At 42.2% G+C, this 72089-nt stretch overlaps 1 protein-coding gene, 1 long non-coding RNA gene and 1 other non-coding gene across 4 annotated transcripts in view; 1 reads left to right on the top strand and 2 right to left on the bottom strand.

Moving 5' to 3' along the window:
* The window catches only part of N4BP1 (NEDD4 binding protein 1), a 73541-nt gene extending 72009 nt beyond the window's left edge, over positions 1 to 1532 (bottom strand). For both annotated transcript variants that reach the window (XM_032255639.1, XM_032255640.1), the window contains exon 1: positions 1099 to 1532. In XM_032255639.1, coding sequence (XP_032111530.1) covers positions 1099 to 1296 — 198 coding nt within the window. In that variant the 5' untranslated portion in view covers positions 1297 to 1532. The remainder of the gene's footprint in view (positions 1 to 1098) is intronic.
* A 39955-nt stretch (positions 1533 to 41487) lies between these two features.
* Positions 41488 to 41592, bottom strand: LOC116534966. Its single transcript, XR_004261977.1, has one exon. It is a non-coding gene; the product is annotated as a small nucleolar RNA U13 (small nucleolar RNA).
* Positions 41593 to 70371: 28779 nt separating this feature from the next.
* Positions 70372 to 72089, top strand: part of LOC116534902 — a 20334-nt gene continuing 18616 nt past the window's right edge. The window contains exon 1 of the long non-coding RNA XR_004261938.1: positions 70372 to 70382. This is a non-coding gene — a long non-coding RNA (uncharacterized LOC116534902). The remainder of the gene's footprint in view (positions 70383 to 72089) is intronic.

Consider the following 72089-nt stretch of genomic DNA (forward strand, 5'->3'; position numbering starts at 1 on the left):
AGGGAGGGAAATAGAGGTGTTGAAGAGGTATAAGTTTAAAATGCTGATTTAGACAGAAGGTAAGTCACCACTTTGAGTTTCAGTTTCCCCAGCTGTTAATTAAAAAAAAAAAAGAACAGCGGGGTGGTGGGGAGAATGAAATCCACCTTATTAGAAGTTTTAAAGGCTGCACATTCCTTCTGAAGTAACGTCTGATGTGCTATAAGCATTATGTAAACGTTAGTTGTAAGTATTATCAATACAAAGAATAATGCTATTTTTTAACATATTAATATCGGCCAGACGCAGTGGCTCACGCGTGTAGTCCCAGCACTTTGGGAGACCAACGTAGGAGGATCACTTGAGTCCAGGAGTTCAAAACCTGCCCGGACAACAAAGTGAAATTCCGTCTCTACAAAAAAACTCCCCCAAAAACAACACAAAACAAAAAAACAAAAAACGAGGCAGGCGTGGTGGCACGCCCCTGTGGTCCCAGATACTTGGGAGGCTGAGCTGGGAGGATCACTTGAGCCCCGGAAGTCCAGGCTGCAGTGAGCTGAGATCGAGCCACTGTACTCCAGTGTAGATAACAGAGTGAGACCCTGCCTCCAAAAAAAAAAAAAAAAAAGGTAAATAAACATACATCCTTTCTTTCTAACATTCTCCGAACGTTTTACTGCTATTAATAGTTTTTTTCCGATTCTCAAGAGGAACTGAGATCCAAAAAAGGCTCAGAACTGCAGTAGTGGAGGCCCAGGGCGACCAGGAGGCTGTGGGCCCAGCGCCAGGCCTTGCGCACCATCAAGGGCCAGCGAACAGATAACAACAGGCGACTTGCGCAGCGCGCCCGGTCAGTGCCACACGCTGTGACCGTGCTTCATGCACATCCCCCACTTTCATCCTTGCGACAGACCTCTGAGGTAGGTACTTTCGTCAGCGCCACTTTTACAAAAGGGGAAACTGAGGATCCGGTGATCAAGCCCGGATCCTCACACGGCTCCCGAGACTGGGTTCCCAACCCCTGCGCATCGCGTGGACGGCGGGGGCGGGGAGTAGCGGGCGCCAGGAGACCCGGACCGATGGAGGCCTCGGGCTCGCGGGGGCGGCAGCCGGACTCACCTTGGCGCTGTGCACCGCCTCCTGCGCCCCGCGGAGCTGCAGCCAGATGCGCGCGGGCAGCGGCTCCTCAGCCCCCAGCGCGCCGAGCACGGCCAGGCTTACGCCGAACAGGCCCTCGATACGGCCGCGGCTCTGCTCCAGCAGCTCCGCCTTCTCGGCTGGCGCCGTGAACTCGTCCAGCACCGCCCGGGCCGCCATGGCGGGCGCGGCCTCCCGCGGCGGCGCCGGGGGCCTGCGGCGGCGACGCCCCCTCAGCTTGCTGCCGCCGCTCCCAAGCCCCTCAGGCGGCGTCGGCCTTCCCGGCCGCCTCGCTCCCGCCCGCGCCCCACCACCCGCCTGCAAGCCTGGCTATACCATCCCGCCAAGACCGCCACAGCTTGGCAACTGCTGGCAGCGAACCCCTCAGCCCCTTCGCCACCGCCGCGGATCTGGCCGCGCCACCGCGCATGCGCCCCGCTCGCAGTCGTCATTGATGCTCGCCGCCCCCTAGGGGAAAGGGGTAGGGTGAGGGCGATGGAAGTTGACGTCACCCTCAGGTTCCATGCTGGTTGAGGGTAAAGAGAGGATTCTGGAGGCCTGGGCGGACTTCTTTGATGAGGGCAAAGCGCTTTCGCGGGATCTGATGGATGCAGATGTACGGGATTATAGTTTGGGAAATTGAAACTAGAGCCAGGAAATGAGATTGAGAGTGTCACGCAGGGATTGGACTTGACCTTAGACATCTTGACGCTCAAACCAAGATTCTAGCAGTTAATTCAGTTTCACATTAATCGACAGGCAGATGGGATCTTTCTTTTCTCTTTTTCTTCCCTCCCTCCCCCCACTCTTACCTTCTTACCTGTCCTTCTCACTTTCTAATTTCTTTTCTCGGTAACAAGAAGAGAGGAAAATGGGCATACTTATGACGAATTGAAAAGAAAAAAAAAAATTAGGATAAATTCAGGAGAGAGATTTATTCTATGAGGGAAGAAAAGGGATCTGTTATGGGAGAAGCCCCAAAAGTGGGAGTTACCTGGGATTGGGGCAAATAAACCCTAACCCCCTCCAGGTCTGTTTTCCGATCTGTAAAATAAAAGGTTACATTCAGTTATCTCTAAGGCCTTTTCCAGGTTTTATACTCTCTGAGTCCATGAAAACAGATTGTGGAAGATAAAGTGTTGGATTCCTTTTCTTCAGCTACATATTGTGGCTGTAGTAGATAGGGGCTCTGGGAATATGACTTCTCTATGTCTTAATTCTTCATCTATAAAATGCAGATAACAATAGTACTTCCTATTGTGAATATTAATATAGTATCCAACACTGTAAGTGCTCACTGAACATTAGCTATTATTATTTTGAAATTAGCAATATACTTAAGGCTCAATTTTTACGGAAAATCTTTGTGTGAATTATGCAACCACAGTGAACTTGCGGGCCCAGAAGCCTGTGCTATCTGTGTACATCCCCCTTAGTGGAAAAATAGTAGGAGCTAAAATTGCTGTAGTCGGAAATACCAAGGGGGAATGGTCTTGGTAAGAGGGTTTACCAAAGGTAAAACCTGTCATAGATCCAGACTGCTGGGGGTTTCCATATGTCTTAGAAACTCAGGTGTGTTTCTCAGTGCCCCACCAAGAGGTGATTCAGCACAGGGAAGAGAACCACTAGGCTTACAGATCAACAGCTTCCTGCTCCCCTGGGCTTTTCCCTTGATGTCCACACAACCAGCCCTGCTCCATCAGGTAGATGACCTGGGATTGGCTGTGCTGATGTATTGCTCACAGAACTGCAATCTATCAGTAAGGTGTGTTGTCAACACAGCATGTTATTTCCTGCCTTATTGCACTCACCTTAAACGGAATTGCTTGTTCAGTGATTGGACAGGGCTTTCCCCAGGGCTAGTTCCTGTTTGTTCCCAGTGACTTCCCTGCTTGCGATTCTTAATTGCTTAATTGTAAGAGGTGAGGAGGGAGGCTGCCTTGAAAAACACACCACAGTGGCTTCCTCTCCCCACTTCCCTCCAAAAAATCCCACCCCAAACCAACAGAAGTAGCGCATACACACACCCTTAAAAAATGTTGGGCCGGCCAGGCGCGGTGGCTCACGCCTGTAATCCCAGCACTTTGGAAGGCCAAGTCCGGCAGATCATCTGAGACCAGGAGTTCAAGACCCACCTGGCTAAGATGGTGAAAACCCGTTTCTACTTAAAAAAAAAAAAATACAAAAAATTATCTGGGTGTTGTGGTGTGCACCTGTAATCCCAGCTACCCAGAAGGCTGAGACAGGAGAATAGCCTGAACCTGGGAGGTGGAGGTTGAGCCAAGATCATGCCATTGTACTCCAGCATGGGCAACAAGAGTGAAACTCCATTTAAAAAAAAAAATGCTGGACCATGAAGCTGTGCTCATAAGTCACTGGGTTGGTGTGTAATTGAAGATACACAGTTTTGGGAGGTTTTTCCCCCATTTTTAAGACTTGCCAGGCTGGGAGCAGTGGCTTGATTACTTGAGCCCAGGAGCTCGAGACCAGCTTGACCAACATGGCAAAACCCCATCTCTATTAAAAATATAAAAAATTAGCCAGGTGTAGTGGTGCGTGCCTGTAATCCACCTATTCTGGAGGTTGAGGCAGGAGAATCGCTTAAACTCAGGAGGCGGAGGTTGCAATGAGCCGATGTGGCACCACTGCATTCTAGCCTGGGTGACAAGAGCGAGACTATATCCCGGGAAAAAAAAAAAAAAAAAAAAAGACTTGCCAGTTCGTATTTGGTCAGCATTTCCCTTTAGGGAACTCTCAAGGTTTCCTGAGTGTAAGGAACAAGGAGAAAGAGAGAGAAATCCCCTTTCAAGCACTCCCTTGCTTCATGCAGTTTCTCAACCACAACTTCCCTTGGTTAACCAGCCTTGCCTATCTGGCTGACCTGAACAGCCAGGACAGTTGATGCCAGAGATGAAACTTTATGGCGTCTGTATTCTAGATACTAGATACTTCAGCTATGTTTTTCCTTCATCTCCGTAACAACTTCATGAGCCCATAAAATGGTGTGGAGAAAATCACTTATTCTTGCTTCTCATATTTTCAAGGATAGGAGGAGATTCTACTCCACTCCCCAGCGGGGCCAAGTGTGGGGTAACATGTCTAGCTTTCATCTTCCTTTTCCCCAGAGCAGAAGGAGGATTTCTCTGACTGGTAACTTTCTGAGAAGGCACAGTGCTGGGTTGGATCACCCTGTGCCCTCGTACAAGGGGCTGTCTGCAGCTGCTGTGTTAGTGACTGGGGGTAAAGTATTTTCACCTCAACCACATCCTCCAGTCTAGCTCTTGTCAGCAATGAAGATGACATTTTGATCTCTACCTGGCTGACGCCTGCTTTTCGTCCTTAGTTCTGAACTCAGAAGGGGCAGAAAGAGTGTTGATTTGTCTCCTAAAACTCCAACAGTGGGTGCTATTTTCCCTTCCTGTTTCGAAGATGAGGAAACCAGCTGAGGGTGGTGGCAGGTGCCTATACTCTCAGCTACTTGGAAGGCTGTGGTGGGAGTTTTGCTTGAGCCTGGCAGTTCAAGGTGAGGCTGGGTAACAGCGATATCCTGTGTCTTACTTAAAAAAAAAAAAGGAGGAAACAGAAGAACAGAGAAGTTCTGGACCGTTCCACAGAGCTTCTCAGTGAAGTGGTAGAAATAGTCGTTTGAATCCGGGCAGTCTGACTGTAACTGAGCAGCTTGGCTTCAAACTGCATTTTAAAACCTTGTTTTCTTTCCTTCTTTCTCCCCAGTCTCAAGATACAACTTTGAGAAAAGCGGCATATGTGTTTCCTGTCATCTTAACATACAGCCTCGGAATGGGCTGTGAACCTTCACTCCCTACCCTTCCCCATTCCATGCTCCCATGCCTTACGCACATTTATTTACCCAGATGCTTGTCAAGTATACACCATGCTCACTTATCTGGTCATGTATTTCCTTAGAAGCTTCAGGGGCTGGATCTTTTTGTGTGTATTTGTGATGGAGTCTCGCTATGTCTCCCAGGCTGGAGTGCAGTGGCGCGATCTCGGCTCACTGCAACCTGCGCCTCCTGTGTTCAAGCAATTCTCCTACCTCAGCCTCCCAAGTAGCTGGGATTACAGGTGTGCACCACCACATCCAGTTAAATTTTGTATTTTTAGTATAGATGGGGTTTTGCCATGTTGGCCAGGCTGGTCTGGAACTCCTGACCTCAGGTGATCTGCCTGCCTCAGCCTCTCAAAGTGCTGGGATTACAGGCGTGAGTCACTGCATCCAGCCAGGGGCTGGATCTTGACATGGACCGTACACCTCCAAAACTCTCTCCCCAGTCAGGGATGAAATTTATTCCCAGCTACCTTCACTTATGTTTACTCATGCTCGTGCACTAGAAATTAACTGCAAGATTGACTGCAGTTTATTTGTAACCTGGCTGGGTCCAGGATGGCACTGGCCCTGTCACCAAAGGAATAATAATTCAAGATAAGCTTTTGGAGTGAATCCCACCACTGACCCCATCCTGGCCCTATTCCTCTCCATTCCAAACACCTCTCTCTCAAAAAACTCCTGCATTCACTCCACAAATTGAAGGGTGGAAATTTTTGGAAACAATCTCACCCCCTCTTTCCCTTGCTAGTATGGATAATAAAATCTCTTATCACACCTTGCTCTTGTTATTCTGGCTTTTTTCTGCCAGTGGTGAGTAGATGGACCCTTTACTGGTTACATGACTCTGCTGAGTGACCTTATGTGCTATGCCACAATTACAGCAGCAGCAAGCTTGGATATGCAGCCAACCCCTTCTGCCCATGCAAAAGTAAGCAGGAGAAGATCACATGCTCTCATGACCAACCCCTCAATCTTGGACCCTCCTTGCTGTGGGATGCTGTCAAACCCAGGCAGACCTGCATGTGGAATCTTGCTTGGTGCGTCCAGCCAATCATATCAGCAGACAAAGATGCTCCCTGGCCAGCAGTGTCTAGGTCAGTACGTCTTCCTGGGTTCTGTGTTTTTGGTACAATCACATGCAGAGCCTTCACATAAGAAGCAGGAATACGATCATTCTTCAGCTACACACACAAGGTTTTAATAAACTTGCAAACTGTTCAGTTTATCTCATGGACTGTCAACAGTCCAAGGCACCGTGATCTCTCTGACAACTGTGAGGTCTCCCCATACTCTTTTTGGCCTCTCCGTAAATATCAAGAGCTATAATCGCTATAAGATTTGAAGAAATTATTTGCAAATATCGATGCTGCAGCCAGAGTGATCTTCACAAATTGCAAATCTCATCAATCAGACCCTTACTTAGGACCTGCCAAAAGCATCCCTACAGGGTCAGAATAAAATCCAAAGCCCTTGCCTTGAGTGGCAGCCCTTGTCAGACCTGTCTCCTGCCTGCCCCACCTCTTCTCCTCTCTGCACTGGGCCCAGCTCACACCACGGCAGGGCATTTGCACTCACTATTCCTTCCTCCTGTTTTCTTTTTTAAATTATTTATTTATTGAAATGGAGTCTCACTCTGTCCCCCAGGCTGAAGTGCAGTGGCATGATCTCGGCTCACTGCAACCTCTGTCTCCTAGGTTCAAGCAATTCTCCTGCCTCAGCCTCCTGAGTAGCTGGGATCACAGGCGTGCACTACCACTCCTAGCTGATTTTTTGTATTTTTAGTAAAAATGGGGTTTCATCATGTTGGCCAGTCTGGTCTCGAACTCCTGACCTCAGGTGTGAGGTGATCCACCTGCCTCGGTCTCCCAAAGTACTGGGATTACAGGTGTTAGCCATCACACCTGGCCACTTCCTCCTATTTTCATTTAGTTAACTCCTGACCCTCCAAAGCTCCACTGAAGAGTGACTTTGTCAAGAATTCATTCACTGGTCACTTTGATGAGCCTAGTCTCCTGCTGTAGGCTCTTGGCACTGTGGCCCTGTCACTCAAGGCACCAGGGCCAGTTTTATGTGTGCTTGAGTGATGGGATTGACTCAGGTCTACCTCCACCAGCTGATTGTCAGCTCTATGGGGACAGTGATCTGAGACTGGACTGAGCTTGACATATTCCAGGAATGGGGGAAAGGGCAGGATGCAGCCCTCCAGAAATACCCAGAGACAGGATGAGGCCAGACCTTCCAGAATATATGCAGTGGGCCTGTTACAGATTTTGTATTTTATCTTAAGTATGATGAGGAAAAACAGCCTTCCCAGGTTTTGTTTGGTTTTGAGACAGGGTCTTGCTCTGTTGCCCAGGGCAACAGAGTGCAGTGGCAGGAGTGCAGTGGCACCATCATAACTCACTGCAGCCTCAAACTCCTGGGCTCAAGTGATCCTCCTGCCTCAGCATCTCAGTCTGAGTACCTGGGACTACAGATAAGCATCACCACGCCTAATTTTTAAATTTTTTTTTATGAGATGGAGTCCCACTATGTTGCCCAGGCTAGTCTTGACTCCTAGCCTCAAGCAACCCTTCTGCCTTGGTCTCTCAAAGTTTTGGGATTGTAGGAGTGAGCTACTGCCCTGGCGTTCCCAGATTAAGCAGTGAATGCATTATCTAATTTATGCTGTAAGATCTGTCTCCCTTCTCTGGGGAAAAAGCAAGAAGAGGACAGAGTAGACTGGGAAGAATACTGTGGTAGTATTGGTGTAGGTGCCAGAGGACAGGGGCTTGGACCAGTGGGGGAGGGAGTGGAGGAATCTGCGAGCTTTTTGGAAGAAGAATCTCTCCATTCAAGTGTGGAGGGTGGGCTTCTCCTTAGCTGCAGGAAACCTCAATGCATCTGCTGCTTCTAGTCTTTTATTCTCTTCCTTTATATATTTCCTTTAGATTTTTATTACACACATTATTGAAACTTCTCTGACATTGATTCAAACTGCTACAACTGCCACAATACCAAGAGGAGCTATTTATAACACGCAGTCATCTTAGGTGGGAACGCAGCTCTTGGCCAAGTGCTGCCACAGAGATTGCCTGCTGTCTGCCAGCTCCCAAATGTTTCTAATTCAAAGCATTTTCCCATCACCTTCTATAGCTAGGATTTCTCAACAGTAGCACAACTGACATTCTGGGTGAGATAATTCTTTGTTGTAGGGGCCTGTCTTGTGAATTGTAGGATGTTTAGCAGAACCCCTACCCTCTACTCATGAGATGCCAATAAAAACCACTTCCCCCACCCCCCGGTTTGACAACAACAGAAATGTCACCAGACATTGTCTAATGTTAAAACTGTCCTCAGTTGAAAATGATTGGTCTACAGAGAGAATTCAGAGAAAGTCCTGCCCTTAGGGCTGAGCTAGTAATTCAGCATTCAGAGGGTGCAGTGGCTCATGCCTGTAATCCTAGCACTTTGGGGGCTGAGGTGGGTGGATTGCTTGAGCCCAGAAGTTCAAGACCAGCCTGGGCCACATAGCAAGACCCTCAAAAGGTTTTTGAAAAATTAGGCTGGACTCAGTGGCTCATGCCTGTAATCTCAGCACTTTGGGAGGCCAAGGTGGACGGATCACCTGAAGTCAGGAGTTTGAGACCAGACTGACCAACATGATGAAACCCTGTCATTACTAAAAATACAAAAAATAGCCAAGCGTGGTGGTGCACACCTGTAATCCCAGCTACTAAGGAGGCTGAGGACGGAGAATAACTTGAGCCTGGGAGGCGGAGGCAGCAATGAGCCAAGATCACGCCACTTCACTCCAGCCAGGGCAACAGAGCAAGACTGTGTCTCAAAAAAGAAGGAAAGAAAAAGAGAAAAAAAATAGCCAGGCATGGTGGTCTTAGCCACTTGGGAGGCTATGGTGGGAGGATGGACTGAGCCTGGGAGGCTGAGACTGCAGTGAGCCATGATTGCACCACTGCACTATAGCCTGGGTAATAGAGTAAGACTCTATCTCAAAAAAAAAAGAACTCGGCATCCTCTTTCTGCGAACTCCATGGGACACACACACATCAAATCTAATGAAGGCTTCTCAGCTCCCTGTATGGAGTGTGAAAGAACAATGAGTTAAGGACTCATGGTTTGTTGTTTGTCACCAAAGTGACTGGGGCTTTGGCTCACTGTCTCTCACTGCTTCGCATCAGCTCATCGATAGAACATATTTGTGCCAGATCTACCTGTCTGTAAAGCCCAGCCTAATTCTCACTTTTTCCATGAAACCTCCTTGGCCTATGCAACTTCCTGTAGCTGATTAGGACAATTGAATGGTTGATTACTTAGTTGATTCATTCATTCAACAATTATTTACTGAGCGCCTACTAAGTGCCAAGCATTATTTTAAGTGCTGGGAATATAACATTAAACAAAGCAGTGTCTGTTCTCATGAGCTTACATACTAGAGGGGAAGGCAGGCAATGAATGAATGAACAAATGGATAAATATTACAGTGCCGGTGGCTCAAGCCTGTAATCCCAGCACTTTGGGAGGCCGAGGCGGGTGGATCACGAGGTCAAGAGATCGAGACCATCCTGGTCAACATGGTGAAACCCCGTCTCCACTAAAAATACAAAAAATTAGCTGGGCATGGTGGTGCGTGCCTATAATCCCAGCTAATCAGGAGGCTGAGGCAGGAGAATTGCCTGAACCCAGGAGGCGGAGGTTGCGGTGAGCCGAGATCGCGCCATTGCACTCCAGCCTGGGAAACATGAGTGAAACTCCATCTCAAAAAAAAAAAAAAAAAAAAAAAATATTACAGTGCCAGTGAGCAACTGCTGGGATTTAAGGGTCGCTGTTCTCTTCCTCGTCTGTGTTAGGTGGTTTCCAAAGACAGCCCTCAGCTATTTCTTCCTTCCCTGCATGTGAGTGCTTCTCTTTATGTTAAGAATCTGGGCTGGTCTTGTGACCTCATTGACTAACAGAATTCAGTGGAAGTGATGTTCCAGGACTTCCAAGATCAATGCTTAGGAAGATGAAATCTTCTACTTCCTGTCTCTTGGAATACTTGGAATCTGGCTACCATGCCAAAAGGAAGCCCAGCCGCTTCATGTTTGAGAGAGGGGATTGGATGGAATTGCTGTGGTATGAAAGATATTCTATTTAAACGTATATGTATTCATATATTCATTGCTTTTCCAAAACTCCCTGCATGCCTAATCCTGTACAAGGAACTAGGCTATGCACCAAGCACTTAGAACAGTAGATGTTCAGCAAATACTGATTGATTGACTCTACATGAATGGCCTCATTTAGCCTCAACAAACAATTCTATGAAGTAGGCATTACGCCCATTTTATAGATTAAGAAACTGAGTCTTAGAGAGATTAATTAACTTGACTGCAGTCCCCACCACTAGGATGGGACTGAGCCAGGACTGTCACAGCGTGGTGTGTAATATTAAAGACTTCCCTGCAGAACTAGAGGGGCAGAGGCATAACTTGGCTCGCTTTGAACTCTCCCACTCCCAAACTCATACCAGGCTACTTTAGGAACTGCCCAGGATCAATAATTGGGTCTTGTTGATGTAAAAATCTGTAGGACAAGATGGCACAAATGACCTTTCCATATTCCAGGATTGCAGGACCCACACAGTGAGGAGGGTGCTCCTCCTACCTGACTGTGGGCTCTTGGTTCTCTGAAAGAATAGGATAGACCATTTGCACACTTTGTTACAAAACTCTTGCATACCAGACTGAGCAACATAGCAAGATCCTGCCTCTATAAAACATAAAATAACTACCTGGGCATGGTGGCAGGTGCCTGTAGTCCCAGCTCCTTGGGAGGCTGAGGTGGGAGGATCACTTGAGCCCAGGAGTTCGAGGCTGCAGTGAGCCATGTTCAGGCCACTGCACTCCATCCTAGGCGACAAAGCAAGACCTTGTCTTTAAAAAGAAAAACAACTGCATGCCCTGAAAGACAGAGTTGGCCAGGCGGTTCCTCCCTCTGACAGCCCCAAGTCTCGGGCTGAAGAGGCATGTGGAGATGACCCTTCACTCCAAGGTCCTGTCTGATCCACCCTGTTTAATTTACAGAAGAGGAAACCAAGAGGAAGAAGGGAAGTGCCTTGCCCAAAGTTCCATGGTTATCTTTCCCCACAGTATAACCCGATGCAGACACCTCTTCAATAACAGGCTCCCTGAGGCCGTGTTTAGGGAAGGGCCGCTCCACCTCCTCTTTCTTCCTCCCCTGCACGCAACTGTCTGGCCAGCTGCCCTGAATCCTGTCTCCCTGTAGCTGCTTCCACAGCAGCAATGCGCTGGGGCAGAGGCAGGAAGACCCCTCAGGAAGAATGTGGGACAGGTGATCGGTCACCAGATATGGGAGGCCAGCCGGGTGACCTCTTGGGACCACCTGACCTTGTGATGCCATCAGCTTGGCATCAGACCTCATGGGTGGGGCAGGCTCACAGGAAACCAGGCCTCTACCCTCCCCTCCACGGTACCAGTCAAAAATAACTCGCAGTTTCCGGAAGAATGTGCGTCTTATAGGAAGCCCTGGAATCAGCTGCCTGGCACAGAATGTCGGTCAGGGTTCCCTTTGTTTGGCAGTGGGGTGAAAACTTGAACCCCTCTCTCTCGAGCGTTCCTTGGCTTTCCTTTCACTACCTGTTACCTCATTTCATTCAGAATTCCTGGAAAAGGCTGTGCTGGAATCCCTGGTTTTCCTCAAGTGTGGAAAACACAGCACTGATGAGATACCAGTCGATTTTCAGCAGTAAACTTGTAAGAAATCGTGACTGTTTAGTATTTATTTTTATAGTTATCCTCTGTTTTGGTGAGAAATACTGGGCTTCCAGTTAGTATAGCAATAATCTGTTTCCCTTATATTTAACTTTACTTATTTATTTATTATTATTTTTAAATAAAAATAACTCTTTATTTTCGAGACAGAGGCTTGCTCTGTCGCCCAGGATGGAGGGCAGTGGTGTGACCTTGGCTCACTGCAGCCTCGAACTAACTCCTGGGCTCAAGCGATTCCCCTGCCTTAGCCTCCGGAGCAGCTGGGACCACGGTAGGTGTGCGCCACCAGGCCTGGCTAATTAAAAAAATTTGGGGGCACTTGATGTTGGTTCCTGCTTGGGTCTCGTCCAAGTGTACTTTCCTTTCTTTCCTGTTCTAAAGCCTTTTAAATAAACATCCACTCCTGCTCTGAATATTTTTTTTAGGAGATGGGGTCTTGCTATGTGGCCCAGGCGGTCCTCAAATTCCTGACTTCAAGAGATCCTTCAGCCTGGGCTTCCCAAACTGCTAGGATTGCTGCGCCCAGCCTACATTTAACTTTAAAAAGTGAGTTGATTCGAAGAAAAAAGCAACTGAGGCATAATTCAAGTGACGTGTAGGTACGTCCAAAATCATGAAGGGATGTAAATGGCTCCACGTGGGAAATTCTCATTTGGTGCTCAGGAACCGAGGACTTGGTCCCTGGGGTGGAGGTTGCTAACAGCCCAGGTCTTTGGGGAAGCCCATGTAGGGTCCAAGGCCACCGACCTGGCGACCAAGTCCTGGCCCTTCTGCTCCTGGTGCCCCGCGGCCTCCCCTGCTCCCGGGGCAGCCTTCTCCATTTCTGGAAGGCGGAGGGTTTGCCCTTTCAGCAGAGACACTCTTTTTTTTTTTTTTTTTTAAATTTTTATTTCTGGGTGCAGAAACTGCAGGTTTGCTACATAGGTATACATGTGCCATGGTAGTTTGCTGAACCCATCAACTCGTCCTCTAGGTTTTAAGCCCCGCGTGCATTAGGTATTTGTCCTTGCCCCCACCCCGCGACAGGACCCGGTGTGTGATGTTCCCTTCCCTGTGTCCATGTGTTCTCATCGCTCAACTCCCACCTCTGGACACTCGCGTTTTCACCTTCCTGCCAGCTTTGCTGCTTAAACCCGAGTGCAGCGGGAAACTGTTTCAGCCGTCACACGCGCTTGTCATATCTATCAATCATTTATTGAACTCCTGTGAACAGAGACGCCCCTGCTCTCTCCAGGAAACGCTCCCGGCTCAGGGCGCCCTGCGTCCGTGGCGCCACCTGGTGTTCCCGCGGCGCCAGCGCAGCCTCTGAGGCCGTCCCCGCTCTTTCCACCCGAGCGCGAGTTAGACTCCAGGGCCATCCGCCGCACCCAGAGCTGCTGGGAGCCGGTGGCAAGGCCGAATTGGGATGCAAACCAAATGCTCGTGGGTGATTGGCAGAAAAAGCCTCCCACAGATGGGAGGGATTTCGGAGGGAACCGAAAAAAAGTTGGTAAGCACCCACAGTCCCTACCGAGCCTGGCTTTTTTTTTTTCTCTCTGACATAAAAACTTGAAAGGGCACCTCTAGGCAACCAGGGTCAACTGGGTCTGCTCCTACCCGCGCGGCTCCCCTGAATGTGGAGAGAGCAGCTGGGGAGGCGGGCGAATACATCAGAAGCTTAGTAAAAAGCAACGGGGATTTTGCACCCTCTTTTTGCTGCTTCAAGTGGAAAGAAGGTGATGAGATGTCGGGGCGGAGGGCGACTTCCTCCATCCCTACTCCACCCCCAGTTCACAAGAGGGAAATTGCTCCCCAAAGCTCTCTTAACACTGTCTGGTGACGATTTCAGAATCTCAACATCTAGAACGATAACCTCAGCATGTCAGTCTGCCTGGGCCTGTCACCTCCCGACGCCCAGAGGTAACACCCAAGGCCTCAAGGCGTCTCCACCTCACTGTTCTCAGCTTTGATGTGCCCATGTTAAAGGGCAGGGTGTTAAAATACAGTGGCTCAGGTTTCATCCACCCTATTAGATTCTGGCTCAGTGGGTTTGGGGTGGGACTCTTGGCATGGATATTTTTAACAGGAACCCCAGGTGTTCCTGGTGCTCCATAGGTTGAGCACTCCTGCCCTGGCTTCCAAGTCACGTGCTTTGTCCAACATTTTTCCAAGTGCTGTGCAAAGTAAGAGCCACTGGGAACTCGCAGCGCTCTTGGGCTAGATTCTGTGCTCCTTGCTTTACTAGAACTCTCATTTAATGCTCCTAGGAATGCTTTGATGAACATCGTTTTCATGTACATTTTGAAGAACGGGGAAGCCTGGGCAACATGGTGAAACCCTGTCTCTACCAAAGATACAAAATCTAACCAGGCATAGTGGTGCACACCTGTAGTCCCAGCTATTCGGGAGGCTGAGGTAGGAAGATCACTGGAGCTCAGGAGGCCAATGCTACAGTGAGCCAAGATTGAGCCACTGCACTCTCCAGCCTGGGTCTGCTCGTACCCGCGCGGGGACGGAGCAAGACTTTGTCTTGAAGAAAAAAAAAAAAAAAGGAATGAGGAGACAAAGGCTTAGAGAACTTACTGGACTTTTCCAATGCTAGCAAATGGCAGAGACGGGATTTGAATTCAGTCTGATTTCAAGGCACATGTTCCCCTTTTTTCCTAACTCTTTCCCAGTATGACCAGTCTCTTTATTCAACTGAAATAGACATCAATGATGTATTTGGGCATAATGATTTTATTTCTTTTTTTTAAAAAAATTTACTTTAAGTTCTGGGATACATGCACAGAAAGTGCAGGGTTGTTACGTAGGTTAACATGTGCCGTGGTAGTTTGCTGCACCCATCAACCTGTCATCTAGGTTTTAAGCCCCATAGGCATTAGGTATTTGTCCTAATGCTCTCTCTCCCATCCCTTGCCCCTACTCTCCGACAGGCCCCGGTGTGTGATGTTCCTCTCCCTGTGTCCATGTGTTCTCATTGTTCAACACCCATTTATGAGTGAGAACATGCAGTGCTTGGTTTTCTGTTCCTGGGTTAGTTTGTTAAGAATGATGGTTTCCAGCTTCATCCATGGCCCTGCAAAGGACATGAACTCATTATTTTCTATGGCTGCATAGTATTCCATGGTGTGTGTATATATATATATATATATATATATGCCACATTTTCTTTATTCACTCTGTCATTGATGGGCATTTGGGTTGGTTCCAAGTCTTTGCTATTGTAAATAGTGAGGCAATAAACATACGTGTCTTTATGGTAGAATGATTTACAATCCTTATGCCCAGTAATGGGATTGCTGAGTCAAATGGTATTTCTGGTTCTAGATCCTTGAGGAATCATCATACTGTCCTCCACAATGGTTGAACTAATATACGCTTCCTATTTCTCCACATCCTCTCCAGCATCTGTTGTTTCCTGACCTTTGAATGATCACCATTCTAACTGGTGTGAGATGGTACCTCATTGTGCCTTTGATTTGCACTTCTCTGATCACCAGTGATGATGATGTTTTTTTCCATCTGTTTGTTGGCCACATAAATGTCTTCTTTTGAGAAGTGTCTGTTCATATCCTTTGCCCAATTTTTAATGGAGTTGTTTGTTTTCTTCTCGTAAATTTGTTTAAGCTCCTTGCAGGGTCTGGATATTAGAGCTTTGTCAGATGGATAGATTGCAAAAATTTTATCCCATTCTGTAGGTTGCCTGTTCACTCTAAATGATAGTTTCTTTTGCTGTGCAGACGCTCTTTAGTTTAATTAGATCCCATTTGTCAATTTTGGCTTTTGCTGCAATTGCTTTTGGTGTTTTAGTCATGAAGTATTTGCCTATGCCTATGTCCTGAATGGTATTGCCTGGGTTCTCTTCTAGGGTTTTTATGGTTTTAGGTTTTACATTTACATTTAATCCATCTTGAGTTAATTTTTGCATAACATGTAAGGAAGGGGTCCACTTTCAGTTTTTTTGCATATGGCTAGCCAGTTTTACCAGCACCACTTATTAAATAGGGAATCCTTTCCCTATTGCTTATTTTTGTTAGGTTTGTCAAAGATCAGATGGTTGTACATGTGTGGTAGGCTGAGGGGTGCAGATCATGAGGTCAAGAGATTGAGACCATCCTGGCCAACATGGTGAAACTCTGTCTCCACTAAAAATACAAACAAAATTAGCTAGGTGTGGTGGCCAGGCGCCTGTAATCCCCGCTACTCGGGAGGCTGAGGCACGAGAATTGCTTGAACCCAGGAGTTAGAGGTTGCAGTGAGCCTGAGATCATGCTACTGCACTCCAGCCTGGCGATGGAATGAGACTCGTCTCAAAAAAAAAAAAAAAAAAAAAAAAAAAAAAAAGGCAACACAGTTAACGTGATGCAAAAATTCACATAAGTATTAAAATACATTTGTAACAATGTGAATACACTTAACATTACCAAACTGCACAGTCGAAAGTGGTAAAGATTATAAATTTTATGTTGTGTTTGTAAATACCACAATTTTTAAAAAGGCATTCAGTGGAAGGGCTCCTGCAGATGGGAGGGATTTTGGAGGGAACCGGAAGAAAGTTCGTAAGCACCCACAGCCCCAAGCTTGACCTTTTTCTCCCCTCTAACATAAAAGCTTGCAAGAGCACCTCCAGGCAACCAGGGGCGACTGGGTCTGCTCCTACCTGCACTGCTCTCTCTCTCTCTCTCTGTCCCCAGTCTTCCTAGTGGACTCCCCTAAGGGTAACCATTGCTGTTAATTTTTTATGGATCTTTCCACTTTTTTTAGTATGTGTGTTGGAGTTTCAATCTGTTACCCAGGCTGGCATGCAGTGGCACAATCATGGCTCACTTCAGCCTCAAACTCCTGAGCTCAAGTGATTCTCCTGCCTCAGACTCCTTAGTTGCTGGGAATATCTTTTCATGTTTTATTTTTATTTTTGAAATGGAGTCTCAATCTGTCAGCCAGGCTGGAGTACAGTGGTGTGATCTCAGCTCACTGCAACCTTTGCCTCCTGGGTTCACACAATTCTCCTGCCTCAGCCTCCCTAGTAGCTGGGGTTACAGGTGCATGCCACCATGCCCAGCTAATTTTTGTATTTTTAGTAGAGACAAGGTTTCGCCATTGGCCAGGTTGGTCTTGAACTCCTAACCTGAGGAGTTCCACCTGCCTCAGTCCCCCAAAGTGCTGGGATTATAGATGTGAGCCACTACGCCGGCCGTACCTTGTTATTTTCATAGAACGCTGCATCTTGGAAATCTTTCTATGTAAGAACATTAAGAGCCCCCACATTCTATATTCTTTTAGCTGCTCTAGCAGCTTACTGTACAATTTCTTTCACTACTCCCCTAATGATGGGCATTTGTTTTATTAATTTTTAGAGATGAGGTCTCCCTATGTTTAATGTTTAATTCAACATTAAACAATAACATTTGGTTTAGCAGAAGTGCATTTTGTGTTTGAGGCTGGAGTACAGTGGCTATTCACAGGTGCAATCATAGTGTGCTATAGCCTCGAACTCCTGGACTTAAGGGATCTTGCTACCCCAGCATCCAGAGTAGCTGAGACTGTACCAGGTTTGCCAATGGGCAGTTAGATTGTTTCTAGTCTCTTGGAGACACAGTGGTTAACTATGACCCAGATGAGCAGGCTTAACTTACCCAAGGTTTAAACCGCAACTACAGAGTAAAAGCCCTTGGTGCAGACGATGACTGAGCACTCACCATGTGCCCTGCTTATTCAGTTAATCACTTAATTGATCATGCTGTCATCTTTTTCTGCATAATAACTCCCCAAAGTAGGTGTCATTATGATTCCCTATTTTGAGATGAAGGAAATGAGGCACAGAGAGGCTGAGTATAGCGTCCAGCCCTATAGGATTCTGTGAGTCCCTTTCTACAGGTGTGGAGACGAGAAATTGAAAATGAAGACACAAGACAGAGATAGAGAAAAGAGAGTTTGGGCCCAGGGGTCCACTGCCAACCAAAGCTCGGAGTCCAGCAGTGGCCCCGAGTGCCTGGACGCTCTGACTTTTATTGAGCTCTGACTTTTATGCAGGGGGCAGGCAGGTAGGATGAGGTAAACAGAGGTCAGTGATAGGGTCAGGTAAATCACGTGTCTTGGAGACAGGGGGTCAGGATTTTCAGGAAGCTGAGGCAAGGAGAAAACAATGCGTCAGCACTTTTTTCATATTTGTCAAGAATATCAAGGACGTTAAAACTTATGTTACTATGACTAATTCTTATCCTAGAAGAAAGAGAGGAAGCAGGTGCAGACATGGACCGTGACTGCTGATGCGCAGCACCACATAGAGACAATTAAGCCCTGGGATGTCTTCGGCCTCCCTGACAGCGGCCAAGCCTTAAGGCAAGAGCAGAGTTTTCTCCCAATTCTCCTGAGGAAGGAGACGTCTCGGCCATTTTGGACATCTCCTCCCCTGGCTGGTTAAACAGCGGGCGCCTTCACAGCGCTGGTGCTGCGGCACAGTGGAGGCGCCCTCCTTAGGCGGGCGTGACAAAGGACTTACAGTGTCTTGCCTTAGGGTCACCTCTTTCCCAATGCCGCTTCAGTTCCATACTTCATGACCTGAGATTTTTTAATAAAAGTAAAGATTATATTATTGTATAAATGTATATATTTATGATTACATGTGAATAGCTATGTGATTATGATTATGTATAGGAATATCTATGTAACTATATCTCTAATTCTTTTCTAATTCAATATTTATATGAGAACAGATGAGGTCTCAGACCCTTACCACCGCTCTTGCCAGGTTTCCCAACAGCTAAGGAAGTCGTCAGGGTCACACAGCTCCTGACTGGAAGATTGTGAGTCTGGGAGGTTTCCGCTCTCTGCTGCCTCCGTGGCCTTTTCTGTTTGTCCTGGGAAGTCAGGGAGGGAAAACTGGGCGGTGTTTTCTTTAATTCAACATTAAACAATAACATTTGGTTTAGCAGAAGTGCATTTTTGTGTTTGAGTTCCGGCTCTGCTAATAATTAGCTGTTACAACCTTGGGACGGTTACTCAATGTTTTTGTTTATCACCCATAAAACGGGGGCAATGACACTGACTTCACAGGGCTGGTGTGTGGCTGGGTGAACCGGCATGAACCAGTAAGGAACTCTGCTCACTGCAGCCTTGACCTTCAAGAGGTCGCCTCTTCCATCTGCCACAAATGGGCCAGGTTCTCAGAGTATGGGCTGGGAGCCGCAGCACAGACCTCACGCAAGAGCTTGTAAGAAATGCACAGTGCTGGCTGGGCGCGGTGGCTCACGCCTGTGATCTGAGCATTTTGGGAGGCCGAGGCGGACGGATCTCCTGAGCTCAGGAGTTCGAGACCACCCTGGGCAACATGGTGAAACCCGTCTCTACTAACAAACAGAAAATCAGCTGGGCGTGATGGTACGCGCCTGTAATCCCAGCTACTCGGGAAGCTGAGACACAAGAATCGCTTGAGCCTCCAGAGGCGGAGGTTGCAGTGAGCCAAGATTGTGCCACTGCACTCCAGGTGGGAGCGAGACTCCGTCTCAAAAAACAAACAAAAAAGAAATGCACAGTGCCAGGCCCTGCCCCAAACCAGCGGAATCCGAATCTGCATTTTCATAAGGTGCCCAGGTGAGGCGTAAGCATGCCACAGCCCGAGAAGACCTTCTCTACAGCAGTGGATTCAATTACCTCTCACCGGAACCCACCCCCACTCACCCCCGCCCCGCCCAGCTATGCCCGTGGTGTGGGGCTGGGCTAGGCAGCCCCATTTTACCAGCTGCTTCTGCCTCTTCTGAGGTGTGGGGACTCAGCTACAAGAAACAGCAGAGATAAATTAACGAAGCAGTTCCAGCACTTTTGATGTGACAAGGAGGACACGCTTTTGGCTGGAGTTCTCAGACTCTTTTTTTCTGAGTTCTCCTGTCCTGACCCAGCTTGGCATTTTGAGAAATGATGCTTTGGCGACTCAGGAAGAGTGGCTGGAGACAACAGTGCCACCTTGTGGCAGCATCCTTGCATCACCGTCCTGGAAGGCGGCTGTTTAAATGGAATGAACTGCGATAATAGGGCAGTCAGAGAGAAATCTCAGTGAGCCTTTATCACATGCCAGGCGCCATGCCAAGTCTTCTTCATGGATTTGTTTATTTAGAACTCACAAGAGTAAGAAGTAGGTACTATTATTATCCCAGTGTTACAGGCCTGGAGGAATGGAGCTTGAGAGAGGGAGTTACGCTCATGATCTCTGGGTAGCGAGGGCTGGCTGGAGCTGGTGCCAGCTTGGGCAGCCTGGCTTTAAAGTCCATTATTCAATTTTTTTTTAAGACAGGGTCTTGCTTTGTTGCCCAGGCTGGGCTGCAGTGGTGTGATCTTTGGCTCATTGCAACTTCTGCCTCCCAGGTTCAAGTGATTCTCCTGCCTTAGCCTCCTGAGTAGCTGGGATTACAGGCGTGCACTACCACAAGTGGCTAATGTTTTTATTTTTGGTAGAGACGGGGCTTTACCATGTTGGCCAGGCTGGTCTGGAACTCCTGATCAACCTGCCTCGGCCTCCCAAAATGCTGAGATTACAGGTGTGAGCCACTGTGCCTGGCCTGATTCCAACCTTTTGATATATTTCCTTTGTAACAAAAGAAGGACACGTTTCTGGTGGGGAGCCCCAGATTGTAGACTCTTTAGATCTGTGCTATTTTATTTACTGGAGCCAAGTCCTGGGTGGGGAGACGAATACCTGGGCTCTGGTGTTAGCTCATTTTCTCCTGCCCAGGGAGTCACAGGCAGTCATGCAGGTTTTTTCCCAGAGTTTGTAGGTGATGGGATAATAATATTTGATCTGTTCGCTTTATAGCATCTTTGCAAGAATCCATGGAATACTCACAATTGGAATTAAAATTGTATAGCAGTAGGAAAAATAAGGTAGTGTCTGATATTCTTAGCACATAAAAGGGTAAAAAGATGTGATTTTCTCTAATACCTGTAACCAACTGCACCTGAATTAACATAGAAGCAGAAAACCAAATACCCCATGTTCTCACTTATAGGTGGGAGTGAAACATTGGGTACATAGGCCATAAAGATGAAGACAATAGACACTGGGGACTCCTACAGGGTAGAGGAAGGGAGGAGCAAGGGTTAGAAAACTACTTATTGGGTCCTATGCTTATTTCCTGGATGACAGAATCGATTGTACTTTAAACTTCAGCATCATGCAATACACCCATGTAATAAACCAGCAAGTATATCCTCTGCATCTAAAACAAAAGTTGAAATTAACAAAGAAAAGAAGAGACATGGCCAGGCAAGGTGGCTCATGCCTGTAATCCCAGCACTTTGGGAGGCGGAGGTGGTAGATCACCTGAGGTCAGGAGTTCCGGACCAGCCTGGCCAACATGGTGAAACCCCATCTCTATCAACAATGCAAAATATTAGCTGGGCATGGTGGCCGGCACCTGTAATCCCAACTACTCAGGAGCCTGAGGCAGCAGAATCAGTAGAATCACTGGAACCTGGGAGGTGGAGGTTGCAGTGAGCTGAGATCGTGCCACTGAACTCTAGCCTGGGCAAGAAGAGCAAAACTCCATTACGAAAAAAAAAAAAAAGAAGAGAAGGGACATGATTGCGCTAGGTTAGCGATAAACCCTAACCTCTCAGCAATTCAAAAGAACAGAATGTTTTTCTTACCTTATGCTGTGTGTCCACTTCAGGTCCAACAGGGGCTCTGCTTGTCCTAGTCACTCAGAGGCCTCGGCTGACAGAGACTCCATCTCAACACATGCTTCTGTGACCCAGCTGACAGTGAAAGGAGGATGGAGACCACAGACTGGACTGTCTGCTTTGGCCTAAAAGTGACACATGTCATTTTCACTCATACTTCATGGGCCAAAGCAGATCACGTGGCCATCCACAAGCTCAAGTGGGTGGAGCTAAGGAAGGCTTCCTGGAGGAGGTCCCCAAGGAAGGCAGGAACGAGCCTGGTGAGAGGCAGGGGAATCTGAATAGCGCGGCTCATGCCTGTAATCTTAGCTACTCAGAAGGCAGAGGCAGGAGGATATCTGGAAACCATGTGTTCAAGACCAGCCTGGGCAACATAGCAAGACTCTAAGAAAAAGATGAAGGGGAAATCATTTTCAGCAGAAAAAGCAGAAGACATAAAGGTCTGCAGGAGAGCTCTGTGGCCAGCAGTAAGAGATTCTGCAGGCCTGAGGCATGTTGGGGTGGGTGTGAGGATGAGCAGGCACAGCAGGAAGTAGGGCCAAAGGGCCATTGGACAGTGTGGCCCAAGGGCCATTGGAGAGTCTGGATTTCCTGAGAAGGCCATGGGGGCCATAGAGAGGCTGGTTAATTTTTTTTTTTTTTTCTCTTTAGTCTTGACTTGAAATTCATAAATTTGTTTTTTCTGAGACAGGGCTTCACTATGTTGCCCAGGCTGAACTCAAACTCCTGGGTTCAAGCCATCCTCCTGCCTCAGTCCCCCGCGGAACTACAGGTGTGAGCTATCATGCCCAGCTGCCATAGAAAGGTTTGAGGCAGGACAGTAACACAGCGAGGACCTCTGCCTGTAGGGTGAATTGGAGGGGAAAGGATTGAGAACAGAGAGACAGGTAGCACTTTGGGAGGCTGAGGCGGGTAGATCACTTGAGGTCAGTAATTCAAGAACAGCCTGGCCAATATGATACAATCCCATCTTTACTAAAAATACAAAAATTAGCTGGGCATGTTGGTGTGGTGTGTGCCTGTAATTCCAGCTACTCGGGAGGCTGAGGCAGGAGAATCACTTGAACCCGGGAGGTGGAGGATGCAGTGAGCTGAGATCAAACCACTGCACTCCAGTGGTTTGGGCAATAAGGGCAAGAGTGAAACTCTGTCTTAAAAAAAAAAAAAAGAGAGGAAAGACAGGTTGCTGATGCCATAGCTAGAGGGAGATGACAGAGCCTCAAACCCAGGTAATATTTGGGACATAGAAAGGAAAAAAACTGATCAGAGAGGTGATATGCAGAGGCAGCCTATAGGACTGGGTTTTTATGGAAAGTGGGAATAACACTGAACCTTTAAAAATGTCTAAGTTTCAAATGGCATGGAATGGCTGAGGTGTATTATTAATTCAGGATACTTATTCATGTCTATTATGGGTTCTTTCTGGGTGCTTGGAATACACAAGTGATAAAAAAGATTAAAAAAAAAGGTAATTCCCTGCCCTCATGAGGTTTATATTTTAGCGTGGGAGCAGGCAATAAATAACAAATCTAAATACATACATTATACACTATATTAAAAAGTAGACCATGTCGGGGGAAGGGCAGAGAAAGGGTGGTCGGGACAGTTGGGAAGGGAGGGGTGTCGATATTTTAAGTAGGGCAGTTAAAAAAGATCTCACTGAGGATGGGCTCAGTGGCTCACACCTGTAATTCTAGCACTTTGGCGCAGATACTCGGGAGGCTGAGGAGGGAGGATTGCTTGAGTCCAGGAGTTTGAGGTTGCAGTGAGCTATGATTGTGCCACTGCACTCCAGCCTGGGTGACAGAGTGAGACCATGTCTCAGAAAAAAGAAAAAAGAAAAAAAAAGTGAAAAAAGAGAATGTCTCATTGAGAGGTGACATTTGAGAAGAGTCTTGAAGGAGGCAAGAGTAACGGAGAGGGTGCGTTCTCCACTCCGGAGGCTTGACTGAGGGGGGAGGCAGGCAGCATGACTTCCTGGAAATGTACCACACACTTATCCTTCCATCTCATTTGCCAGGACTGAGTTGCCAGGACCCAACCATCTCTGACTCCAGGGAAGACTGGGCCATGCAGGCAGGGGAGATGGATGCCAGGCCAGGCATCTGCTGCCCCAGAAAGTGACAGCTGAGCTGGGTGTTGGCGAATGAATGCAGGGGCTTATTTCAGTGAGTAGAGATGATGAGGGGCATTCCATGCAGAGGAAATGGAAAAGAATGTTTAGGAAGATATACACTGGATGGAGTGACCGGAAGTAAGTGTGTGTGTGTGTGTGTGTGTGTGTGTGCGCGTGTGCACGCACGTGTAAGGGTGAAGCAGACACAGAGGTCACAGACTCACGTACTATCAGAGCTGAGGCAGGAAATGAATGAAGCCGGGAGAGATTAAGCTACAGGGAATGGTGGAGACTGGAATCTTGGCATGCTCAGCTCCCATATGAAGTGCGTAGCTGTGATTTTGCTTCAAGTCATATAAGAGTATAGGACCATTCAACCATTGTGGAAGACAGTGTGGCAATTCCTCAAGGATCTAGAAATAGAAATACCATTTGACCCAGCAATCCCATTACTGGGTTTATACCCAAAGGATTATAATCATTCTATTATAAAAATGCATGCACGGGTATGTTTATTGCAGCACTGTTCACAACAGCAATGGCTTGGAACCAACCCAAATGCCCATCAATGATAGACTGGATAAAGAAAATGTGGCACAAATACACCATGGTATACTATGCAGCCATAAAAAAGATGAGTTCATGTCCTTTGCAGGGATATGGATGAAACTGGAAACCATCATTCTCAGCAAACTGACACAAGAACAGAAAACCAAACGCCACATGTTTTCACTCATAAGTGGGTGTTGAACAATGAGAACACATGGACACAGGGAGGGGAACATCACACACTGGGGTCTGGGGAGTAGGAGGCTAGGGGAGGAATAGCAGAGGGTGGGGAGATTGGGGAGGAATAGCATTAGGAGAAATATCTAATGTAGATGACGGGGCGACGGATGCAGCAAACCACCACCAGGGCACGTATATACCTATGTAACAAACCTGCATGATCTGCACAGGTACCCCAGAACTTAAAGTATAATAGAAAAAAGGAATATAGGACCAAGGGGGATGGATAGTCTAATTTCTTCTGAGCAGCCAGGAAATCGATTTTTATGTAAAACCCTCCAGTTTTAACTAATTAAAAATTTTAAGTATGCTAAGTGAATATGTCAGTAGGTTGAACATGATCCATAAATTTGTGGTTTGTGTAGGGTAATAAAGAATATATGGGGTGGTCCCACAGTTCATTGCTGGGATCAAGCTAAATGAAATATCTCATAGGGCAACAGTGGCAAGTTGAAAAGGAGGAGGAGGCTAGTTAGCCACTTATGACTGATCACTTTGTTTCAGGGTTTCATTCTAAGCTTTGTTGGTTCAGAAATTCTTCCAGGAGCAGTGGCTCAGTCTGGGCATGGTGGCTCACACCTGTAATCCCAGCACTTTGGGAGACTGAGGTGGGCCTATCACTTGAGGTCAGAAGTTCGAGATCAGCCTGGCCAACATGGTGAAACCCTGTCTCTACTAAAAACACAATAATTAGCCTGGCGTAATGGTGCATGACGATAGTCTTAGCTACTTGGGAGGCAGAGGTTAGAGAATCGCTTGAATCAAGGAGGTGGAGGTGGCAGTGAGCTGAGCTTGCACCATTGCACTCCAGCCTGAGCGACAGAGTGAGACTCTGTCTCATTAAAAAAAAAAAAAGGAAAGAAATTCTGCTGTTCTTTTCTCAACACTGAGTGAGCAGACTCAATAGGACTGTTTTACACTAACTATCAGTCAGGATGGGCTAAGCACTACTCCAGTAACAAATAATCTCCAAACCTCAGCAGCTTCACACAACAAAGCTGTGTTTCTTGCTTATGCTACACATCCAGTACAGGTCAGCAGAGGGGTTCTGTTCATTGTTGTGCCCCTGGAATCCAGGCTGATAGTCTCCATTTCAACCATTACAGAGGAAGGAAAAGAGCTGTAGCAAATCCCTCACCATCTCTTCAACTTTCTCCCTGGAAGAGACCCATGTTGTTCCACTCCCTTTTCATTGACGAAAGCAAGTCACATGGACTCAACTAATTTCAAAATAGTGGAAATGCAATCCTAGCAGGTTCTTGGGAGGAGAGAAGAACTGGGATATTTGGGGTCAACCCTAATTACTACCCTGCCAAACATGCTTACAGGAGGTACATGGACAAACCATGAGACACATGGTAGATCCAGCTCAGACTCCTGTGCTCCTTAACGGGCACATTTTCTCCTGGTCAGCAGATCTTTGTGGGAGGCGCAGCCAGGTGGACCATCCTCATGGCCGGTGGCATCCCCTGAGCCTCTAGCTCTACTTTAAAGTAAGTGCCTAGGTAAGTTTCCTATACCCTCTGCTGTCTGATCCTCGACAGTGTCCAAGACCACACAGGCTCCTGTGTTTCTGCCCCAGCTTCCTGAGTTGCCCCACACACATTCCCTTTGTGCAAAGACCATTCTGTCAGCTGTTTATGTCTTTTTCAAAAAATTGAGAAAGGGTCTTGCTTTGTCACCCAGGCTGGAGTGTAGTGGCGCAAACATGGCTCACTGCAGCCTGGACCCTACTGGCACACCACCATGCTCAGCTAATTTTTTGATTTTTTTTTTTTCCTAAAGACAGGGTCTCACCTTGTTGCCCAGGCTGGTCTTGAACTCCGGGGCTCAAGCAATCCTCCCAAAGTGTTGGGATTGTAGGTGTGCGCCACTGTGCCTAATCTGTTTATATTTTTCTAGATCCATTCACAACCAGACAACACTGTGGTTTTTTTAATTGGATTTGGGATATTCTAGAGACTTGTCAATTTTTAATATATTTTATATAGAAGCACTTCTTGGCCACGAGTAATATCCTTTTTTTTTTTTTTTTTTCCATCCAGTGACTTGTAAATCAAAATGAGTAATGTCTTCAGGTGTTTAAACCTGTTTCTTACTTTTTGCCTTCTTTTCCCCTCATTTTACTTTCAAACTTTGATGTTTCCTTTGTAATCCCAGCCTGATTCTTCCAGCCACGTCTCTCGTATTGAATTCGCCATCTTCTCTCATCCTGCACTTAAGCCCTGTGACAGGCTAGCTTGTGTCTTCCCAAAATCCATATGTGGAAGTCCTAACCCCCAGTACCTCAGAATGGGACTGTGTGTGGACACAGGGCCTTTAAGGAGGTGATTAAGGCAAATGAGATCATGTGGGTGAGCCCTAATGCGATATGACTGCTGTTCCTGTAAGAAGACATTAGGATGCTGACTAGCACAGAGGAAAGGCGACGTGAGGACACGGGGAGAAGACGGCGTGTAAGAGCCAAGGAGGGAGGCCTCAGAAAAAACTGGTCCTGCTGATCTTGGCCTTCCAGCCCTTAGAACTAGGAGAAAATAAATTTCTGTTGCTTAAGTCACTCAGTCTGTAGTATTTTTGTTGTGGCAGTCCCAGCAAACTAATATAAGCCTCCTTCCCTCCCTCCCAAAAAATGACCTTAATCCAGATTGAGTATATACAGTGGAGGCTCTTATTGAAAAATGGGATCTGGGTGGACAAGTGTTACTGTAATGTTGAGGCCTGAGAGGAGCACATGCCTTCCCAATGATCGCCTTGGATTGCAGTGGTGATGAGTTCAAAGGGTGTTTCGCAAAGTGTGGTAAATACACAGGTGGTACAGAAAATAAGGTTAACAGTCACAGGGATCAGCATTATGTACACAGTTGGCCCTCTCTATATTCATGGGTTCTGCATCTGTAGATTTAACCAACCAGGAATTGCATCGTACAGATTTTATTTAGTTAATTAATTAATTTGAGACAGGATCTTTCTCTGTCACCCAGGCTGGAGTGCAGTAGCATGATCTTGGCTCACTGCAACCTTCGCCTCCTGGGCTCAAGTGATTCTCCTACCTCAGCCTCCTGAGTAGCTGGGACTACAGGTGGGAGTCACCACACCTGGCTAGTTTCTTATAGCTTCTTCTCGTAGAGATAGGGTTTCATCATGTTACCCAGGCTGATCTGTCTTGAACTCCTGGACTCAAGCAATCTGCCCACCTTGGCCTCCTGAAATGCTAGGAATACAGGTATGAGCCATCCTGCCCAGCCTGTACAGATTTTATATTTTGTCATTACTGTAAAAAATACAGCATAATAATTATTTATATGTAGAATTATTTATGTGTAGAATTATTTATATTATTTATAATTATATATAATTGTATTAGGTATTATAAGTAATCTATAGATGATTGAAAGTGTATAGGACGATGTACATAGGTTATATGCAAATACTACACCATTTTATGTAGGGACTTGAGCATCTGCAGATTTTAGTGTCTGCGGGGGGTCAGGAGTGTCCTGGAATCAATCCCCTGTGAGGAGTGATTATATATATTTTAAATTAGAAAAAATATATTATTAACATGTCAAACCCATTCTTTTCGTTGTTATTATTTTCTAATGAAGAGCTAAGTTAAAAAACAGGTAACCAATTTAAAGTTGATTTAAAAATTAGTTGGGTGGTCCAGGCACAGTGGCTCATGCCTGTAATCCCAGCACTTTGAGAGGCCTAGGTAGGCAAATCACCTGAGGTCAGGAGTTTGAGACCGGCCTCGCCAATATGGTGAAACCCTGTCTTTACTAAAAATACAAAAAAATTAGCCAGGCACGGTGGCATGTACCTGTAATCCCAGCTACCCAGGAGGCTGAGGCAGGAGAATTGCTGGAACCTGGGAGGCGGAGGCTGCAGTGAGCTGAGATTGCACCACTGCACTCCAGCCTGGGTGACAGAGCGAGACTCTGTATAAAAAAAAAATAATAATTAGTTGGGTGATAAGTGAATATAGTGAAATAGTCTTGCAAATAATGAAGGCATAGTAAAATGACTGACATCTGGGAAATGCTGAGCTAGGGCCTGACTGTGTTTCTGGGAAGATGAGTGTGTGTTGGTACAGGCCCTTCCACATGTGCCCTTTCAACCTGCTACATGCCCGGTTATAGTTCTGAATGAACATTAATTCAGAATGATTTGATACAGTATGATTGTAGCTGCTCCAAACTTCTAATTCCAATATAGATTGAATTGCATGGTCTTTCATATTCCAGAGGGAAAGAGGAAATGGCCAGGGAAAAGGATATGGACTGTAAGACCGGGAATTACTATTTAATAAGGCAGCCCTTTGTGCAGGCACACACATGCAGAGAGAGAGAAAGCTGCCCTGGTAAGATCATTGAGGAAATGAGAGAAGAGAAAATGCAAGAGGAGTGGGGCCAGATGCCAAGCCCTTAGGATCCCTTGGCCCTTAACAATCAGCAAAGGGCTTAGATGCTTGTCCTCTTGATTACTCCGAACTACATCTTGTAATTACCAACTTCAGTCAAGAAACACTAAACTGTTTATCCTTGACTGTTTATCCTTCAGAAGCTCCCTTCAAAATCCTCTTTGGCCTGGCTCCTGCCCTCATCATGTCTTTAAATTGCCCTCTCAAAAGCTACCAGGGCTCTCGGTGATTGTCTCAATTTTGCAGACAAGGAGACCAGGGATAGCCAAAGAGAAGCTACATCCTTAACTAAGGCTGCTTGGCTAGTTGGGGACAAAGCTGAGGGGCTCTTCTTTCTTTAGTCTAGGGGTTGTTGCTACATAGAATTTATTATTTTAATAAAAAAATGAAAAATTGTATAGATTTATGGTATACAACATGAAACTTTGATATATGTATCCTTTCTGGAATAATTAAATCAAACTAATTGACATATCCATCACCCCACACACTTATTTTTATGAGAGCATTTTAAATTTACTCTTTCAGCAATTATCAAGTATAGAATACATTATTATTTACCACAGTCACCATGCTGTGCAATAGATCTCCAGGATTTATTCTTCCCGTCTAAATGAAATTTTAGGTCTTTTTTTAAACCAATATCTCTTCATTTTTTCCTCCTCATCTTCAGCACCTGGTAACCACCAATCTACTCTCTGATTCTATGAGTTCCACTTTTTTTCATTCCACATAAAAGTGAGATCATGCAGTATTTGCCTTTCTGTGTCTGGCTTATTTCACTTAGCATAATGTTCTCTAGCTTCATCTATGTTGTCACAAATGACAAGATAGCCTTCTTTTTATAGGACATATAGTATTCCATTGCATATATATGTCACCTTTTCTTCATTTTGATGGATGCTTACATAGATTTTATATTTTGGCTATTGTAATCATGCTGCAATGAACATGGAAGTACAGATATTTCTTTGACATACTGATTTCATTTTCTTTGGATGTATAACTAATCATGGGATTGCTGGATCATGTAGTTGCTCTATTTTTAATTTTTTTTAGGAGCCTCCATACTGTTTTCCATGGAGACTATACTAGTTTACATTTCCACCACAGTGTGCAGTGTTCACTGGAGAGTCCTTCACCATGACAATGCCCCTGCTCATTCCTCTCGCCCAACAAGGCCAGTTTTGTGACAGTTCCAATGGGAAATCATCAGGCATCCATCTAGTGTCCTGATTTGGCTCCTTCTGATGTCTTTTTTTCCCTAATCTTAAACAAATGTTTACAGGACACGCTTTGTTTTCAGTTAATAATGTAAAAAAGACTGCGTTGACATGGTTCAATTCTTAGAACCCTTAGTTCTTTAGGGATGGACCAAATAGGTGGTATCATTGCATACAAAAGTGTCTTGAATTTGGTGGAGCTTATGTTGAGAAATACAGTTTATATTTGAATTTGTTTTAGATTTATATTATTTTACATCTTAATTGACAAATAATAATTGTACATATTCATGAAGTACATAGTGATGTTTCCATACATGTAATATTTAGTGATTAGATCAGGGTAGTTAGCATATCCATCACTCAAACATTTATCATTCCTTTGTGTTGGGAATGTTTAATATCTTCCTTCTAGCTATTTGGGAAAAAAATCTATCTATCTATCTATCTATCTATCTATCTATCTATCTATCTATCTATCTGTCTGTCTATCTATTTATTATCTATCTATCGTCTATTATCTATCTATCTATCTATCTGTCTATCTATCTATCAATCAATCAATCATCTATCTATCTCTAACTATAATCATTCTATAGTGTTATAGAATGCTAGAATTTATTTCTGCTATCTAGCTGGAATTTTGTGTCCTGTTCTCCCTTTTCTCTACCCTTCCCAGCCTCTAGTATTCTTTGTTCTACTTTTTACTTTTATGAGATCAACATTTTTTTTAAGCTTCCATATATGGCTGAGAACATGTGGTGTTTAATTAACTTTCTGTTCCTGGCTTATTTCACTTAACATAATTTCCTCCAGTTTCACCTATTTGCTGCAAATAACAATACCTTATTCTTTTTTATAGCTGAATAGCATTTCACTGTGTATATTATATGTACCACATTATCTTTATCAATTCATCTGTTGCTGGACATCTATGTTGATTCCATATCTTGGCTGTTATGAATGGTGTTGCAATAAACATGAGGGTGCAAATGTCTCTATGATATAAAGATTTCCTTCCCTTTGGATAAATTACCAGTAATGGAATTGCTGGATTATATAATAGCTCTATTTGCAGTTTTTTTGAGAAGCCTCCATATTGTTTTTCATAATGACTGTAGTAGTTTACATTCCCATCAACAGCGTATAAATTCTCTTCTCCCTATATCCATACCAGCAGTTTTTATTTTTTATCTTTATGATAATAGCCATTGTAGCTGGGGTGAGATGATACCTCATTGTGGCTTAGAATGAGATTTCCCTGATGATTAGTGATGTTGAGCATTTTAAAGTATATTTGTTGGGCATTTGTACATTTTCCTTTGAGAAACATCTGTTCAGATCATTTGTCCATTATTTTTGTTATTTCACTGTTTATACATTTGAGTTCCTTGTATATTCTGGGTATTAATATGCTGTTAGATGAGTAGTTTGCAAATATTTTCTATTCTGTTGTCTTTTCACTCTGTTGATTGTTTCCTTTGCTATGCAGAAACTTTTTTAGCTTAATGTAATATCATTTGTATATTTTGCTTTTGTTGCCTGTGATTTGAGGTCTTATCTATAAAATCTTTTCTTAGACCAATGTCCTAAATCATTTTCCTTATGTTTTATTCCGGTAGTTTTATCATTTTGGGTCTTACATTTAGGTCTTCGAATCATTTTATTTTTTTTAATAGGGTGAGAAGTGGGGATCTAGTTTTATTCTTCTGCATATAGATATCCAGTTTTCCCAGCAGCATTTATTGAATAGACTGTCCTTTTCCCAGTGAGTGTTTTAGACACTTTTGTCAAAAATCAGTTGGCTGTATATACATGGATTAATTTTTGAGTTCCCTATTCTGTTGCATTGGGCTATATGTCTATTTTTATGCCAATACCATGCTGTTTTGGTTGCTACAGCATTGTACTTGTTTTGAGGTCTGATAATATATCTCTAGCCTTGTTCTTTTTGTTCAGGATCGTTTTGGCTATTTTGTTTTTTTTTCTTTTCTGAGACAGAGTCTTGCTCTCTTGCCAGGCTAGAGTACAGTGGTGCAGTCTCAGCTCACTGCAGCCTCTGCCTCCAGGGTTCAAGTGATTCTTCCACCTCAGCCTCCTGAGTAGCTGGGACTACAGGCGTATGCCACCACACCTGTCTAATTTTTGTATTTTTTTTTAGTAGAGACGGGGTTTCACTGTGTTGGCCAGGATGGTCTCAATCTCTTGGCCTCTTGATCTGCCCGCCTGGTTTATACACATTTTAGGATTTTTAAAAAATTTCTGTGGAGAACCTTATTAGTATTTTGATAGGGATTGCATTAAGTCTGTAGATTGCTTTGGATAGTGTTGTCATTATAACAATATTAATTTTTCAATCCATGAGCGTGGATTTTTTTCCATTTGCTTGTATTCTCTTCAATTTAATTGGTGTTTTGTGGTTTTCTTTGTAAAAGAAACTGCTTGGTTAAATTGATTCCTAGGTGTGTTAATTTTTTTTTGTAGCTCTTATAAATGAGATTGCCTTCTTCATTTCTTTTTCAGCTAGTTTGTTGTTTATGTATAGAAATGCTGCTATTTTTAAATATTAATTTTGTATCTGCAACTTTTACTGAATTTGTTGATTAGTTCGGGATTTTTTTTGGTACGATCTAGGTTTTTCACGTATAAGATCATGTTGTGTGCCAACAGGGACAACTTGATATCCTTTTTTCCAGTTTGAATGTCCTTTCTTTCTTTCTCTTGCCTAATTGCTCTGGGTAGGAACTTCCAGTGACAAGTTGAATAAGAATAGTGAGAGTGAGCATCCTTGTCTTGTTCCAGTTCTTTGAAGAAAAACTTTCAGCCTTTTCCCATTAAGCACTGGATAAGTGATAATGGACTTTATTATTTGAGGTACTTTCCTTCTATAACTAATTTATTAAGATTTTATTATTATAAAGAGATATTGGTCAGGAGTAGTGGCTCGTGCCTGTAATCCCAGTACTTTGGGAGGCCAAGGCGCGGGGATCATGAGGTCAGGAGTTCAAGACCAGCCTGGCCAACATGATAAAACCCTGTCTCTACTAAAAATACAAAAATTAGCCAGGGATGGTGATGCATGCCTGTAATCCCAGCTACTTGGGAGGCTGAGGCAGAATTGCTTGAACCCATAAGGCAGAGTTCGCAGTGGGCCAAGATCACACCACTGCACTCCAGCCTGGGTGGCAGAGCAAGACTCCATCTTGGGGAAAAAGAGAAAAAAAAAATTAAAGAGATATTAAATTTTTTCATGAGCTTTTTTTGCATATATTGAGATGATTATATGGTTTTGCCCTTCATTCTATTGATGTGATGTATGAAGTTTATTGATTAGCATATATTGAACCATCCTTGCATTCCCAGGATAATTCCAAGTTGATCACAGTGTATTATCTTTTGGATGTATTGTTGGATTTGGTTTGATAGTATTTTGTTGAGGACATTTGTGTCTATGTTTATCAGGGATGTTGGTCTGTATGTTTTTTTGTTATGTCCTTTTCTAGTTTTCTAGTTCAGGGTTATGTTTTCTTTGTAGAATGAGTTAAAAAGAATTCTCTTTTCTTCAATGTTAGGGACTAGTTTAAAATATTTGGTATTAATTCTTTTTTAAGGATTTGGCAGAATTCAGTAGTGAAATCCAACAGAGAAAAATTCTGGACTTTTCTCTGTTGGGGGACTTTTTATTCCTGATTTATTATTGATACTTGCTATTGGTCTGTTCAGACTTTATATTTCTTCTTGGTTCAATCTTGATATGTCATATTGTCCAGGAATTCATCCATTTCCTCTAGGTTTTTGAATTTATTTGTGTATTGTTGTTCATAATAGTCTCTAATAATACTTTGTATTTCTGTGGTATATGTTGTAATGTCTTCATTTCTAATTTTCTTTGAGTGTTCTTTTTTTCTTAATCTAACTAATGATTTGTTGATTTTATCTTTTCAAAAAACATTTTTTTTTCTGTTTAATTGATCTTTTGTATTTTTTTTTAGTCTCAATTTAGTTTTATTTCCCCTCTTATCTTTATTATTTCCTTTCTTCTAATTTTGGTTTGGTTTGTTCTTGCTTTTTTAGTTCCTTAAGGTACATGATTAGATTGTTTTTGTTTTTGTTTGTTTGCTTGTTTTTGAGAAGGGTCTTGCTCTGTTGCCCTGGCTAGTCTCAAGCTCCTGGGCTCAAGCAATCCTCCCACTTAGCCTCCCAAAGAGCTGGGATTATAGGCATGAGCTACTGCACCTGGACTATTAAGTTGTTTATTTAAAATCTTTTTAGTTTTTTGATGTAGGCACTTATTGCTATAAACTTGCCTATAAACCTATAATAAACCTGGACTATTAAGTTGTTTATTTAAAATCTTTTTAGTTTTTTGATGTAGGCACTTATTGCTATAAACTTGCCTATAAACCTATAATAGTGCTTTTGCTGTATTATGACCTTATTAATCCCATAGATTTTGGTGTTGTGTTTCTATTTTTATTTGTTTCATGAAATCTAAAAATTTTATTCTTAATTTGTGTTTTTACCCATTGCTCATTCAGGACCATGTTGTTTAATATCCATGTATATCTATAGTTTCAAATGTTCTTTTACTATTGATGTCTAGTTTTATTCCATTGTGGTCAGGTAAAATACTTGATACAATTTTGATTATTTAAAAAAATATTTGAGACTGCTTTGTATCCTAATATATGGTTAATCGCAGACAATGTTCCATATAATGATAAAAAGAATGTGTATCTATAGTTGTTGAGTTAAATGTTCTTTAAATGTCTGTTATGTCCATTTGGTCTATTGTACAGTTTAAATTTGATGTTTTGGTCCCCAACTATTATTGTATTGGGATTTATCTTTCCCTTTAAATCTAATAATATTTGCTTTATATATGTAGGTATGCTGCTGTTGGGTGCAGATATATCTACAATTTTCATATTCTCTAACTGAATTGATCCCTTTATTATTATAGAATGTCTTTCCTTGTCTTTTTAAACAGGTTTTAACTTGAATTCTGTTTTGTCTAATGTAAACACAGCTACTTCTGCTCACTTTGGTTTCCATTTGCACAAAATATCTGTTTCCATCCCTTCATTTTTAGTCTGTGTGTGCATCTTTATAGGGTGAGTTGAGTTTCTTGTAGGCAGCATATATTTGGGTCTCATTCTTCTTTTTTGAGATGGAGTCTTACTCTGTCACCCAGGCTGGAGTGCAGTGGCACAATCTTGGCTCACTGCAACCTCCACTTCCTGGGGTTCAAGCAATTCTCCTGCCTCAGCCTCCCAAGTAGCTGGTGCTACAGGCACATGCCAACATGCCTGGCTAGTTTTTGTATTTTTAGTAAAGATGGGATTTCACCATGTTAACCAGGATGGTTTTGATCTCCTGACCTCATGATCTGCCCACCTTTGCTTCCCAAAGTGCTGGGATTTCAGATGTAAGCCACTGTGTCTGGCCAGGTCTAATGTTTAAATCTATTCAACCAGCCTGTATCTTATAAATGGAGAATTTTATCTATTTATATTTAGGATTATTATTGATAAGTGAAGACTTATTCCTATAATTTTATTGATTGTTTTTTGAAGTTTTATATATCCTCTGTTCCTTATTTCCTCTCTTACTGTTTGTATTTTTGGTTGGGTAATTTTCTGTAATGATAAGGTTTGATTCTTTTCTCTCTTTTTTTTTCTGTATTAAGTTTTATAGGGTCTCATGTTTTCATGTTGGTGGTTATCATCTTTTCACTTCCAGATTTAATATTCCCTTGAGCATTTTTTTCTTTCTTTTTTTTTTTTCCTTGTGCTTTTGACCTCCAAAACCCAAACTTACAAGGAGAGACCATTTTTTTTTTCCTGTAAGGTCAGTCTATTGGTAATGAATTCCCTTAGTTTTTGCTTGTCTGTGAAATATTTTCTTATTTTTTGAAAGAAAGCTTTACTGTGTATAATATTCTTGGATTTCAGGTATTTTTGCTTTAGTACTTTGAATATATCATCCCATTTTCTCCTGGTTAGTAAGGTTTCAGCTGAGAAATTTACACTGTTAGTCTAATTAGGATTCCCTTATATATGACTTGACTTTTATCTTGCTGCTTTTAGAATTCTTTGTCTTTGACTTTTGGCATTTTAACTATAATGTGCCTCAGAAAGGGCTTGTTTCAGTTGAATGTATTTGGGATTCTTTTAGCTTTTTGGACCTGGATATCCATCTCCCTCCCAAGACCTGGGAAGTTTTCTACTATTATTTCCTATTCTTTCTTTCTCTTTTTTCCTTTCTTCCTTCCTTCCTCCTTCCCTCCCTCCCCTTTTACCTTCCCTTCTCTTCCCTTCCCTTCCCTTCCCTTCCCTTCCCTTCCCTTCCTTTCTTTTCCTTCCACATCTTTCCATCCTTTCCATCTTCTCTCTTTCTTTCTAGATGAATTCTTGCTCTGTCACCCAGGCTGGAGTATAGGGGCATGATCTTGGCTTACTGAAACCTCTGACTCCTGGGCTCAAATGATCCTGCCACTTCAGGTCCCCAAGTAGAAAGGTATGTGCCTCCACTTCTGGCTAATTTTTGCATTTTTTGTAGAGACAGAATTTTGTCATGTTGCCCAGGCTAGTTGTAAACTCCTGGCCTCAATAAATCCACCTGCCTTGACCTCCCAAAGTGTTGGGATTACAGGTGTGAGCCACCACATCTGGCCCTATTATTTCATTAAATATGTTTTCCTCACTTTTCCCCTTCTCTTCTTTTGGAATGTCCATAATATTAATACTAATATTCATTCATTTAATGATGTCTCTTAAATCTTGCAGGCTTTCTTCATTATTTAAAATTTTTGTTTCTTTTTTGTTTTTTTTTGGTCTGCTTATGTTTTGTCAAAAGATTTGTCTTCAAGTTTATAAATCCCTTCTTCTGCTTGGTCCAATGTGCTGTTTAAGCTCTCAATTGTATTTTTTATTTCATTCATTGAATTCTTCAGCTCTAGGATTTGTTTGGTTATTTTTTATGGTGTCAATCTCTGTTGAATTTCTCATTAAAATCATGAATTGTTTTTCTGATTTCATTGAATTGTCTATCTGTATTCTTTTGTATCTCACTGAATTTTCTTAGGATTATTATTTTGAATTCTTTTTCTGGTATTTTATGTATTTTTTTATTTTTTATAATTGCATTCTGTTACTGGAGAGTTATTGTTTTCTTTTGGAGGTGCCACATTTTCTTGCTTTTTCATGTTTGACATGTCCCTATGTTGATTTTTATGCATCTGTTAAAAAAGCCACCTCTTCCAATTTTATGGAGTAGGTTTTGTAGGGAAATACTTATTTGTACGAATGGATCTTGAGGAGTCAGTTTGGTGGAATGCATTGGACTTTATTCTAGTTGGATGCAGTAGTGTAGTCTTTGTGTAGTTTCCTTAGCTGTAAGTCACACTAGTGGCATTTGTTGTTTCTCAGTGGCATATATTGAGAGTCTGTGGTGACAGTAGTGTGGCTTTTCCAGGGGTGGGCTCACAGGGGTTTCTCAACTTGGGGTTTGCATGCACATGGTGGGTTGGCCAACTTGGAATCTGGCTTCCTGGGATTGGGGCCATGGGGCTGTTATTCTGGCCAGGAATATAGGCATGCAGTTGCTCAGTCGACCTGGGGATATGCCTGCTGGGGTGGCCTGTAGGGCTGTTTCTCAGGGATGGAATGTAGGTACATGGCTGTTTGGCTGGCCTAGGTTCGTGTCTGCTGAGGGAGGCCCATGGGGCTATTTCTCAGGTCCAGGACATAGGCACACAGCTGCTTGGCTGGGAGCATTTCTGTGGAGGGTGGCTCACGGGGGCTGTTTAGTAGGCTTGGGATATGGGCATGGGATTTCTTAATTGGCCTGAGGGCATGTCTGCTGGGTTATGGTCCATGGGGCTATTTCTCAGGTCTGGGTTGTGGGCTCTTGGCTATTTGGTAGGCCTGGGGGTGTGCCCACCAGAGGTGGACTGTGGGACTGTTTCTCAGGCCATTATAGGGGCACAGGACCATTGGACTGGCCAGGGCATATCTGTGGGGTTTAAGGGTGCTGTAGAGCTGTTTTTCATGTCCTGAGCATGGATGTATAACCATTCCACTGGCCTGGGGGCATGTAAACTGCTTAGAGACCCAGGGGCCTCTTCTGCTTGTGGGAGGGTGTACTACAGGTTGGCTGGCTCAGATGCAGGCTTGCCCTGGGCAGGACTGGCAGTCTGTTCCTCTGGCTGGAGGTATGGTTTGGAAGTGGCTTTCCCTGCTGTGCAGGACCAGAATCACAGCCAGTCTTGGACCAAATTTCCATGCAACTGAGGTTGTGGTGTTCAGCCATAGGAGTGAGCTTGGCATAATGAAGATGGAGCCCTAGTGTTGGAGAGGTGCAGTGCCTACTGGCCCCCAGAGCAGGGTGCATATCAGCCAAGGCTTTGGTCTAGGTGCTGTGCTGCAGAAGCTTGGCTCACAGGGGATTGGTGAAGAGTGGGGAATGTGCACCTTGTGCTCCTAATCTGGGGCAATGAAGCTATGTGAATTCCTCTGGCTTTTTCCTGCTGACAGGGGACATAATGGGAATGGGAATGAACTCCAAGGTGAGAAGAGTGGAACCGCTTTGCAATTTTCTGCGCATACTCATGCAGGCCCGGTTGAGCTTTGAAGGCTTGCATCTTTGAATGCTTTTTAATCAAGTTTTTTTTTTTTTTGGTTGTGGAGTTACAGGAATTTGTTTTGTGTTCTTTTATGATATAGTCAGTATGGTGGGGCCACAAGAGAAAACAGGAGAGGCTCAGGATAAATCAAAGGTTGTTATATTTACAACTCCTAAAGACAGGAGGATTGGCATAGTATGCCATGCAGGGCCACATGGGAAAGATACCAGGGTGATCAGAAGACAGAAGACAGACCAAGGGAAAAGCATTAGGCCAGAGCCTTTGTTGGGGTTCCCATGGGAAAGACAAAGCAGGGCAGTGTGAACAATTTAGGAATGGCTAATTTGAACACTTTCAGTGGGCTTTGGACTCTAGGAGTGGTCATGTTTGTCTGGCACCTGGCCCTGGAACAATTAAGTCAGAGGAATATTGCTTCTTGGGATGTACAAGGCTGACAGAGGAGGCATGGCTCTAGAATTGTTAGTTTGTGCGTCTGGGGCGATTGCTATCTCCAAGAATTGACTAGTTAGAAAGTCTCTCTTCAGCTAGAAAGGTAATTTTTAAAGATGTCAAAACATTATAATATGTAGAAAATTAAAATATATACATTTATATATACATAATACAGAGTTATTTATATGTTCTAGACATTAACCCCAGATAAATACATAATTTGCAAATGTTTTCTCTCATTTTATGGGTTGCTTCTTCACACTGTTGACAGTGTTTTTTATACACAAAAGTTTTTACTTTTGATGAGGTTTAGTTTATCTATTTTTTTCTTTTGTGGCCTGTGCTTTGGTCTCACATCCAAGAAATTATTGACAAATCCAGTCAAAAAGTTTTCTCTCTGTGTTTTCTTCTGGTTTTCTAGTTTTAAGGTTTATATTTAGGTCTTTGATTCATTTTAAGTTAATTTTTGCATATGGTTTTAGGTAAGGGTCCAAACTCATTCCTTTGCATGTGTATGTCCAGTCTTTCCAATACCATTTGTTGAAAAGGCTGCCCTTTCTCCATTGTGTGGTGATATAGCTTGGTTGTGTCCCCCCACTCAAATCTCATCTTGAATTATAGTTCCCATAATCCCCACCTAGTGGGGATTGAATCATGAGGGTGGTTACCCCCATGTTGTTCTCCTGATAGTAAGTGAGTTCTCAGGAGATCTGATGATTTTATAAGGGGCTTTCCCCCCTTCACTCTGTACTTCTCTCCTTTGCAGCCCTGTGAAGAAGGACTTGTTTGCATCCCCTCCTGACCTGATTGTAAGTTTCCTGAGGCCTCTCCAGCCATGTGGAATTGTGAGCCAACTAAACCTCTTTATAAATTAACCAATCTCAAGTATTTCTTCATAGCAGCATGAGAATGGACTAATACATGTAGTCTTGGAACCCTTGCAGAAAATCATTTAATCATATATGGGAGGTTTTATCTCTGGGATCTCTATTCTATTTCATATATCTGTCTTTCTGCCAGTAAGATACTTTTTGGTTATTGTAGCTTTGTAATATGTTTTGAAGTCAGGATGTGTGAGGTCTTTTCTTGTTCAAGATTGTTTGGCCATTTGGGGATCCTTTGAGATTTTACATTAAGTTTTTTTATATTTATGAAAATGTGCCATTGGGATTTTGATAGAGATTGTATTGAATCTGAGAATAGCTTTGGTTAGTCTAGACATTTTAACAATATTAAGTCTTCCAATCATAAATATAAACTTCATTTCTATTTATTTGTATCTTCTTTAATTTCTCTTAGTAATATTTTGTAGTTTTTGGTGTACAAGTCTTTTGCCTCCTTGATTACATTTATTTCTAAGTATTTTATTATTTTTGATGCTGTTGTAAATGGGATTACTTTCTTGATTTTCTTTTCTAATTGTTCATTGTTAATATATAGAAATGCAACTAATTTTTATGTATTAATTTTGTATTATGCAACTATGTTAAATTAGTTTATTAGTTCTAACAGTTAAAAAAATTTTTAACAATGTATTCTATTTAGCCCTCTATATTCAAAATATTTCAATGTGCAATCAAATAAAAATTATTAGTAATTTTAAATTTTGATTTTAGCAATTAGAATCTTCTCTCTTGTTTTTCTTAGTCAATCTAGATAAAGGTGTGTCAATTTTACTGATATTTTTGAAGAATCAACTTCTGGTTTTATTGATTTTCTCCATTGTTTTTCTATTCTCTATTTTTATTTATATCTGCTCTAATCCTTATTATTTCCTTTGTTCTGCTAGCTTTGGGTTTAGTTTGTTCTTTTTTTTTCTAGTTCCTTAAAGTTTAAAATCAGATAGTTGATTTTAGATCTTTCCTTGTAACATTAGCATTTATAGCTTTAAATTTCACCCTTAGCCCTGCTTTTGCTACATTTCATAAATTTTGGTACCTGGTGTTTTCATTTTCTGTTGTATCAAGATATTTTCTCCTTTTTTGTGTCAAGATATTTAAAAATTACTCTTTGATTTTCTCTGTAGCTCATTTATTGTTTGAGTGTGTTAATTTCCACATATTTATGAATTTTCCAGTTTTCCTTTTGCTATTGATTTGTTTCATTTCATTGTGATCAGTAAGGATACTTGGAATGACTTAAATCTTTTAAAATTTATTAGGACTTCTTTTTTTTTTTTTGCCTAACATGTGGTTTATCCTGGACGATGTTCCATGTACACTTGAGAAAAATGTATATTCTGCTGTTGTTGATGGAGTGTTCTGTATATGTCTGTTAGGTCTAATTGGTTTGTAGTGTTGTCCATGTCCTTTATTTCCTTATTGACCTGTCAGTTCTTCAGTTCTATCCATTATTTATATGGAATCCATTATATATATATACATATACATACACATATCTGTACACACACACACACACACACACACGCACACACACACATATATATATATATATATATAACACTATAACACATTAGATGGGGTTATGTGCCAATGTTGTAAAAGGTTTTAGGGAGGCACATCTTATATGTGCGCATGAAAACCCAATAATCATAATTATGAACTACAAAATGTATAAATTGTATAAACACTCCATCAACAACAGCAGAATATACATTTTAATGGTAAGTTTTGATTCCTTTTGGTGTATATTCTATAACTATTTTCTTCATTGTTATCAGGGGGATTACATAAAATATTCTAAATATAAAACAATCTACTTTGAATTGATACCAATTTAATCTTGATTGCATATAAAAACTAATCTTCACAGCTCTGTTCCACATTTTAATGTTATTTATGTTATAAACCATCTCTTTATATATTGTGTACCCATAAAATAGATTTATAATTATTTTTATGCATTTGTATCTTCAATACTGTGGCAAATATGAAGGTCCTGATTCTTAAGTGGATTCTTAAATTATTGATTTTAAACTACAAATTTTCTTCTAAGTATTGTTTTAGCTGTATTCCCCAAATAGTAATGTTTTGGTTTCATTTTCATTAAGTTTTAAAGTTTTTTATTTTGTTTTGTTTTGTTTTTTAGACATGAGATCTTGGCTATGTTGCCCAGGCTGAAGTGCAGTGGCTATTCACAAGCACAGTCATAGTGTACAGCAGCCTCTAACTCCTGACCTCAAACAATTCTTCCATCTTGGCCTCTCAGGTAACTGGGAATATAGGCACATGCCACTGTGACAGCTCTCATTTTCATTAAGTTAAAAATATTCCGAGGCGGGTGGATCACGAGGTCAAGAGATCGAGACCATCCTGGTCAACATGGTGAAACCCCGTCTCTACTAAAACTACAAAAAATTAGCTGGGCATGGTGGCGTGTGCCTGTAATCCCAGCTACTCAGGAGGCTGAGGCAGGAGAATTGCCTGAACCCAGGAGGCGGAGGTTGCGGTGAGCCGAGATCGCGCCATTGCACTCCAGCCTGAGTAACAAGAGCGAAACTCCGTCTCCAAAAAAAAAAAAAAAATTTACTCATTAATATTGCAATTTCTTTCTTTACTCATGTTATTTAGAAATGTATTTTTAAGTATTTGAGTGTTAGCAGATATTTTATCGTTATTGATTTCTAATTTAATTCCATTGCAGTCAGAGAACATATTCTGCATAATTTCAGTTCTTTAACATTTATTGGGACTTGTTTTATGACCCATAATATATTCTGTTGTTGAAATTTCCACATGCCCTGAAAGGGAATGTGTATTCTGCAATTATTCAGTGGGACAGTTTATAAATGTCAATTATGTTCAGTTGATTGAATGTTTTAAGTGTTTTGTGGTCTCACTGATTTACTGTCTACTTATTCTATCAGTTATTGAGACAAGAGTGTTGAAATATCCAGCTATAATTATGAATTATTTTATTTGGTTTTAAAATTATATTAGTAAAGTTTGCTTTATTTGATATTAACATACCAATTCCAGCTTTATTACTTTTTTTTTTTTTTTTTGACACAGGGTCTTCCTCTGTCACCTAGGCTGAAGTGCAATAGTGCAAACATGGTTCACTGTACTTCCACCTCCTGGGCTTAAGTAATTTTCTCACCTCAGCCTCCTGAGTAGCTGGGACAACAGGCACACCCTAGTGTGCCTGGCTAGTTTAAAAAATTTTTTTTATAGTAATGAGGTCTCACCATGTTGCTTAGGCTGGCCTCAAACTTCTAGGCTCAAGCAATCCTCCCCCTCTTGGCCTCCGAAAGTGTTGGGATTATAGGTGTGAACCACCACACCTGACCTCCAGCTTTAGTATCTTTAATGTTTGCATCATATCTCTTTTTCTATATTTTTATACTTATTTGTGTTTTCAAATTTAAAGTGAGTTTTTTGAATTCAGTATATAGTTGGGTCATGCTTTACAAAAATCAAATTTGGTATCTACCTTTTAATTAAAATATTTAGATCATTTACATTTAATATAATAAATGAAAAAGTTGGGTTTAAGCCTGCCATCTTGATATTTGTTTTTAATTTTTAAAATTTTTCTTTTTATTTCTGAAATCTACCTCATTGTCTGACTTTTTTTTATTTGCTTCATCTGCTCTTTACTCTTTATACATCTCCATTTTCTAGCCTTTGGTATGGTTTGGATATTGTTTCCTCTAAATCTCATGTTGAATTTTCATCCCTAGTGTTGGAGGTTGGGTCTGGTGGGAGATGTTTTGATCGTGGGGGTGAACACCTCATGGTTTGGTGCTATCTTTGCAATAGTGAGTGAGTTCTTACAAGATACGGTTGCTTAAAAGTGTGTGGCACCTCCCTCCACCCCAACTCTCTCTTGTTCCCGCTCTGGCCATGTGATATATCTGCTCCTGTTTCACCTTCCACCATGAGTAAAAGCTTCCTGAGGCCTCACCAGAAACTGAACAGATGCCCAATGCCATGCTTCCTGTACAGCCTACAGAACAGTGAACCAATTAAATCTCTTTTCTTTATAAATTACCCAGTCTTAAGTGTTTCTTTATAGCAATACCAGAATAGCTAACACAGCCTTCTTTTGAATTGAGTGTTTTTCGATTCTATTTTATCTGCTAATGTCTTATTAACTAAATATCTTTTAAACAGTTTTCTTGTAGTTACTTTAGGGCTTAAAATACACATCAATAGCCAGACACAGTGGCTCACACCTGTAATCCTAACACTTTGAGAGGCTGAAATGGGTGGATTACCTGAGGCCAGGAGTTTGAGACCAGCCTGGCCAAAATGGTAAACCCTGTCTCCACTAAAAATAAAAAAAATTAGCTGGGCATGGTGGTTTGCACCTGTGGTCCCAGCTACTTGGAGGCTGAGGTAAGAGAATTGCTTGAATCCAGGAGGTGAAGGCTGCAGTGAGCTGAGATCATGCCACTGTGCTCCAGCCTGGGCAGCAGAGTGAGACACTGTCTCAAAAAAAAAAAAAAAGAAAAATGAAAAAAAAAAAATATACATCAACATCACAGACTGCCTTCAAATATTATGTTATTTAATGAACAATATGAATCTTACAATAATATACTTCAATCTCTCCTCCCATACTTTGTGCACATATTTTATGTCTTTATATGTTACAAATCCTCAAATATATTTGTTATAATTTTTGCTTCCATCGATTATTTTTAATAAAACTTAAAAGTGAAAAGGAAGTCTTTTATATTTACCATTTCTCACACTTTGATTTTTTTGTTTATATATGCAAGCTTTCATTTAAATAATTTTTCACTGCCTGAAGCACTTTTAAAAAATATTTTTTGTAGTGTAGATATGCTAGTGATGAATTATCTTAGATTTTGCTTTTCTGAAAATGTTTTTATTTGTCTTCATTTTTTTTTTTTTTTAGATGGAATCTTGCTCTGTCACCCAGGCTGGAGTGCAGTGGCACAATCTCTGCTCACTACAACCTCTGCCTCCTGGTTCAAGTGATTCTCCTGCCTCAGCCTTCCGAGTAGCTGGGATTACAGATGCCTGCCACCCCACCCAACTAATCTTTGTATTTTTTAGTAGAGACAGGGTTTCACCATGTTGGCCAGGTTAGTCTCGACTGCCTGATCTCAAGTGATTGGTCCACCTTGGCCTCCCAAAGTGCTGGGATTACAGGTGTGGGTCACTGTGTTGGGCCTACTTTCATTTTTGAGATATATTTTTATTGCATATAGAATCCTAAGTTGAGAATTATTTTTTTCTCTTAGCATTTTAAAGATGTTATCTCATTTCTGGATTTCTGATGAAGGTCTGAAATAATTTTCATCTTTGTTTCTCTGTACACTATGAGTCTATTTTTTTCCTCTGGCTTTCAGTGTCTTGTGCTTCGCTTTATATTTATTTTGTTTGAAGTTTGTTGAAGTTTTTGATTCTGTCTTTTTCTGATTTTCATCAAATTTGTAAAAAAAAAGTTGGCATTATTTCTTTCAAAGTTTTCTTGTGCTTCTTTATCCACCTCTTTCTTTGGGACTCCCAATTATGTGTACATTAAACTGTTTGATTTTCTTCCATACGATATTATGACTGTTCATTTTTATATTTTTGCTTTGTTTTGTGCCTTATTTTGGCTAGTTACTACTGTGACTTCTTCAATTACATATTTTCATCTGCAACATCTGTTGTGTTTTTCATTTCTGATATTTCTGTTTAAAACAATAACTTCCACTTTTCTCCTCATTGTTTGTGCTTTTAACTAGTTAAGCATTTTGAACATACTTATAAAAGCTCTTTTAACATCTTTGTTTGTTAATTACATAAGTTTTGTCACTTTTAGGTATGTTTCCATTGATTAATTTTTTCTTAAGTTTTATTTTTTAAATTCAAAAGTATAATTTATTTATTTTTGAGATGGTGTCCTGCTCTTTTACCCAGGCTAGAGTGCAGTGGCATGATCTTGGCTTACTGCAGCCTCAGCCTCCTGGGCTCAAGCAATGTTCCCACCTCAGCTTCCCAAGTAGCCAGGACTATAGGCATGCACCATGATGAGACAAGCCTGACAAACCACAATTTGTAAATTTTGTATCATTAAGTACTACATTTTGCTATGATCTTTTAAAGAGTGTTGAACTTTGTTCTGGCAGGAAGTTAAGTGACTTGGAGATTAGTTTGATTATTTTGAGGCTTGTTTTAAAATATTTCTTTCAAATTTTTTGGTGCTTCTTTATCTACCTGGCTTTATTCTAGGATTGATTTAGCACCATTAATAATATCTAATCATTTTTGGTCCACTATTAAAGACCACGTGAATTCAGTGAGGCCTCTCTACTCTTGCTGGTGAGAACTTGAATAATTCTAGGCCCAGGATGAGCTATGGGAATTACGTGGCTTATATATCTTCAGTAATTATTCTTTCCTTAGGGTTTGTCCTTTCCTCATCTCTATGGAGTCTCATCATATGCAGTTTGATATCTGGTCAAAGACTCAGAGGAATCCTCATGCACATGTTTGGAGCTTGTTTTACGATAGCTCCATGATAAAACAACTCATTACTCCTCCTTCACATTCTGCATCACAAATTTTAGCTCCCTTAACCTCATTAAATTCCAACCTGTATCTCCTCAATTCAACAATACCTATAGTGTTTTATTTAGGTTTCCCTTCCCTGTGCCACCGGAAATTAACCCTAGACAGAAAGCAGGAATGATCATGGATTTCACCTTATTTTTCACTTTATTGATTTCCCTTCTCTCAAGAACCACAGTCTTATTTTATTTTATGTTTTACTTTTTGGAGACGGAGCCTTGCTCTGTTGCCCAGGCTGGAGTGCAGGAGTGCCATCTTGGCTTACTACAACCTCTACTCCCTGGGCTCAAGCGATTCTCATGCCTCATCTGCTTGAATGGCTGGGACTACAGGCATGCACCAAGGCTAGTCCCAAACTCCTGGGCTCAAGTGATCCGCCCTCCTCAACCTCCCAAAGTAATCCCAAAGATTACAGGCCTGAGCTGCCGCACCCTGCCAGTACAGTCTTATGTTGTGGATTGTCTAATCTCTGAAAACAGATTTTTCAGATATTTTGTACAGTTTCCTAATTGTTCGTGGTGGGAAAGTAAGTCCAGACATTGTTATGCCCTCATAGCTGGAAGTGCATATGGGACTGGTACTATTTTTCTATTATTCTCTCTCAGGTTAAGTCCTGTATTACTCCCTTTCTGATTAGACAGCCAACACCTTTAACTCACCAACCCACCTGCCTAGTGGGTCTATGTTTATTTTTTTTTTTCTTGTTTCTCCCTTGTTTCATGTTTCATCCTGCTACTCCCATGCTTAAAAAAATTCAGTAGCTCCTGGAAGGAGCATATGTTGTTTTTCCTGCTCTTTTGTTTTTTCCTTAGGGAACCATTCTTTCCCCATTTCATTCCAATGGAAATGTCAGTTTCTAACCTTTGCTCCAAGACTACCCACTCTATGCTAGCTAGTCAATCTTGGTACTTCCTTTCATAGCCATAGCGATCATTCCAGGAATAGATAGTGTCACTCATAGTCTTCAATAGCACTAATATACAGATACAGACAGATGCATGCTCTCTGGCTTGGCATGTTAAGCTGAGAGAATGTGAATCTGGGTCAATTAAAGGTTATTTCCCTCTGCCTGATGGAGAAAGATTGACTGATCTGGGAGAGAATGAAATCAACCCATTGAGTGAAGAAGGGCAAATGGATAGAGATAGAAGAATAAAAAATAAAAATAAAAATATTGGGAAATCCCTAGATCCACCTATGCACAAAGCTAACAAATCCTTACTTTTCTCTGTTCTTTGAACCAATTAATTCCTATTTTGCTTAGTCTAGTTTGAGCTGAGATTTTCTTATTTATATTTGAAAGAATTGGTTTAAGACAGTCTCCTCTGTTTTTGTAATAAAGTGTAGCTCCAGGGAAGCTACTCACTGACCCCAGAAGCCTTCCCGGCTTTTGGCACTTTGTGCTGACATTCTTATCAGGCGTGCCATGCTACACTTATCACAATGTGAGTCAGAGCATGTCTTGGTCCTGCGGAAAGAACTCAAGCTCAGAGCCAGAAATGCCTAGGTTAAAGACTTTCTGCTGCCTATTAGCTGTGTGAGCTGAAAGGTTACTGTACATACTCTATTTCCTTCCCAATATGAGGGGAGGAAGAGGGGAGGAAGTTTGGCAGCCAATAGTACCAGTGAGAATTAGGTTTAATCACATAGAAGAAACCTAAGAACTCTTTGATAACATAGAAGTTTGTTTCTTTGTCCTGTAAATCAATCTGGAGGTAACTGATCCAGGCTTCACGAAGCCATCAGGCAAGCCGCTCCTTCTAACTTTTTCCTTCACCATCCTAACATATGACTTCCATGATCAAAGTCCTTCCCTCTTTGTTGAAGTCACCTGGGTCTATGATGCAGAAGGGATGTGTTTCACCTCAGTTAGCAGAATCTGCTTAAGCAAGAAACTGAATGCTTTCTGAATTTCCAATAAATGGGAAGAGATGCAATAAAAGACAATGTGATAGCAGCAACCATGATGAATTATAAGTATTTTTATCAGCTGGGAAAGATAGTGCTTTGCTTAAAATGATTAAGCTTGGATGCATTTGTGGAGATGGTAAGGAAAGGATGAATATAGGGAAGCGAAATGATTGGGGACTCCAGGAATATGGGCAAAAAAACTCACAAAAAAGCGTAAGTTCACACAGACGCCTGGCATCTCAAAAGTCCCTTTCTCCCCATCTGCCAGGATTCTCCCCATTCCTTTAGCATCCTTTTTTGGCCTCTTATTTCCCACAACTTCATGTTTTATAGCCTCTTGTTTTTCACTCCTCTAGTCCCACCTCCTCCAACCTATTTTCGTATCAGAGTAAGAGATGTCTTCCCAAAATACAATTTTGTTACCTGCTTCTGTTTTGATGACTTGGAGGGTTTGCTTTGCATCATGGCTGCTATGTTTTCATCACTAGGATCTGTTTTGTCAGGATCTGTAGACCCTAGGATCCTGGAATAATGTAATTTAAGAGGTTAGGACAAAGACTTCTTGACAGCCTCTTAGGAGATTTTTATTCATACTGAACAATTATCATGTCTTTGGAGTTGAGCCTGAACCACAGGGCAGTCTAAGCTGTGCTGCACTATCAACTCTGAAATCTCAGTGGGTTGATTCAACAAAAGTGTTAAGTAGGCAATGTGTGCAAGCAAGGGGCTCTTCTCCACAGACACTCAGGGACCAGAGTCTCCACCGTCTTGTAGAGGCACTTCCTGGAACATGTGGTCCTCTCAGCGCCTGCAGCAGAAGAAGGCATTGGTGAGTGTCTATCCTAGGAATGAGTTCTTTTTCCCTAATTAGAGTGTAAGTCCCTTGAGGGCAGGGACTGTGTCTTATATTCATCCATTTACTTAAAATCTGGGCAGAAGATGGTATTAAGGTAAGGTTTGGCCAAGAACCTGGGAAAACCAAAATTCTACCCATTCTTTCTGACCAAGACCTTGAGAGAAAGGAACTAGGACAAATGGGAAACTAGCACTTGCTTCCAAATGCAGAGGACTCTGGAAAGCTGGACCACATGGCATGGACTAACCCTTACATTTACTCTTCCATGAAATGTAGTTGAGTGTGGCTGGGTGCGGTGGCGCGTGCCTGTACTCCCAGAACTTTGAGAAGACTAGGTGGGTAGATTACTTGAGGCCAGGAGTTCAAGACCAGCCTGTCCAGCTTGGCAAAACCCTGTCTCTACTAAAAATACAAAAATTAACAGGGTGTGGGCCAGGCATGGTGGCTCACTTCTGTAATTCCAGCAATTTGGGGGACTGAAATGGGTTGATCACTTGAGCTTGGGAGTTTGAGACCAGCCTGGGAAATATGGTGAAACCCCAGCTCTAGAAAAAATAAAAAAATCAAAAATTACCTGGGCTAGTGGCTAGTGCACACCTGTAGTCACAGCTACTCGGAGGGTGGAGGTGGGAGGAAGCTTGAACTCGGGAGGCGGAGGTTGCAGTGAGCTGAGATCGTGCCACTGCACTCCAGTCTGAGCAACAGAGCAAAACCCTATCTCAAAAAAAAAAAAAAAAAAAAAAAGAAAGAAAAGAAAAGGTAGTTGTAGTTGAGTGTGCGTTCTGCTGTGCCTGTGTGTGTACTTCAGTGTGAAGACCTAAGGAGGAGAGATTGATCCATTCCACCCCTTCCAGAGCCAGAAGGGTGTAATCAGAAAGTGGAGTTGTGAGAATGGAAGCACTAATTTCCAGCGCCTGGTACCAGGCTGGCTTAGTGCTGTGCCAGGGCTGGTGCCATGTGGGAGAAGAGGCAGGAGGTAAGGTGGGCAGCTGAGTATTCTCCACCAGGGACTCACTCTGTCTTCTTACTCTCTTATATGCCCAGATCTCTTAACACGGTGCCTTCACCCTTCAGCCCAATCAGTGTTCACAAAACTGACCAGACGATGGGAATTCTTCCTCCTTGAGCTACTGAAGATGAAGAGAAAGAAAGAAGCCTTGAATGTTTTCCTTTCAAGGCAACATATTACTTACTTAATGTTAGAATTAACCAATTAAAAAAAGCTCGTAGCATCTCCTGTGGGTCAGACATTCCTCAAAGTTGCCGTATTGGGACTGGAGGCAAATAACAAATATCTAATGGTAAAACAGGCCAGAGTTTTTACTATCCTAATGAAAACTGCATATTTTCAAAATTAAATCTGCTTGACTCAACCCACTAGAGCTTGCAAGTAACAACGACATAATGATGATGTCAACAACAATGGGTCTTGCTGATTCAGTGCTTACTATTACCCGTCACAGTACTAACTGCAACGTACTGCTCAATTCTCACAACAAATTAGATGATGGGATGTTATTTCTCTCCATTTTGTAGGTAAGCTGACAGATTCAGAGAAGTAAAGTGGCTTACCTAAAGACACACAGTAATAGCCCCAAGGCCAGTTCTACCTGGACTCACAGTCCCGGTTTCTTCTTTTGACTCCTTGATGAAAGCATCATTTTGAGGAAAAGCAATGTTTTCCTAAGTTTACCTAAAAAAGGTTTGCATTTGAAACTTCCATAATAATAATTTTAATAATAAAAAATGTACTCGTCCTAGTACTTGATAATGCACATACTTACCATGTGTTAGATGCTGTTCTAAGCACTTTACATATTTCTATTCATTGAATCCTCATAACAGCACTGTGAAACGGGTACTATTATTATTCCCATTCTTCAGATGAAGCCACTGAAGCACAAGGCTAAGTAACTTGAAGTTTTATGCCTAACAAATGGAGTCTAGTTTGAATTGTCCCAACTGTCTGAATAATTAGACATACTGACAATTATAGCTATTCTATGCATAAATAAATAAAACTCTACAGGTATGCCTCATTTTATTATGCCTCAAGACATTGCACTTTTTACAGGTTAAAGGTTTGTGGCAACCCTGAGTCGAACAAGTCTATCAGTGCCATTTTCCCAACAGCATGTACTTGTTTGTGTCTTTGTGTTACATTTGGATAATTCTCCTAATAATTCAAACATTTCCGTTATTATTATATCTGTTACGGTGATCTGTGATCAGTGATCCTTGATGTTACTATCGTAATGGTTTTAGGGCTCCATAAACTGTGCCCAGATAAGATGAAGAGCTTTGATAAGTGAGTGTGTTCCGACAGCTCCACCAACCCACCATTCCCCTGTCTCTCTTCTCCTCGGGCCTCTCTATTCCCTGAGACACAACAATATTCAAATTAGGCCAATTAATAAACCTACAACAATCTCTAAGTGTTCTAGTGAAAGGAAGGGTCTCACATCTCTCACTTTCTTTTTTTTTTAAATATATATTTTACTGCATTTTAGGCTTTGGGGTACATGTGAAGAACATGCAAGATTGTTACATGGGTACACACATGGCAGTGTGGTTTGCTGCCTTCCTCCCCATCACCTATATCTGGCATTTCTCCCTATGTTCTCCTTCCCCAACTCCCCTCCCGCTGCTGTAGCTCCCCTATATCCCCCCAACAGACCCCAGTGTGTGATGCTCTCCTCCCTGTGTCCATGTGTTCTCATTGTTCAACACCTGCCTATGAGTGAGAACATGCAGTGTTTGATTTTCTGTTCTTGTGTCAGTTTGCTGAGAATGATGGTTTTCAGGTTCATCCATGTCCCTACAAAGGACATGACCTCATTGTATTTTATGGCTGCATAGTATTCTATGGTGTATATGTGCCACATTTTCCCTGTCCAGTCTATCATCAATGGGCAATTGGGTTGGTTCCAAGTCTTTGCTATTGTAAACAGTGCTGCAATGAACATTTGTGTGCATGTGTCCTTATAATAGAACAATTTGTAATCCTTTGGATATATACCCAGTAATGGGATTGCTGGGTCAAATGGAATTTCTATTTCTAGGTCCTTGAGGAATTGCCACACTGTCTTCCACAATGGCTGAACTAATTTACACTCCCACCAACAGTGTAAAAGTGTTCCTATTTCTCCACATCCTCTCCAGCATCTGTTGTCTCCAGATTTTTTAATGATCACCATTCTAACTGGCGTGAGATGGTATCTCAATGTAGTTTTGATTTGCATTTCTCTAATGACCAGTGATGATGAGCATTTTTTCATATGTTTGTTGGCCTCATATATGTCCTCTTTTGTAAAGTGTCTGTTCATATCCTTTTACCACTTTTGAATGGGCTTGTTAGTTTTTTTCTTATAAATCTGTTTTAGTTCTTTGTAGCTTCTGGATATTAGCCCTTTGTCAGATGGGTAGATTGCAAAATTTTTTTCCCATTATGTTGGTTGCCGATTCACTCTAATGACTGTTTCTTTGCTGTGCAGAAGCTGTGGAGTTTGATTGGGTCCCATTTGTCTATTTTGGCTTTTGTTGCCAATGCTTTTGGTGTTTTAGTAATGAAGTCCTTGCCTACACCTATGTCCTGAATGGTTTTGCCTAGGTTTTCTTCCAGGGTTTTTATGGTGTTAGGTCTTATATTTAAGTCTTTAATCCATATGGAGTTAAAGTTAGTATGAGGTGTCAGGAAGGGGTCCAGTTTCTGCTTTCTGCCCATGGCTAGCCAGTTTTCCCAACACCATTTATTAAACAGGGAATCCTTTCCCCATTGCTTGTTTTTGTCATGTTTGTCAAAGATCCAATGGTTGTAGATGTGTGGTGTTGCCTCCGAGGTCTCTGTTCTGTTCCATTGGTCTATATCTCTGTTTTGGTACCAGTACCATGCTGTTTTGATTACTGTAGCCTTGTAGTATAGTTTGAAGTCAGGTAGTGTGATGCCTCCTGCTTTGTTCTTTTTGCTTAGAATTGACTTGGCTATGCGGTCTTTCTTTTGGTTCCATATGAAGTTTAAGGTGGTTTTTTCCAGTTTTGTGAAGAAGGTCATTGGTAGCTTTATGGGGATAGCATTGAATCTGTAAATTACTTTGGGCAGTATGGCCATTTTCATGATATTGATTCTTCCTAATCATAAGCATGGAATGTTTCTCCATCTTTTCTGTCCTCTCTTATTTCGTTGAGCAGTGGTTTGTAGTTCTATTTGAAGAGGTCCTTCATATCCTTTGTTAATTGTATTCCTAGGCATTTTATTCTCCTCTCTTTTTTTTTTTTTTTTTTTTTGAGACGGAGTTTCGCTCTTGTTACGCAGGCTGGAGTGCAATGGCGTGATCTCAGCTCACTGCAACCTCCGCCTCCTGGGTTCAGGCAATTCTCCTGCCTCAGCCTCCTGAGTAGCTGGGATTACAGGCATGCGCCACCATGCCCAGCTGATTTTTTGTATTTTTAGTAGAGATGGGGTTTCACCATGTTGACCAGGATGGTCTCGATCTCTTGACCTTGTGATCCACCCGCCTCGGCCTCCCAAAGTGCTGGGATTACAGGCGTGAGCCACCGCGCCCGGCCTGGCATTTTATTCTCTTTGTAGCAACTGTGAATGGCAGTTTGTTCTTGATTTGGCTCTCTTTTAAGTCTTCGCATCTCTCACTTTCAATGAAAAGCTAGAAATGCTTGAGCTTAGTGAGGAAGGCATGTTGAAAGCTGAGATGGACCAAAAGCTAGGTCTCCTGTGCCAAACTGTTAGCCAAGTTGTGAATGCAGAGGAAAAGCTCCTGAAGGAAACTAAAGTGCCACTCCAGTGAATGCATGAATAAGAAAGTAAAACAGCCTTGTTGCTGATATGAATAAAATTTTAGTAATCTGGATAGAAGATAAAACCAGCCACAGCATTCCCTTAAGCCAAAGCCTAATCCAGAATAAGGCCCTAACTCTACTCAATTCTATAAAGGTTGAGAGAGGTGAGGAAGCTGCAGAATAAAAGTTGGACGCTAGCAGAGCCTGATTCATGAGGTTTAAAAAAGATATCATCTCCATAATATAAAAGTGCAAGGCAAAGCAGCCAGTGCTGGTGGAGAAGCTGCAGGAAGTCATGTAGAAGATCTAGCCAATACCACTGATTAAGGTGGCTACACTAAACAACAGATTTTCAATATAGAAGAAACAGCCTTCAGAAAAAGAAGAAAGATCAGATGGAAGAAGGCATCATCTTTCATAGCTAGAAAGGAGAAGTCAATGCTGGCTTCAAAACTTCAAAGGACAGGCTGAATCTCTTATTAGGGGCTAATGCAGCTGATGACTTTAAGTTGAAGCCAGTGCTCATTTGCCATTCCCCAAATTCTGGGGCCCTTAAGAAACATTTTAAATCACTTCTGCCTATGCTCTATAAATGGAAAACACAGCCTGGATGGCAGCACATCTCTTTATAGCATGGTTTGTTGAATATTATAAGCCCATTGTTGAGACCTATTGCTTAGAAAAAATTCTATTGAAAATTTTATTGCTCACTACAAATAATAACAATAAATAAAAAATAAAAGGGCTGGGTGCAGTGGCTCATATCTGTAATCCAACACTTTGGGAGGCCAAGGTGGAAGGATCACTCAAGCCCAGGAGTTCAAGACCAGTATGGGCAACATAGTGAGACCCTGTTTCTACAAAATAATAATAAAAAAATTACTGCTCATCCACCAATGCACCTAGTCACCCAAGATGCACGAGGAGATTAATGTGGTTTTCATGGCTGACAACACAATTCTGCAGCTGGCAAAGCAAGGGTAATTTTGACTTTTAAGTCTTACTATTTAAGATATACATTTTTAAGGCTATAACTGCCATAGACAGTGATTCCTCTGTTGGATCTCGGCAAAGTGAATTGAAAATCTGGAAAAGATTCACCATCCTAGATGTCATTAAGAACATTTGTGATTTACATATTAACATTAACAGGAGCTTGGAAGAAGCTGATTCCAATCTACATGGATGACTTTGAAGGGCTCAAGATTTTCGTGCAGGAAGTCATTGCAGATGTGGTGTAAATAGCAAGATAATTGGAATTAGAATTGAAACCTGAAGATGTGATTGAACTGCTCCAATCTCATAAAACTTGAATGAATGAGGAGTTGCTTCTTATAGATTAGCAAATAAACTGGTTTCTTGAAATAGAAACTACTCTTCCTAATAATGCTGTGAACATTGTTGAAATGGCAACAGTGTTTAGAATATTACATAAATTTAGTTGATAAAGTCGTGATAGGATTTGACAGAATTGAATACAACTTTTAAAGAAGTTCTACTGTGGGTAAAATACTACCAAACAATAGCACGTAGTACAGAGAAATATTTCATGAAAGGAAAAGTTAATCAATGAGGCAAACTTCATTGACTTATTAAGGAACTGCCATAGCCACCCCACCCTTTAGCAACCACCACCCTGATCAATCAGCAGCCATCAATATTGAGAGAAGACTCTCCACCAGCAAAAAGATTATTACTTTGCCAGTCACGGTGGCTCACACCTATAATCCCAGCACTTTGGAAGACTGAGGTGGGCAGATCAGAAAAAGGAAAGATCACCTGAGGTCAGGAGTTCGAGACTAGCCTGACCAACATGGTGAAACTGTCTCTACTAAAAAGACAAAAAATTAGCCAGGTGTGGTGGCAGACGACTGTAATCTCAGCAACTTGGGAGACTGAAGCAGGAGAATCACTTGAACAAGGAAGAAGGAGATTGCAGTGAGCCGAGATCACGCCATTGCACTCTAGCCTGGGCAACAAGAGCAAAACACCATCGGAAAAAAAAAAAAGATTATGACTCACTGAAGGCTCACATGATCATTTGCATTTTTTAAGCCATACATATTTTTAAAATTAAGGTATATACATTGATTTTAAAGACATAATGGCATTGTACTCTTACTGAATTACAGTGTAGAGTAAAAATAACTTTTCTATGCACTGGGAAACAAAAAAATTTGTGTGACTCACTTTATTGTGACATTTGTTTTAGTGTACCAGTCTGGAACCAAGCTCACAATCTCCCGAGGTATGCCTGTATGTTGTAATAATAATCATATACATGTCCTGAAGTGCTGAGGTTGAAGGATAGTGGGGCAGATTTCATGGTGGGCTTCCAGAATTCACTTTATGTTTGTGGTTTGCTTCACATGACTACACTTAGGAGTGGAATCTCCAGGAGATAAGGGTCTTTGTTTCACTCCCTGCTGTGTCTGAACTCTCAGAATGGTGCTCAGCACATAGAGGGTGACTTGGTGGCTGAGTGCATCTTCCCTAGATCATTCGTGTATACATGACATATGATAATAGTTATATGGTGACGTGGGAAAAAATATTGGGCAAGGAAATAGAACTGGATTTGAGCTCCGTCCTGATTTGCCTTACTATTTGGGTGAACTTGGCCAGTTATTTTAATCCCTATGAGCCTCAGTCACCTCATCTGTGGCATGAACCAGTTACTGTGCTCCCTCTCTGGGGTTTCATAAGAATTTGATAACAGTGGGCTGTGAGACAGCTATGTAAACTCTAAGGCACATCATTTGACTAAAAGCTCTGGCTCATTTGGCTGCCTTAATTGTAAGAAATAGAAGCTTGCAAAGAAACAGGAATGGGGTCTTACTATGAGGACCCACGTAGTGAAAAGGAAGCTATGACTTGTCCTAAGAGCCATCAGAGTCGAAGTGAGGCATAGTTCAGGGGCGGGAAGTTTCTGCGGCCTCTCTACTGACAGGATTATTTTGGCCCCTCAGTTGGAGTTTGCAGACATACTATTTTAAGGTAATATGACATCTCCTAATATTTGCCTTTATCTTTCCTACTCTTATTGACATCCTTCCTGTCTCTGTTTCCTGCTCCCCTGTACATTTCTCCTCCTGAGGGCTCCTGCTTCTGCATAACTTCAGCTTACTTGCAGCCCTTAGCACTTTGGATCTGTCCACCACATATTCCAGATCAAATTCTGGAGAGAGAATCTGATAGGCTCCACTGATTCAATTTTCTCTTTTAAAGCTGAGCTTTTACGATCAAGATATCTCATGTGTCAGTGACCACTGTGGTTCAATCACCTGTGTCTAGGGGATAGGTCTGTGGCTTCACTGTATGCTGTCTTGGATCACTCCCTCTTGGGAAAGCTGGCCACCATGTTGTGAGGACACTCAAGCTCTTTGTGGAGCGATCCATGAGATGAGGAGCTGAGGTCTCCTACCAGCAGCCTGAACCAGCTTCCCAGCCATGAGTGACATCTTGAAAGTAGATTCTCTAGCCCAGAGTCAAGACTTCAGTTGGTTTATCCCCAGCTGACACCCTGACTGCAACCTCATGAGAGACCCCGATCCAGAATTTCTCAGCTAAGCTGTGCCTGAATTCCAGACTCAGAAACTGAGAGATAATAAAAGTTTATTGTTGCTTTAGGCCGCTAAGTTTTACAGGAATTAATTGTGTGACAATAGACAGCTAATATTGGATGGGTCTTGAGGAAAATAGACATATCCTTGCATGATGCCAGGTGAAATGTTACAAGATCCTCAAGCAAAGGAAGATTAGTTTCCTAGACACAGGAGGAGGTGATTCTCCTTTCTATGAAAAAGAGACTCAGAAAGACAGGTGTTCAGGGCTTTTAGCTTCATCTGAGTCCATCCACATATCCTAATTTTTTATTTATTTTTTTTTTTGAGACTGAGTCTTTCTCCATTGCCCAGGCTGGAGTGCAGTGGCATGATCTTGGCTCACTGCAACCTCTGCCTCCCAGATTCATGTAATTCTCCTGCCCCAGCCTCCCAAGTAGCTGGGATTATAGGCACCCACCACCATGCCCAGCTAATTTTTGTGTTTTTGGTAGAGATGGGGTTTCACTATGTTGGTCAGGCTGATCTCGTGACCTCCTGATCCACCCTCCAATCCTGACCTCCTGATCCACCCGCTTTGGTCTCCCAAAGTTCTGGGATTACAGGCATGAGCCACTGTGCCTGGCCCACATATCCTTATTTTATATCAAGGGTCCCACTTTTTCCTAATCAATGCCTTAACATATGAGACTTAGTGGTCTGGCAATTCAATTTAAATTGTGATTCAGTAACTCGCAATTAGGTTTTGCATTAGATTTTTGTTGAGATAGAATCTGCAGTTATAAGAAATAATTAAACCTCTCTGGTTCTCTGACCATGACTTAAGGTGAGCATTAAAGCTTTGAATTTGTCATTTTCTTAATCTCTTCAGCGCAAGTAGATATAGCTGTCCCACTATATAGCCCTTGAAGTCATTGTCAAACCTTTAATAGTCAAGTGCAGCAGCCACTTGGTCCCAAAGGCAATTGCTTTAGTAGACAATCTATCATGATCAATTGTGGGTGATAATTTGATTAACTATGATGCCACTGCCTACAATGCGTTGCTATTAACATTCCATTTCTCAGACACTCCATCACTGCATTCAAGGCCAAGGTAATGACAAAACCCATCCCAGAATCCCGTCTGAGGATCAGTTTCTGGGATCACTCCTGATATTAAATATTGGACCAGTCAGAGTCAAGTGAGGGAAAAAAGTTTGTACTAGTTTTCTCTAAATTAAATGATCTATTTCAAAGGGACTTAAAAGCAAAAAGGGACCACAGAGATATCAAAATGCAGTATCTGCAGAAAGATACAGTGCCCTTAGTGCCTCCTATGGTTTGAATGTATGTGTCTTTCCAAAATTCGTATGTTGGAATTTAACCCCCATGGTGATGATATTGAGGTGGGGCCCTTAGGGGATGATTAGGTCATGAGGGTTTCACCCTTATGGATGGGATTAGTGCACTTATAAAAGGGCTTGAGGGAGAGAGTTCATCCCCTTTCTTGTCTTTCTGTCCCTTCTGCCATGTGAAGGCACAGTGTTTGTCCCTTCCAGAAGATACAGCAACAAGACCCCATCTTGGAAGCAAAGAGCTAGCCCTCACCAGACAGCAAATCAGCCAGCACCTTGATCTTGGACTTCCCAGCCTCCAGAGCTGTAATAAATAAATTTGTATTATTTCTAAATTACCCAGTCTAAGATATTGTGTTACAGTAGCCTGATTAGATTAAGACAGGGCTTGAGAAACAAAGTTATGAAGATGGAGTTTTTGGAACCTAGATTCTTGGAGGAGGTGCCCTGTGGAAGTGGGACTGAGAACTCTGAAAAGGGCATGCTGCCAGCTGGTGCTGTTATGTCTTGCTGCTGCAGTGGAGGGCCATCTGCAGTGAAGCCAACAGGACCCAGCAAAACAGAAAAGAGCAAGTTCTTTTTCCTGCCTCCAGCTTTCCAATCTCCCTCAAGTGCCCTCCACGTCAGCGGCCCCTAACAGGAAGTCATGTGGCAAAGAAGGAATTCATTTACAGAGTCTTAGCCCGACATCACAGGAGTATAGACAAGTAGGTGTTTTGCTGAGAAGCAGTTGTTTAATAACCTTACTAGTGGCCGCTGGAGGCATGGCATCTGAAATCCCTAATCACGATGCTGATGTACTAGATAACCCTACCATAAGAGAATTTCACTTAAGATTGGGGTTTCCCTAAAACATTGCTTGGAACCGGAGGACAGGAGAATAGGAGAGACTCCAGGCTATTGTGTTTTCCTACTCTTCCTACCAATGGCCTTCTCCGCCTTCCGCCTGCTTCCAGTGATGGCACTGTAGACCGTGTAAGTTTAGCTAAGAGGGGGCTAACTCTGCACATACTTAGATCAATACATACCCCAATTAGAGCCCTAAAGGGTATATAGCATGGGACCGTCTTTGTACCTTTAAGTAGCCTTAGCAGGCTTTCTTTCTTTTTTTTAGCACTTAAACTTCCTTATCTCATTAGCACAGTCTTCTGGAGGGAGAGGAACTAATTAGAGAACCTGGGTGACTTTGCCTCATACCTCCAACCTTTCCCAAACATCTGCCTTGTCTGCTAGAGAGAGCCAGAGCCTGCTGCTAGCCGGCTTTCTCTTTTGAGAAACCATCAAAAACATTTGCAAATAAATGTGATTGCCTTAAAATACAGGAAAGAAGCACATTTTCCAATTACAAGCCTGGGTGATTGCTCTGGCTTGTTTAATTAATGGAGAGTGCATCTGTTTTCGGAGGCCCTTTTGAATGTGTTTTCTGGAGTTCCTTAATTAGTTACAAAAAGCTGCAGGTGTACTGGCAGGGGAGAACAGTAGAGCTGGGATGTCTTCCAGAAGAGAGAATCTTTTTTAATGTAAATATTTAGTCATATGATGATGAGGTTCATTTTAAAGTTCTCTTCCGTATTTGGTCTGTGTGCAATGGTGTTGAAAGATATATTCAGGCTTCATTTGGATTGTTGACAAAATAAATTGAAACGGAAGAGACTAATTTTCATTATGACAGACACTTATATGCAGTTAGACCATTACCAGAATGACAAGTTATTCTCATGTTGTCACTGTGAGACTACTGCCTGGCTTTTGAGGCAAAAATGCTTGCAAAGACGATGAAAGCTTGCATATTAATTTTGAGGACTGAATTGCAACGTTAGACGTGTTACACAGTGGAACCCATGGGGGCAGTGAGGGAGGTTTTGTCCTCCTGGTAAGTAAAGATTGTCTTGGATGTGTTGGAAAGGTTTACTCTTCTGTAACAGTTTATGAAAAACTGAGATGTTGCCTCTTATAGCAGTAATTACCACCTCTGGATCTGAGATATGATATTACCAATTGAAAGGTGTTCAAGACGCAGTTTAGAGTCTGTGATGATAGAATGTGTGGATGTTAGAGGATTAAGACTGTGTGCTCTGATCGACTACAGATGGCTGGGCTATCTGTGGCCCATGGGCTAAATTTGGTCCACCATCTGTTTTTTTAAATAAAGTTTTATTGGAACACTTCTACTCCTATTTGTTTACATACTGCCATGAAGACAGAATTGAGTAATTGCAACTGCCTGAAATATTTACCATCTGTCTCTGTGTAGAAGACATTTGCTGACCTCTGGATTATAAGCACACTGTGGTCTATGGAACAAAGCCAGAAGAGAGGGGCTGTGGCTTCTATTGCTTTATTTCTAGGTCTATAAATTGGAGCTAAATTTTTCTACTCTTTATGTCTTAAAGTGCTGTGTGTGACATATTGATTGAACCTTTTTTTCGAACAATTTTTTGTATTTTTTTCACCAAGAAACATATCATACAATTGAGAAAGTGAAAAATATGTTTTCATTTTTGTGGTGATGCTCTCTATGCTATGAACAAAGATTAAGTGATTTACTGAAACAAAACATTACTTGGATTAGGCACTTCTGTTCTCCAGCATGGCTCCACTTCTGCATCATCTGTAGCATTTGCAAGACAAAATCTCCATTTCATTCTAGGAGAGATGGACATGTAAGACTCTCCTGGTGGTGGTTCACTGTGGCTTGTCATCCATGCACTTTCCAGGTCCAACTTCAGAAGCCTCAGTGCTTCGCTCCAGTAACCACAAGAGGAGGCATCTCCATCCTGCAAATCTGAATTTTTTTTTTATGTTCAAACTGTCTCACAATTTTGTTTTTAAGATTTTTAAAGTCAGGGTTATGCTTCTGGGCCAGGACTGAAGTTTGAGGGCAAAATTGATTTCAGCACAGCATCCTGGGAGCATTTAGGCACAGCTGGGAGAGCTGAATTGATGCCTCTCTTTTGTTTAACTCCAGCCACATCATCATGGTGCCCACATAAATAATGCATTTGAGAAGCTGAGATAGCGCGTCTTACAGAAGCTGCTGTTAAGTAGCTGGGTGACCTTGAACAACTCACCTGCTTCCTCTGAGTTTCATCCACAAATGAAGGGTTTGGGATAGATGGTTGCTAATGCCTGTCTTTAAAAAATTTAATATGCGGAGACTGATTTCTATTATCCGGGTAGTGGCGCAATAGTCTCATTTAACACGTTCTTTCTCTTCTAATTCTGCACACCCCATTAAGTCTGGCCTTTGCCAGGGGCCCTTAGGTGACCAAACAAGGTGGGATTGGCTGGCAAGTAAGTGTGTGTAGTCAGGGCTCTTATAGGTGTGCAAACAACAGAAACTGACTCTTGCAAACTTCAGGAAAGTGATGCACTGGAAGGGTGATGGAGAGTTCACAGAACCAGCAGGAAGGCTGGAGAGCAGTGAGCGAGGGAGCGACCCTGGAATAGATGCTGCTGCAGATGCTTCTACCTGAACCTCAGCTCAGAACTGCCGCTTTTCATTTATGTGAATTAGAAAAAAGTGCCCGCTTTGCCACCACCCGCTAGGTGTATGAGCTTGGTGAGTCAAGTGTGGGCTGCTAGCTACACCCAGGCACCCTCAAGCAGTGATACTGGTAATCCTGTTCTCCCTCACCACAGCTGGGCTGTCATCTCCACTACTGCTGGCTTTGATAGTCTCCATTGTGCCTGGATTTATGTGTCACTCCCTTTACATTCAGGGTTCAGTGCAAGAGCACTGGTTTGGCTTACTTTGAGCATGGACCGGATGCGAGGAGTGGAAAAGGGGAAATACACATCCCCTTTGGCTACAATAGTGAGATTTTGGGTCCGGCCTCTCTGTGGTTTGGGTTCCACTCAACTGGAGAAATAGTTTCATGCTAGGTAGCCTAACAAAAGACAGCAGTACAGCTGCAAAGTGTGCAAAGTACAGATGCACAGGCTGTTCACTGCAGAACTGTTTTGTTCATTGAATCACTTACTCTTAGTTCATAGCACAGAGAGCATCAAGGAAAGAACGGAAACATATTTTCCATTTTCTCAATTACACAGTATGTTTCTTACTGAAAAAATACAAAAAACCATTAAAAATCTTCAACCATATGTCCCGCATAGCACTTTAACACATAAGGAGTAGGACGTTTTAGCTTTAATTTACAGATCTGGAAACAGAGGCCTGGAAAAAGGACAAGAGAAGCCATGACCGCTCTCCTCAAGCTTTGCCCTGTAGAACAGTGTCCTTATAATTCAGAGGTCAGCAAATGTTTCCCTCCCCTCCCCTCCACTCCACTCCCCTCTCCCCTTTTCTCTCCTCCCCTTTCATTTCTTTTCTTTTCTTTTTTCTTTCCTTTTTGAGGCAGGGTCTCGCTATGTCACCTAGGCTAGAGTGCTGTGGTGCAATCATGGCTCACTGCAGCCTCAGCCTCCTCCTGGGCTCAGGAGATCCTCTCACCTCAGTCTTCTGAGTAGCTGGGACTACAGGTGTGCACCACCATGCCCAGCTAATCTTGAATTTTTTTTGTAGAGATAGAGTCTTGCTATGTTGCCCAGGCTGGTCTTGAACTCCTGGGCTCTAGTGATCCTCCTGCCTTGGCCTCCCAAAGCGCTTGGGTTTCAAGTGTAAGCCACCATACCTGGCGAAGCAAACTTTTTCTATAAAAAGACAGATGGTAAATATTTTATACAGTCGCAAATATGCAACTCTGCCACCGTAGTGCCATTCACATGGCAGTCTAAATGTGTGGTGTCCACTGGGGTTCTGCAGGGCACAGCAGTTGCAACTGTGCAGTAATCATACTCATTCACCTTCTCTTTCTGGCATTCTGTGAATGCTGACTCAGCAGTTCCCTGTCCCTTTTCCCATCAGAGAACATCACATCAAATTCAGCATTATAGCAACATTATAAATACATTGAGCTGGAACGAAGATTTAATTGTTGGCTCCTTAATGTGACTTAGGTCGAAATATGCCAATTTCCATTCAAATGTTTTCACAAATACGAAATAGCAAGTTGATCATTTGCCTGTTTTCAGGGAGTTTACTTCACTCAGGTGAACTGTCTCTTTCTTTTTTCAACTTTTACAGAATTTAGTTTCTTCTGTCCAAACGGATTTGCTCTGGCAACACCGTGGGGATGTGATGAAAGGAGTTAATATTTAACTTGCAGCAGACATGTTTATATTGAATGCTCAATTTTGAATGCCAAAGGAAGGGGAGAGATTTTTAGTGATTTTTATCAATAAAAATGCCTTCAACAGTTGTGAAGGGTTTAAAATGAGAATTTTAAAGAAGACGGGTTTTCCTCCAACTGTCCTACAAAAATCCGGTACTTTGCTCTCTTTGGTTGAGCTGTTTATGTTCATTTTCCTGAATTTAGTAACAGAAAATTTTTTCCCATTATTTTTTCTAGAAGCCTATGTTTTGACATAAAACCAAGAAGCATTTCCACTTCTTACATTTTAGTTTCCTCACTTCTCAAAGCGAAAGTAGTTCAATTAAATATCATCGGAGGGCTCCTTCAAGGCAGAGACCTTTGGAAATTGCTCTCACCCTTTAACATTTAGAAAAGTATATTTATAGAAGCAGAATGTCTTTGCAGTATGTGCTTGCTGTTCAGAGAGGGAAAAACTCCCTGCACTTTACTTTGAAGAATGAAGTAATTCTATTTCAAAGCTGGCCATTAGGAGTAATGGAGAGGCTGCCCAGATGGGAGCCTTAAGTGTCAAGGGCCCATCAGACTGGATTCATGTTTAGGTTTTAAATTAACTTCAAGGAGAGGGACCAATTCTGTTTTTACTGAGTTAGGGGAGCATCAGGGTAGAGATTTTGGGGGAGTGGCTTTTTGAAATCACAAGAGGAAATTTCCTTCATGCTAAGTGGGGGTGTGTGTACCCCATCCTCCTCTCATTCTCTTTCGTATCCATCCTCCCTCTGTTCATCCAGCTCTTCAGTTGTCCCAGCATTTATTCAGTAAAGTTTATTGAGCACTTACTGTGTACCAGCTGCTATAGGAATGCTGCAGAGAACATGGAATGCCAGAGAAACAGATTCAGGGACAGCAAGGGATAAAAGAGAGGGAGGGAAAGGAAGTGTGGCAGGGAGGGTCTAGGGAGGTGGGGACAGCAAGAGGAAGTGGGCCTGATGCATTTTTACATCATCATTTAAGCTTTTTCAGATCCACCCTCCAATTACTTGATATGGTTTCTCTGCTGTGTAGAATTTCCATGACCAACCACATAGACACCAGGGCCTACTTGGGGGTGGAGGGTGAGGATTTTAAAAGCACCTATTTGGGCTGGGCCCGGTGACTCAGCACTTTGGGAGGCCATGGCAGGTGGATCACTTGAGGTCAGGAGTTCAAGGCCAGCCTTGCCAACATGGGGAAACCTTGTCTCTACTAAAAGTATAAAAATTAGCCAGGCACGGTGGTGCATGCCTGTAATGTCAGCTACACGGGAGGCTGAGGCAGGAGAATCTCTTGAACCCGGGAGGTGGAGGTTGCAGTGAACTGACATCACCCCACGGCACTCCAGCCTGGAAGACAGTGAAATGCTGTCTGAAAAACAAAAACAAAAAACAAAAACAACAACAACAAAACTACCTATTTGGTACTATGTTCATTCCCTGGTGATGAAATAATCTGTACACCAAATCCCTGCGACATGCAATTTACCCATGTAACAAATTTTCGCATGTGCCCCTTAAACCTGAAATAAAAATTGGAAGGAAGATGAAAACATACAGATAAGATAACAACAACAAAATCCCTAAATATGTATTGACACAAGGGACTATGCCAGGCCTTGATATAAAGTGGTGGAAAAATAAAAAGATATGTTCTCTGGCTTTACAGAGTTTACAGCCTAGTGGGGAACAAATACAAGCAAATCGATATCTACTTATAGTTGCGATACAGGCCACAGAGGAAAAGTGGAAAACACAGTGATGATTTATTCAACCCTCATTGCAAGCCAGGCACTGTTCTAGGTGCTTAAATGTGTTATATCTCATTTATTGCTCAAAACAAACATATTTTTATTTCCATTTTTACGCATGAGGAACCTGAAATACAAAATTGTGAGCATGGGGAGACTTTGTTATGATTAGGGGGTCAGAGAAGGCATCCTGAGAAACACACATGTGAATAGGGGTTAGCCAGATGAAGACGGGGGGGAATGTTCCAAGCAGAGGGAATGAACAGCTCGTGTGAAGGTCCTGGGGCACGAAAGAGCCATGGAGAAAGTCCAAGTCGGTTGGCGAGGGTGGAGCCTGGAAAGGAATGGATGATGAGATCAGGGTAGGGCGGGCAATGGAGGGCTTGGGGGCTGGGCAGGGAAGAAGTAGGTGGTCATTATAAGAGTGGGGTGGCAATGAGGAGGTTCAGCAGGGATAGTGTGAAGCACAGCTCCAGGCGGAAGCCCTGAAACAGAAATATCACAGCTCCTGGCTGTCTGTCCACTTGTGGCTGACGAGCTCTCTCTGCCATGTCTAAGCCTGCTGCAGGATGGCACCTCCAACAGCTCATATATTTTGCAGATTATTGTTTCATTATTATTTAAAAATACTCAATATGAAAAGGTTGGATTGAATTTAAAAAACATTTACATTATTACAAGAAATTTCCACATGCCAAAGAGCTATTTGATCTTTTAAGTATAATTTCAACAATTTTGGAATTGTTAAAATACTAAAAATATTTCATGATTACCTGTGCATACAAGCTTTCCCATGGGTGGTGACCACTGGGAATTTGGGGAGATCATCATTAACAAGTCTTTATCAGAAATCGTGTGGCCATTTCAAGCATAAAATATAATGTAAAAAAGTTATAGTCACCAAAGCAAGCCCAAGCTTCTTAATTAAAAAATTAAAAATATTTTAAATGGAGAGGTTATAAATTGTTTGCTTCCTGCAGAGATCCCTCAAGGGGAATACAGGCCCTCGTGGCCAGTCGGGCCTCAACAGGAAAACACACCGTTTGTGGGAGCCGGGTCCCTGCAGCTCCTAGAATAACCATGCCTCCTTCCACACGGCCTCTCCAAGTTCCTTGTCTGTTCTTGTTTCTAACGGTAGGGGTCATTATTTCCCTTTTGTAATTTTTTGGAGACTGAAGCCAGTGCCTTCACAGGCTTAACTATGTTTTTTTTTTTTTTTTTTTTTTTGTTTATGGCATTAATCCTGAGGTTAGGGTCGGCCTGTGGTGAGCAATAATACATTTACCCTTTGACTTCGTGCACTAAGATGTAATTGATCATTTGTGGTCTCATTTCCAGGAGCTGGGAGACTCAGTTCAGTTTAAGATAAATGGAGACAGGAGAACCCTTGATTTTAGTGATGTGTTGAAGAGAGCAAAGCATAGATATGACTGACTTATTTTATGAACTCCACTATCCTCCTTATCTTTATTTAAAAGCAGATTTTTTTTCTTTCACTAAGTGATTTGTTATTTAAATTTTATAGCCAGAATCGGATCCTGGTGAGGGTAACTTCCCTTAGAACGCACATTAATGTCTGGTTGGTAAATAAACTTGAGGCATTTTTGCATTGGGCATAAAAATAAAGATGAAAATGTTGACTTCTAAACCAAACAGTAGCACAGAATTCTACATGGCGCGTGCTGTGTTGCTCCTTTGATTATAATTTTACTGCTGCCTGTATTACAAAACAATTATCCAATGCATTTTAACTCGAACATAAAGACCCATTTCTGGTGAAATGATAGTAACTGAAACTATTTGTTGAAAGCCTACGCAACCGACAAATAACATCATCTCTTCTGTAATCTTAATCTTCACAATGTTACTGAAAAGTAGGTATCGCTAGATTTTGCTGACAAAGAGACTGAGCCAAAGAGAGAAAGGAAGATAAGATGACAAAACTAATAAGGGAGTAGAACTAAAATTCAAACCCAAGTCTCAGAGACTCAAAAGGCCCCTTGTCTTGCCGTGATGCCACTTTGGGCTCTGAATCCTTTGCCTTTCCCTCTTGTTTTTTTCTTTCCCTCTTTTTAATTTTCCTTTTTGGTTTGTTAGCCAGTTTGAGGCTCTAGACATAAGATCTTTTCAATTCACACAAATAATGTGCGTCTGGACTTTAATTTGTCCTGAGACTTAAGGAACATCCCTAGAGTAATCTAGTTAGTATCTTGCTCCTCCTAAGAGGGAAACAGTATGTGCTCACTATATTTTTAATCTTCTAAATGGATGCAGCAGCCAATTGAATTCTGCAGGGATTTAGCTTCTTCTGTCCATGGGCATTTTCTCTTTATCCTTGAACAACAGAACTGGTTATTGAAAGAGAACCTTGGTTCAGCAGGGCCTGGGGCAAGTAAAGAGCCCCAGATAAAGAAGTTTATCCCCTGAATGACTGGCCTACATCAGGCCACTGGGAAGGTCCGCAGTTAATGCCCTTGATTGGACTAACCTGACTCTCAGGAGTCTGTGATGGGGCTCTACAGATGTAATGATGTCATGGGGCTCTTTGCAGGGTCATCTCATCCAGGTGTCCTAGGGTGATTATGGTCTGTGGCCAAGAAGTTTTCATCTTAATTAATTCTTGCTTTTTTACATAGTGGGGAGAGTGGGGCAGAGGACTCCCCATTCTTCCCGCAGTTAATGCTTTTTCCATTTCAGAGAGCAGCCCGCCTAGCTGTCCTCCCTCTGATGCCAATTTTAGGTTCAGACATTGAGGCTTTGCATCCAACTGTGTTTTTGGGGGAGCACAAGATGCTAGCTCTTCTTTCCTCCTGTCCCTTGCCACTAATGTCCCAGGAGTGTCTCTATTTTTAATGAAACTCCAGGTTATAAGATTTTACAATTTTTATAATATTATTTGATTATTTAAATTTGTTAAATAATTGTCTTTCTTTGCAGCTAATTTATATAGCGCATGCTATAAGGTAAGCCTGTTTCCCTACTTCCTTGGATAGAGGTCTAAAGAAACTCACTGATGTTCCTTAAGGTATGAACTTGCTGAACACTTTAATAACAATACAGAATTATAAGGTCCTTGGAAGTGTGCAAAGTGTCTTCCTGGACCCCATGAAATAGGCTTTTAGCAAGGAGTAAACTGAGGCTCATGGACATTAGGGGATTTGTCTAGGTCACACAGCTGGGTCCTCAAATGAGACAATAGGCTGGAACAGCTTGGGGAAGAGAATTTTCAAGAGAAAGAGAATCTGATTAAGGTTCATATAACTACTAGGGAAATGGAGGAAGTAAGCATGATCCTGTTGAGTGATGCTTGGAAAATCTTTATATATATAAGTATATATATATATAATATAAATATATATATATATATTTGAGATGGAGTCTCACTCTTTTCGTCCAGGCTGGAGTGCGGTGGCACAACCTCGGCTCACTCCACCTCCCAGGTTCAAACAATTCTCCTGTCTCAGCCTCCTGAGTAGCTGGGATTACAGGCAAGTGTCACCATGCCTGGCTAATTTTTTTGTATTTTTAGTAGAGACCAGATTTCACCATGTTGCCCAGGCTGGTATTGAACTTCTGACCTCAGGTGATCCACCCACCTCGGCCTCCCAGTGTGCTGGGATTACAGATGTGAGCCACCACACCTGGCTCTTTTCTCGGCTTTTAACAAAAACTTGGCATTCAGGTCCCAGCTCAAGTATCCCAAGCTTTCTTTCATACACTTCCAGATGGACCTGGTTTTTTGTGACACTGGATTCTTTTTTTTTTTTTTTTCCATTATACTTTAAGTTCTGGGGTACATGTGTAGATCGTGCAGGATTGTTACATAGGTATACACATGCCATGGTGGTTTGCTGCATCCATCCCCCCCGTCATCTGCATTAGGTATTTCTCTTAATGTTATCCCTCCCCAATCCTCCCACCCCCTGCTATCCCTCTCCCCCAACCCCCTGACAGGCCCCGGTGTGTGATGTTCCTCTCCCTGTGTCCTTGTGTTCTCATTGTTCAACACTCACTTATGTGTGAGAACATGTGGTGCTTGGTTTTCTGTTCCTGTGTCAGTTTGCTGAGAATGATGGTTTCCAGCTTCATCCATGTCCCTGCAAAGGACATGAACTCATCATTTTTTATGGCTGCATAGTATTCCATGGTGTATATGTGCCACATTTTCTTTATCCAGTCTATCATTGATGGGCATTTGGGTTAGTTCCAAGTCTTTGTTATTGTAAACAGTGCTGCAATGAACATAAGTGTGCATGTGTCTTTATTTTATTTTATTTTTCAGGGCACTGGGATAATTTATTCAAGACAGTATTTCATAGCAATTTAGATTTGTGAGGTTGACAATGTTTCACTGAGTTGGCCAAGGCCTAATAAATATGGACAACTTTGGTGAAAATATCTCTGGTTTCAACTCCTTCACACCTCCAATCTCATTCCGTTACGCTTCTGCTTTCTAAATTGGATGGTTACTTTGTTCATGTGATGAAATCATGTTATCTATATGGAAAGTCTCTTGGAGATGGTAGACAGTCAAGTTTGATCACATGAATGTTCAAACTTGGGGCTTAACCTGAAGGACTCACACATTTTCCTAATTTATGTAGGAGACAGAAAATTAACCACTCTCCCTTGGATAAAAGCTGATCCACACAATTTCTTGATATTTTGTCCAGACAACAGACAATACTCTAAGTATCAACTTCCTCAAACTAGAATATTATTTTTAAAATTTCTTTTTTTTTTTTTAAAGTGAATATATATTTTATTTAGTCATTTTGCTTACAATTGAAACTCTGGGAATTCAAAATTAATATCCTTGCCCATGAGCTTCTTATAGACACCAGAAAAAGTTTCAACCTTGTGTTCCACATTGTTCTGCTGTACTTTGTCCAAATAAACATTTTTGAGCCAGCTGCCATCCAGATTCACATGGATTCTCTTGCCCACAATTTTGCTTGGGAAAACCAAGTCCTCAAGGATTGCATCACGCACAGCTGTCAGAGTACGGCTCCTGGGATGCTTTTGCTTATTTATTTATGTATTTTTTACCTGTGATAAATTTACTTATTTTTTGTTTTGTTTTGTTTTTTTTTTTTGGAGACAGAGTCTCACTCTATCCCCCAGGCTAGAGTTCAGTGGTGTAATCTCAGCTCACTAAAACCTTCACCTCTTGGGTTCAAGCGATTCTCCTACCTCAGCCTCCCAAGTAGCTGGTATTATAGGCATGCCCCACCACGCCCACCTAATTTTTGTATTTTTAGTAGAAATGGGGTTTCACCATGTTGCCAGGCTGGTCTTGAACTCTGGGATTACAACTGTGAGCCACCGTGCCCAGCTAAAAATTCACTTTAAGTATAACAGTACAGGCAGGTTGAAAGTAAAAGGATATCCAGACACGGTAGCTCACACCTATAATCCTGGCACTTTGGGAGGCCAAGGTGGGCGAATCGTGAGCCCAGGAGTTTGAGACCAGCCTGGGCAACATAACCAAACCCTCTCTCTACAAAAAAAACACAAAATAATTTGCCATGTGTGGTGGTACCAACCTGTGAGCCCAGCCGGTACTTGGGAGGCTGAGGTGGGAGGATCACCTGAGCCTGGGAGGCAGAAGTTGTAGTGAGCCAAGATTGCATCACTGCACTCCAGCCTGGGCAACAGTGAGACCCAGTTAAAAAAGAAAATAGGCTGGGTGTGGTGGCTCATGCCTGTAATCCTAGCACTTTGGGAGGCCAAGGTGGGTGGATCACCAGAGGTCAGGAGTTCAAAACCAGCCTGCCCATCTTTGTGAAACTCCATCTTTAAAAGAAAAAAGAAAAAAAGAAAGAGAGAGATAGAAAGGGGGAAGAAAGGAAGGAAAGAAAAAAAGGGAGGGAAAGAAAGAAAAGAAAAAGAAAGATAAAAGGAAGAGAAAGAAAAAAGAAAGGAAAAAAAAGAAAAAAGGAAAGGAAAGGAAAGAAAAGAAAAGAGAAAAGAAAAGAGAAAAAGAAAAGAAGAGATTATTGCTTGAGCCCAGAAGTTCGAGACCAGCCTGGGCAATATAGTGAGACCTCGTCTCTAAAAAAAATTAAAATATGAGGTGGGAGGGGAGGCAGAGCAAGATGGCTGAACAGGAACAGCTCTGAAGCACAGTTCCCAGTGGGAACTGCGCAAAGGGTGAGTTATCTCTGCATTTCCAAATGAGGTACC

This window comes from Sapajus apella, unplaced genomic scaffold (assembly GCF_009761245.1).
Source record: "Sapajus apella isolate SASKATOON/1434 unplaced genomic scaffold, GSC_monkey_1.0 scaffold90, whole genome shotgun sequence".
Lineage (NCBI taxonomy): Eukaryota > Metazoa > Chordata > Mammalia > Primates > Cebidae > Sapajus > Sapajus apella.